General features: G+C 38.8%; 4 protein-coding genes across 6 annotated transcripts in view; 3 read left to right on the forward strand and 1 right to left on the reverse strand.

Annotated features, from left to right (window-relative positions):
* The first annotated feature begins 18,488 nt into the window (after nt 1–18,488).
* Nucleotides 18,489–36,206, forward strand: LOC113054220 (uncharacterized). 3 transcript variants are annotated; one of them, XM_026219596.1, is made up of 2 exons: nt 18,489–18,623; nt 33,123–36,206. In XM_026219596.1, the coding sequence occupies exon 2, from the start codon at nt 33,156–33,158 to the stop codon at nt 34,917–34,919; it is 1,764 nt and encodes a 587-aa protein (XP_026075381.1). In that variant the 5' UTR covers nt 18,489–18,623; nt 33,123–33,155; the 3' UTR covers nt 34,920–36,206. The 3 variants fall into 3 exon arrangements, with proteins under 3 accessions (XP_026075381.1, XP_026075382.1, XP_026075379.1); XM_026219597.1 differs by lacking the exon at nt 18,489–18,623 and adding an exon at nt 21,705–21,734; XM_026219594.1 differs by lacking the exon at nt 18,489–18,623 and adding an exon at nt 31,903–32,085.
* A 10,483-nt stretch (nt 36,207–46,689) lies between these two features.
* LOC113054224 (tricarboxylate transport protein, mitochondrial-like) lies at nt 46,690–51,266 on the forward strand. Its single transcript, XM_026219601.1, has 9 exons — nt 46,690–47,045; nt 47,513–47,620; nt 48,788–48,887; nt 48,969–49,107; nt 49,231–49,315; nt 49,456–49,560; nt 49,651–49,766; nt 49,888–49,961; nt 50,410–51,266. Exons 1-9 carry the CDS (start codon nt 46,811–46,813, stop codon nt 50,522–50,524), a joined length of 1,077 nt encoding a protein of 358 aa, XP_026075386.1. The 5' UTR covers nt 46,690–46,810; the 3' UTR covers nt 50,525–51,266.
* Nucleotides 51,267–51,434: 168 nt separating this feature from the next.
* Nucleotides 51,435–58,397, reverse strand: LOC113054223 (notchless homolog 1 (Drosophila)). Its single transcript, XM_026219599.1, has 13 exons — nt 58,300–58,397; nt 57,967–58,107; nt 56,624–56,841; nt 56,431–56,510; nt 56,268–56,344; nt 56,072–56,169; nt 55,419–55,611; nt 55,180–55,315; nt 54,932–54,978; nt 54,653–54,855; nt 53,378–53,537; nt 52,002–52,072; nt 51,435–51,911 (listed from the first exon to the last, which is right to left on the reverse strand). Exons 2-13 carry the CDS (start codon nt 58,099–58,101, stop codon nt 51,899–51,901), a joined length of 1,431 nt encoding a protein of 476 aa, XP_026075384.1. The 5' UTR covers nt 58,102–58,107; nt 58,300–58,397; the 3' UTR covers nt 51,435–51,898.
* LOC113054222 (E3 ubiquitin-protein ligase listerin) overlaps nt 58,363–71,923 on the forward strand; it is a 17,733-nt gene continuing 4,172 nt past the window's right edge. Inside the window, exons 1-23 of the mRNA XM_026219598.1 lie at nt 58,363–58,490; nt 58,911–59,117; nt 59,578–59,676; nt 60,024–60,254; nt 60,376–60,428; nt 60,588–60,768; nt 60,936–61,109; nt 61,473–61,663; nt 61,902–62,049; nt 62,123–62,857; nt 63,269–63,310; nt 63,432–63,621; nt 64,317–64,556; nt 64,699–64,852; nt 64,988–65,135; nt 65,300–65,507; nt 65,955–66,114; nt 66,476–66,580; nt 66,690–66,832; nt 66,940–67,075; nt 68,861–69,005; nt 69,265–69,478; nt 70,623–70,860. Coding sequence (XP_026075383.1) covers nt 58,449–58,490; nt 58,911–59,117; nt 59,578–59,676; nt 60,024–60,254; nt 60,376–60,428; nt 60,588–60,768; nt 60,936–61,109; nt 61,473–61,663; nt 61,902–62,049; nt 62,123–62,857; nt 63,269–63,310; nt 63,432–63,621; nt 64,317–64,556; nt 64,699–64,852; nt 64,988–65,135; nt 65,300–65,507; nt 65,955–66,114; nt 66,476–66,580; nt 66,690–66,832; nt 66,940–67,075; nt 68,861–69,005; nt 69,265–69,478; nt 70,623–70,860 — 4,184 coding nt within the window. The 5' untranslated portion in view covers nt 58,363–58,448. The remainder of the gene's footprint in view (nt 58,491–58,910; nt 59,118–59,577; nt 59,677–60,023; nt 60,255–60,375; nt 60,429–60,587; nt 60,769–60,935; nt 61,110–61,472; nt 61,664–61,901; nt 62,050–62,122; nt 62,858–63,268; nt 63,311–63,431; nt 63,622–64,316; nt 64,557–64,698; nt 64,853–64,987; nt 65,136–65,299; nt 65,508–65,954; nt 66,115–66,475; nt 66,581–66,689; nt 66,833–66,939; nt 67,076–68,860; nt 69,006–69,264; nt 69,479–70,622; nt 70,861–71,923) is intronic.

Consider the following 71,923-nt stretch of genomic DNA (forward strand, 5'->3'; position numbering starts at 1 on the left):
TCCATAATCATTAATGTTATTTACAGACAGCCTAACACACTGTTGGAAAGTGCGTTTACTCAAAACCCTGTAAGACACAGGTTATTGACAACATTTTTTACTTTACTTTTGGGAAAGCTAGTGACAGTGCTCAGATGCCTGAAACCAAAAAAAGTGCAGTCTTTATTGCTTTTCAAAAAAACGTATACACCCTTAAGGTAATTATGTGAGAAAGTGATTATGTGATGTCTAAAAATTAGTTTAATTTTACAATTACTTTAAATTAAGTTACAAAATGTAAACAAAATTTAATTGTTTGAATATATATATATATTTTTTATCTTATTACATTTATTTATATTCGGTTTCTGCAGGTTTGGACCTACGTACACTACGGGTTTATTGTGAATCTTTATGAGCAACAGGTTGCAGATTCCCCGAAGGCCACTTGATGGCAGCAGTAAGTCACCCTCTCTGATTTGGCGCCTTAAAACATGATGACGGATATTATGTTCTGTGTTTGCAGTGGCAGGCTGTGGGTTGTCGGAGTGGGAGACTTCCAAAAAATAAATAAATATGATGATTCCTTTCACCCTCCGATATGTGCCAATTGGAGATTAGAGGAAAGATGCTAGTCTCAGAACAACGCGAATAAACTCTCTTGTGGGGGGAAAGACAGTGTTTGAGAGAGACAAGTCAACTGGTGGTTCTTTGTCTCTGCATACAATGGTGTGGCCTTACCGTGGCGCGAGCATGTGAGCGCCAAAGAAAAGAAATGAACATGAGGACATATAGGTGCATTCATTATATCACTGTGTCCAGTACAGGATAGGAGACATAGTGCAAATCCTTAAAAAGCAGAGAAATGGATCTCTGCTTGTTCAAGAAAAACATAAAATTGAGAAGAAGTGCAAGAGCGGCAAGGGGGTGAGGGAGACCGAAATAGGGAGAGGCAGAGAAATCGAAAGAATGAAGTGAATCAACCCATTTTTCTCCTAGTCTTCATGGTTTCTAGTCTTTCGACCCAGCCGTATGACGCAACGCTTCTAGATGAAGGGGACCTGCTGCTGCTCGAGCTGATAATGATAATAGTTATGATGATAACAGTAATAACCAACTTCCCATGTCGCTCTCGTTCTGCCAGCTGCTTACGTGTAAGGATTATCAGTCGCTCTGACACATTAAAGTGGAGATGCTGCGGTACCCTGGGGCTCGAACGTGTGCGTGTTTCTGTGTGTTTGTGCATATGTGCATGTGTGTGTGTGTGTTTACATGGTGATGCCCTCAAATCTGTCCCCCTTGCCTCTATTTCCTGCCAATTACACTCTTGCCTAAGATTGGTGTACCATTCAGCTGTAAGTCCTGTTCTGATGGTGCTCAGGTGTGGGCAGTTACCAACTTGCCCTTTTCACCTTTAGAGCCCCCTCTATTGGACATGTGCATCTAATGGAGATTTAGGACCGTTGATTCATTGTTCATTGTTTGATATAGCTAAACTGAATTTATGATAGGAACATGCAAGAAGATCTCTACTTGTACACTTGACCAAGTAACTGAACATAAACTCATAAACACTTTATTTACTTATTACTTATTTGACTTGTTTGCATGCCAGAACTTGATTTTAATTATAGTAAATGCATTTTAGGGGGGAAAAATTTGCTCCTTCGTTGTAGGGTTTACCCAGCATAAAATTAACTGTTGATAGGCTACATGCCATGTAAAAACCCAGCACCTGTCATGTTTTAAAAGTTTTATAAACACACTTTACGTATACTTACTCCATGAGCTAATTCCACGAACACAGAAAACCATGATAGATTGACCAATGCTGAAGTCCAGGAATTTCTCTCTCCTCCAGCTGCTGACATAGTTGAATGGCGTCACTTTACGCTGGCTTACGTCACTCACAAATTTCTGGTGATGATGCAAGTGCAACCAGGAAAAAGTGGGCCCTAGGAGAAAATTTTATTCTTCAGGGACTGCCTTGGTGTCTAGTTCCTATAACTTAGTTCCTAAAAAGCAACCAGTGCAAAAGCCCCAAAAGAACCATTTCACTCAAGAACACTCAGAAAATTTTAGCACGGTGATGGATATGACAATGTTGATGTATTTGGTCTTGGTGGAATAGATCTGCTACTTTGCTGCTGAATTGCTGCTGTGGTTATTGGTTTAGTTGTAGATTATTGCTGCTGCTGCTGCAAGCAAGTACATGAACTTGTTACTGCCAATGCATACGGCTATCAGTGCCTTAAGTATTTAAGACATAATGCTGCTGAACAAATAGCATATAAAATAACCCGTAGCAGATCTAACCAGGTGGAGCTGGGGAAGGTGGAGGGTTCAGAGAAACCCTGAAAGCGCGCTGCAGGAATCTCTAGTGAATGTTAGCCAGCCATATAAATGCAAGGCAGTAAGCTCATTCCCTAAGCTAATAAAACATATTGGTGATTTGGGCTCGTCTGTTCAACCAAGCCTCAGGAGCTTAGGTGTTGTTTTCGAGTCAGCTATGACCTTGGAGGTGCATTCTAAACAATTAGTTAGAAACTGTTTCTTTCAACTGAGGAACATTTCCAAATTACGATCATTTGTGACCAAGGATGAGTTGGAGATGATCATTCATGCATTCATCTCCTCTCGATTAGACTACTGTAACAGCCTTTTTACCTGTTTGAATAAGAAGGAGCTTTATCGTCTCCAGGCTGTCCAGAACTCTGCTGCAAGGCTTTTAACTCACATTAAGAAAAGAGAACAAATCACGCCGGTTTTAGTAGCACTTCACTGGTTACCAGTCCAGTATAGAATTCATTTTAAAATCCTGGTCCTTACTTTTAGAGCCTTGCATGGCCAAGCCCCCACATACATCACTGACCTGATACAGCTTCATACTCCTACCGGGAGTCTCAGGTCATTTGACCAAAGGTTATTAGTCGTTCCCCATACTCATTTTAAAACTAAAGGGGACCAGTCATTCCTGGCAGTCGCTCCTAGGCTGTGGAATGCTTTGCCTCTTTCTTTGCGTTGTGCAAACTCTATTGCTTCTTTTAAAAAACAACTGTAGACTCTTCTCTTCAAGCAGACTTTTGGTTAGTTGAGGTTTTTTTTTATGGTTGTTTGTTGTGTTTCCTGTTTGTTTTTTATTTATTAGTTTTTTTATATTGTTATTGTGTTACACCTTATTGTGAAGCACTTTGTGATTTTTATCTGTGAAAAGCGCTATATAAATAAATGTTACTTACTTTACTTACTTACCTGCGCCATCTAGAGTTTCATGACTGAACTACCGTATTTTCCGGACTATAAGTCGCACTTTTTTTCATAGTTTGGCAGGTCCTGCGACTTATAGTCAGGTGCGACTTATTTAATCAAAATTCATTTACCATGAACCAAGAGAAATTAACTAAGAGAAATGAACTAAGAGAAAACATTACTATCTCCAGCCGCGAGAGGGCGCTCTATGCTGCTCAGTGCTCCTGTAGTCTACACTGAAGACATAGAGCGCCATCTCGCGGCTGTAGACGGTAATGTTTTCTCTTCGTTCTTGATTTTAAATGTATGCGACTTATACTCAGGTGTGACTGATAGTCCGAAAAATACGGTATATATTTTTGATCTTAGTGTGATGATCAATAAAATAAATAAATAAATAAAAAGAAACTTTTTCCACTATAAAATAACCTTTTGTGTAATGGAAAGTTTTCATGGATTAAAAAAATCTTCTTGGAATAAAAGATCAACTTTTTTTTTTTTTTTTTTTTAAAGAGTACATGTATTTTCATGGTAAAACAATTTCTGCTGTGATTTAATACAACAAAAGTTGTTCAAACTAATTGTTGTCATAGCAGCTGTATGCTTTGTGCTTAGAGTCTGACTCATGGATACACTTTTGCCTCGCTACACATTTGCAGGTATTCCTGTCATGTCTCATATGCTGAAGACTATGACGCTCTGACTCAGTAACTAAAAATGACATACTCGATTTGTACTCGCACAAATGCACAGAAAGGACTTCTGGTCTGAGATCATACTAATTTTGAGGTACGAGGATAAGCAATTAAGTCAATTAGCTGGTAGTTAAGCTTCTATTGAATTCTGAGAATAGTGTCTAAAAGTGCTGCTGGGGAAACGACATGTGAACGCACGTTGCTTGTTGGCATTTTGGTTGAGGATAGCTCTTGCTTTCGTAATTAGCTTTCTTTGAATATGTAAATAAGCAGATGTTACTTTTAGTTAGTAGTTAGCTGCCAAGATTCCCAAACAGGTGTAATCCAGAAATTGGAGACTTAATTTGATCTGAATCCAGCTCTATTATATCTCTCACTGAGGCTCAACAACAAAAAAAAATAAAAAATTCTGCATTTGTAGGTTTACAAAAAGTGTTTAAATGAAATGAAAAATATATTACACTCAAATTATTACACCGTGTCCATTTGTTATGTAAATAGTGGGATTATTTACAGTCATTGGTCATTACATTATATTGTTATAATTTAGAATTATTTTAGTATCATCAACATTATATTAAGTTTTTTTTATATTTTTAATCATTAAGGTTTTAGTCATTATATAGGCCTAGTTATAGTTTTTGTAATTGTGTTGTATGTTTATATATATATGTCTTTGGAATTTTCAAATTTTTATTTTAGTTTTAGTAATTTTAGATATACTAAATTAAAATGAGAAACATTGTCTTTGCAAAAAGTGTTTATTTTTAAATTTAGTTTATTTCAAGTAATGGAAATGTTTATTTTATGATTTTAATTATTATATTGGATGTAAAACTGTCAAGAATAGTCTCAGATATATTATATATAAAAAGTGCTCTATAGTAGACATAAAAATAAATTGCTGGGTCTCAAGAGGATAATTGTATCATAAAAGCATTTAACCTCCAGTTCCTCCATGGGGACTGCTGCTGCAACACTAAATCACTTCAAACGAAACCATCTACTCTGACAAATAATCCTAACGTTGATATTAGGATATAAGATGTTTGTTTGCATTTTTAATTTAACAGCTAGAAAAAAAACAACATGAGTTCAAAAGATGCAAGTATATTGCCAAATATTTCCGAATCTATCTCCATATAATCATGATTCACTCAAGTAGGCTGCAGTCCCAGGTGCTTGCTTTTTTTATACAGTAATTAAAAGCCACGTCGTATGAGCACGACAGAATTAATTGTAAAAAATTGGGGCTCTTAGTGTGCAAATCTGCCTTGAAACAACAGAGATTTAATTACTGGTCATAAATGAAGGAAAAGACCCAGTGCCATTAGTTTTAGGGCGGCGGGCACTGGGGCTATTAATGGTGGGCTAAATTGGGCTAATTTTCAGTAAGGGCTGTCTGTGATGGAGAGGGAAATGGGAAGACAGAGAGAGGGGGAGTAGGAGAGAAAGTTGGGCTGTAGATGGTGGCTGGGGGGGGGGGGTCTCCATTGGTTGGGAAATGGTGAATAATGAATCCACAGCCAAATTAAGTGTATGAGTCAAACATTTAGGAATTAGATGTTCTGTAAATTAAAGATGTTTATCATGACTGCCCTGCTTTCAGCTGCCTTTAAGCATCTTTAAACAGTGTTTCATTATAGGCCTGCCTTGACAGAGTCACATTGCCCGTCTAATGATAAACATCTGCTCAGTGGGACAATTCTAATTTACGCACCTTTGTTCTGAAGGATTATTGCTTTCCTGTGCTATTTTTGAAATTGCTGGAGGATTTTGCACACCCTATACTCTGACTAATAAAACCACAGATGATTTTATCAGAACATTACAGTAAAATTCATTGTAACAGACTCCCAAAACCAAGTCATAGGACTCATTTATAAAATAATTCATGGTACATTTTAATACTTAAAAAAAAACTTATCTTATCAATTATAATGGACAAACAATTTAAAAAACAATTTAATAAGGGCCATGGAACTTAATAATAATTTTTATGGTATTATTATTATTATTATTGTTGTTGTTATTATTATTATTATTATTATTAATAATTTGCAATATTAAAACAAAAAAATGAACACTACAATAACATTAATAATAATAATTAAAATAAAAAATATTCTTTATTTAAAAATATGAAAAGAGCCTCATGACCCTATTAAATACTTGAAATAATTCTGTAATATAATTAATATATGATTGTTATATCTTATTAAAAATATTATTATTATTATTATACTTATTATTATACTTAAATTTATGATTGAAATAAAAATGTGATTAAAATTACAACAAAAACAAAAATACACTAAACATCTCAATATATTTATTTATTTAAACATAATATTATAAATGAAAAGTTTAATAATCCAAATTAATACAAATAAACAAGCCTCATACTTAAATCCTAAACAGCACTTTTTCACATATGAGCACACATGCTTCTTACATGGGCTTGTCACAGATGGGCACCTGAGCAGCCAAACACGCATGTGACAGCACTCGCTCGTCATCTCTGGTTTCCAGATAAAGACTGAGTGCGCTGTGATAACGGCCATCGTCTCGGCTCTAGTGCCCTTAGGGTTTTAGAGAGAATGGGAGAGGCTAATCTCAGACACAATAACCAGCAGAGATGACAGACCAGCACACTGCAGCTGTGTCACGCCACCATGCACACCACACATTAGCCATTCACCGAGGGGGAGAGGAGAGAATAAAACCTTTGTGAATACAGGAGATTTGCCAAATAGCCAACCTCTTACGTGTGTACGTCTTAGTTTATACTTTGATCTGAACTCTAACCGAAATTTCTCTCTTATTTTTCATGATTTTATGTCAGTTTACATTATCTTTCGGCCCATGATGGTTAGATTGCGGTGTACAATTATCTCTTTATTGTGGTCTTTCTGGTAGACAATTTTCTCCCATCACACCCCTTTGACATCTGTCCCTTTTATGTGCTCTGTCTGATAGGACTGTGTGTGTGTGTGTGTGTGTGTGTGTGTGTGTTTTCCTCACAGAGGCCTGTGTGTGTTTGTGCAATAGTAATGGTTTTGTGTGCTTTAATCCTTGTTCTGAAGCTATACCTCAAAGCTTAGGATGATAGACCAAATATATAAACAGTTTGTGTGTGTGCAGGAGTAAGATGCTAAGTTGCTCATTCTCATCTCTTTTTATTCTCTGCACCTGTTTAACCTCCATATTATTGATCCCTTATATCAAAGAAGCTCAGATGAAAGAGAAAATGTCTGCATGTGTGAAAATTTATTTATTTGTGTGTGTGTGTGTGTGTGTGTTTGTGTATATATACAAATGTGTGTTTGTTTATGAACTAATCGAGAAAGATAATTTTTTTTAGATCTGTTAACCTCCACTTCAAAGTGTCTTAGTACTGTTGAACAACAACCGAAAGGATGACAATGAATGTTTATCATCAAAAAAATGAATTCCCACTTTGTTGTTTTTGACCGTTGTTTGATGGTGACTCACCTGCTTCATGCATATTTCTTTGTCTCTTTGTGTCCCCGTCTCTCTTTTTCTGTATCCGTTTTGTCTGTCTGTTTCTCTCTCACTCTCTCTAAATGTAAAATGAGAGCCCGCCCCCAATAGGTCACTTTACAAATGTGAAAAGACACAATTTCACATGCGTGTTTAGCATTGGAATTAACCACCATCCAATCACTGGACAATACACATGACCACTCGCTCTGTCATCATGATGTCACAGGGTGTGTAGAGCGTGTAAGTGTGTTGCGAAGCGAGTGTGGGCACGCGGCAGTGCGGAGCATCAGCTCAAATCTGAGATTTATTGTGAGTGTCGCCCAGTTGTCTTTTTTTATTTATTTTCCCACTCCGCCCTTTTTTCCCATTTAACGTCACATTGGCATCAATCATCACTGTCCTCTTCCCCCATCCATCTCTGTCTTCTCAATTGCGATTTCTTCTCGCTGTATCAGTCTGTTCATCCTCCCTTTTCCATTTATCATGTCTACACGATTGTTATTGTTCATTTGCACTCTGACAGTATTAAAACACCTCAGGCTTGCAACAGCTTGCTGTGCCATTTCGTTTCATGAAAACACTGGTGCCTGAAACCGCTTGGAAGTGGTAGTGAAAAAAAAAAACATGCATCATAAACACCACACACTACATGGGAATAAAACTGTCAGACGAGTAAGAGCTGTCCCAGAGCTGCTGCAACGGGGTCTGTAATCAGCTTTATTATACTTGTGTGCTACTCGCCCTTTCGGTGGTCTATTGAAATTTATTTTAAAAGGACAGAAAATGCCTTTATTTCACAGCCAGGGGTGATTGCTGAAGCGTTTCAAAGCCATTTGACTGAAAATAAGTGCAGCTCAAGCGTGGAAATGGCAAGCTGTTTATGATGTCACCTAAAGCCTGACTCATTCTGTAGGTTCCTATTCTGTATTTTCTGAAATTGCATGTCGCCTGCTAGCGCAGATCTCTTTTGAGATCATAGTGAACAATTCATTGCGAAATCTGCCTGACATTTGTTCACCATGTTTTGAGTGACGGGGCCAATGGCTTCACACTCGGCTCTCCCATTTCTGATTGAACAATGTCTCGCTTTCTGAGGTCGCTCCATTGGGGTATTTATACTAAAACACGATGATCCCTTCAATCCAATCAGCAGCTGCCATATTAGAGCAGAAATGAAATGGTGGTGTGTTATGTTTTCCTCTTGTGTTCTTTGAGAGCGTGCTGCTGCATTGGCCAATCATCGGAGCAGCGTGCAGTCTCTTCCGTCTTTATGATTTCCTTGGAATGCTGTTGTTTGCTTAAATTGCTCTCTTCTTGAACAAGAAAACCGGAACAGAGTACGTCGCTCAAGAAAGGGCGGCTGATTGCGGCTATTGTCTAGCGAGTGTGGCTCATGGGCACTCACAGGGTAATTACCGCTCTAGGAGGCTAAGGTGTGCTCCAAAGGGAGAGACCGAATGTGTGAGAGCAAGTGTGTTGTGTATTTGGAAGGCGGATGAGGACGGACCCAACGAAAGGTTTTCGATTTATAATTTATGAGCATTTTCTCAACAACGCTCTCTTGTTAGTAAAAAAAAAACCCCAGAGGGACTCTCAAACTAAGCTGTATTAAATACACTTCCATTGTTTCACCAAAGACACTCTGTTAAGGACAAGTGGGAAATGCACAAAAACAACTGTAATGGCTTTTATACCAGTCTATTGTGTGTCAAGACAACGCTTGTAACCTGAAGTCCCTATCTCTCACCGTGATATGTGTCTTTGCCTTGCTTGAAGGCAATGTCAGCGAGTCGGAAATGTTCAGAGAATAGTCTACTCCCTCAGAGCCCCGGAGCCATCATGATTTTTAAAAGACGTTATCTGTTAATGCAATGATGATGATCTTTGAGGTTTCATTCCACTTGAAATACGACTTTTGTCAGATGTTGTTTTGTACTATCTGGCAAGATACATTTGCCTTTAAAGCTAGAGCTGGGATCTGTTTGCCTGGCTTTTTCCATCCGTTTCGTTTAATTTATCATGTGACACCTGGAATTGTGAAGGTTTACATCCTTGCAAACACTCTCTCTCTCTGCATCGCCTTTGACATGATGCCAAGCTGCCGGAACTCTACATTTGCATTGATGAGTGGTTTTAAGTCCACATCAGTCTAAGTGTAGAGATTCTGTGGCCTGAAATGCTGTCATGTGTATAGATGTGGGGGTCTTTGAACGTTCATGTTATCATATGTTGGCATTATGGGGGGACAGCGAGGGTAGAGAGCGGGAGAGAGAGAGCGAGAGAGAGAGAATATGTGTGTGTACACTGTATATAAATTGGCAGGTTGTAATTAAATGTGCAGACCTCTCTACTATCTCCTCCTCCAGCCCTGCGCCAGTGACGCACAAACGGCTGCAGCAAAGTGAGTCATCCAGCCCTGAGGATCACCAGCCCTCCCTCTATTTCTATACCCCCCTCTTCCCCAGTCTTACCCTCCTCCATTCAGTCCCTGCCACTCCATCCCTCGTCTCCTTTCCCCACTGTCCCCTGATTTTTCTGGCTCATCTTTTTTCACTTATTGACCGTTTCCCTCCAGTATTTGAATCTATCTGTATTTGTCTTTTTGTCTCTATCCCACAAACTTGTTACTTTATCACTATTCTCATCTTCTGTCCTTTTCATTCACTTTTATCATTCTCGCAGTCTCTATTATATTTTGCCATATTTTTTTCCATTTGTATCAAATCAATAAAAATGTATGCGTTAGATGAAAAAGTTCAGATGGCAGAAAGTAACAAAAATGAAAAAGGAGGAAAGTGAATGTTTGTCTTGTACATTACACATAAAAGATGCGTCACGACAAGAAACCATATACACGTGTTCATGTATGCTGGCAAGTCACCTGATTTACGATGAAAGCTACGCAATTTCTGACTCAGAATATGACTCATTTTTAATCACTGTGTTTTCCAAAGTTGACAGTTGCAACCAAAACAAGCAAGGAGCAGTATAGGAAAGTAATTACAAGTAATTGCAGTTGCATAAATATTCACATAGTGAAAATAAATCGATCAGAAATGATGTTTAATGCTTAAACACTGCTTTAATTGCAATATTTTGAGAATCTTGATGCCATATGCTTCTATTCTGTCCTTCAAGATTTTTGGGGAGAAGTGGGAAGAATGCAGATCACATCCGTAATTGTGAGCACTGCTCTGGTTGGCTTTGACCAAAAAAAAAATAAAAAAATAATAATAATTGATCATCGCCTGAAAAGAAGAAACAATTTAGCACCTAACTTGCCGTGGTTATCCAATTAGCTTCATCTAAAACACGGATACGCATGGGGAGCAACAAACTGATGTCACCATTTAAACGCTCTCAAAAACTTCTGCTGAAACACAATCAAATGGAATCTATTCTTTTATTAAAATGAAAGTGGCTGTATAGAATAATGGCTGAGTGGGGAGCTGGCTATCCATGTAAATGAAAAGAAATCGGAAATGTAACTTTTTCGAATTTCTTAAAGCGGTTGCAGCTATGACTCATTCAGTTTGCTCAGCCATTGCAGCTGTGCCATGACTAGCTAAAGAGTCACAATAAAAACTTTAGACTTCTCAAATTGTCTCTACTCTCAGTAATGCATATCAGTTCGTTTTTGCATTGTTTCATATGTTTCAGTTTGTGTGCATTGAAGGGATAGTTCACCCCAAAATTTAAATTCTTAATTCATTAATTACTCACCCTCATGTTGTTCCAAACTCAAGGAAGGATCGCAAAATTTGTCTAATGACAAGTTCCTAAGGAAACTGAATGGCCAAGTGAAATGTCTGTCAAATCATTGTGTATACATCAATTTTGATTTACTGTCTAACCCTACCCATACGAAAGGAAAATATATTTACCAATATATTTCTTAAAATATATTGTCATATATTGTAATATATTATTTTCCCTTTTTATTTTCTAATATATTATATATTTGAATACATTTAATAATATATTAATGATACATATATTATATAATATATTGCAAAATATATAAATGATTGCCACTTTCAATATATTGCAATATATTGGAAAAAAATTAATATATATAAGAATATATGCCTAATATATTACATGATATTTTCCAATATACTGCAATATATTTTGGTTTCATAAGGGTAGAACCATGTAGCTGTAAATAGTGCTTTTTTCATAGCAGTTTTATTGTTTAGTGAAGGTACAAAAGTATACACAGTTTTTAATATTATAGTTATTCATTATTAAAACATAGCAGCTATTTTATACATTTATTTGCAGAAAATATTTAATTAGGACATGCTGGCGAGGTATAGCCTACAATGTTAATTTAAATATTGTGTGGTTTTGAAATCTTACCCTTAAGAGCGGTTCAGAGAAGAGGCAGTGTGGGTGAATGAGTGGGCGACGGGGGACTGTAGTGGAGCAGGTACTGTATGTCCTTATCAAAACATTATCTGGGACAGCAAGGTCGTTGCACGCCAGTGGACACCTGACACCTTTCTGTACTTGGAAAACACTGTTAAAAACCACCCACCAAGATACAGCTTAAAAAAATGATCATATTCGAACTGTAAGAGAATACAAATGCATTATGTGTCAACGTGTATGTGTGTGTGTACATAATACCGTTCAAATGTATGAAATAAGTCTCTTATGTTCATCAAGGCTACATTAATATGATAAAAAACACAGTATTGTAAAATATTATTACAATTTAGAATGTTTTCTATTTGAATACATTTTAAAATGTAATTTATTCCTGTGATGCAAAGCTGAATTTTCAGCATGATTACTTTAGTCTTCAGTGTCACATGATCCTTCAGAAATCATTGTAATATTATGATTTTGTTCTTAATAAATGTTTCTCATAAATGTTAAGCAGTTGTGCTGCTTAATATTTTTGTGGAAACAGTGATTCTTTGATGATTAGAAAGTTTAAAAGAACAACAATTATTTGAAATCTTTTGTAACATCATAAATGTCCTTAGAGTCATTTTTTAAAAGTATCCTTGCTAAATAAATGAATATAATAAAATGAATATGTATGATATTATTTATTAATAATAATAATTAAAAAAAACTTTCTGTCCCAAAACTTTTGAATTGTTCATTTTTAATGCACCATATATAAAAAAATATTATAACGGCCATATTTATTTTGCTGTAAATGAAAACGAGAGGGATGGATACAGTTATGAATCATATCCGGGGAACCTACAGTACAAAGAAAGTTAAGAAGTCAATGATCTGCAGACTGAACAACACTCGAGGAGAAGCAAGTGAAGCAAAGAAAGCATTATTCTGGACATATGTTTACAAATCCTAAGAGTGAACGCTTTCCTATTCACATAAAATGAAAGAGATTATAATACCTTTGGAGTGTGGAGAATAAAGCCATTATAAACTGAGAGGCAATATTGCTACACTGAATGCAGATGGAATATTGTGTTTTGGTATGCAGCTCTTGCACAGTGATGGGTGATATTCAGTCAACAGATGAGACACAAAGGCGACAACAACTACATTCTTTCATCCTCACAGACGCTGGCCTCCATCTGTTTCATCCAAATATCCTCAATGAATCTTCCGTCATTGTACCGAGGCTTATGCGCTAATCTCCAGTCATAATAGGCCTCATTATTAAACATATTGCTCTTAACCAACACGGCTGTCTGGTTCACCGAGTGCAGCACTGAATAGGACAAGAGATACTGTTCCTTTCATGTCACCTATCGTTGCACACTGTAAAAACACAAGCTGGTATGACGGCTGGTTGGGGGTGGTGCGATTTGATTGACGAGGGCATGAATGACCTCATAATGGATGAATTTGTATGAGGCGATGCGGAGAGGGCTTTGATGGACTGAATCAGCCAGTGGTAATTAAACGATTAATAGTACTTAGCTCAACTCAGATCATCTCCTGCGCTGGCTCCAGTGGGGCCCGTCATCGTGTTGAAATTACACAGATGTTATCGTTCTCCTCGCCTGTAGACAAGACACGCAATCAGCGTTTGGTGCGGAGGCTCGCTCGCGTACGTTCATATGCCATACCAATGTTAAATGACACAAAAACAGATAATGGTGATGTTAATGTGGTGCTGTCCTCATTATCTGATCACGTCATCTCCGTATGTTGTTTCACAAAGTCTAAAAGTAACAAACATTTTCCTTGCTCACCAATGGATTATCTGCAGTGAATGGGTGCCATCAGAATAAGTTCAAACAGCTGCTTAAAATAAATAAATGAATGAAATAAAATCACAATAATTCACTTTATTCCAGTACATCAATTAACATTTTTTGAAGAGAAAAACTGCATATTTGTAAAAAAAAAAAAAAAAAAAAAAAAAAAAAAAAAAAAATCTGTCATTAAGTGACTTTTAACTTCAAACCATTGCTTCTAGCTACAATTTGAGTCTACTATCCATAATATTCACTCTAGTGTTTTACCTGTATTTTGATTCTTGCACATTATTGCACTGTGTTTAAGGGTTAACAGAAATATCCTTAAAAATAAGGGACAATATCCTGGCAGAAAGGTACCTGTATATTATTTTTGCAGTGTTGTTTTTTTTCCATTGAAAATGTCCTTTTTTCTGAAATGGCAAAAAAAAAAAAAAAAAAAAGCAAAACCAGTTCTAAACTTGACAGTGGAGCTGATGTTAAAGGGCAACAGGAGATGGACTTATTCTCTGAGGAGAGTTTGAGATAGATTTGATTATGGACTGTTATTGCAACCAGAAGCGACCTTAAAGAGCCACACAGATGGGAAATCAAAAATTACCTGTATTACAGTGTATGATGTAGCTGTCCATCAGTGTAAACAATGTGCAAAGTAATTAAACCAAAAAGTACACAGTTTATAAAGTTATTGGCTTCTAAAGTAAGCAGTCGACTCTGAATCGCTGAAACGAGTCGTTATAGATTTCAAATCTTTTGCCCATCTCTATGTACGTCACTAGGAACACTTTGCATAATAATCTCCGCCTACCGTCTTGAGAGAAACGGAACTCTGAGCTGCCCCACCCCCCACACAGACGCTCTGGTTGGTATGAGAGCGTCATGTTGAGGAGACAGTGTGTTTTTAATTGTAAAGGCAAGTTTGTTTTATTTTCACTGCCAAAGAATGAAGATCAGAAGAACCAATGGCATTTCACTGATGACTGCTTTTCTAATCTCGGTGAGTTCAAGGCGGGATTTTCAAAGCGTTTGGCCATAAAAGAGGGTTCATTACCAACTTTATTTAGACCAACAAGCATCTCCGAATCACAATGCGAAGTATGATTATGAAGTTATGTGTTTGTTTTCTCCCAAGCGTCTTATCAGTATGTCGTGCTAGCACTAATAGTTATATGTTAAAACCCTCTGGAGTCGATTAACGCGGATACGCATTATGAGTCATTTTCCCCTGATAACCCTGAAAAAGTCTGTGCTGATCTTCATTTACAAACACGTCATTAAAATGAAGTGTAACTCAGTGAATACTCAACTAAGAGACATGAGAGAGATATCTATAGAAAGCTTGACATGTCTGCTTTAAAACTAAACAAGTGCTGCTGAAAACAGATATTTTCTTTGATAAAGTAATCCATATGAAAACAATGTGATGTCCAATCTTTCACGTCTCCCTTCATTATATCTAATGTGACCACGCCCCTGCGCTGAACGCGCTATTCAGATTCAAACTGAAGCGCGCGGCTTGAATACACCCACACAGAAGAAAAAGCAGCGAGACTGTTCAAGTTTTTTATTTTACTGTTTGCTTCGCGATGAGAGGAATAAGACATAATTCACCCCAAAAAGATGCTAACGCATTGTTTACCATGAAGGTGTGTGCGGAACAACCAATCAAACCTGACTATGTTAGTTGACCAATCAGAACACAGTATGCTACCGAAAGGTGGGGTTTAAGGAAACTGAATCTTTTGAACAGCTTCGCGCTAACCGTTTGGGGAATTGAGGTAATTTTAAAATTAGATTTTGACAAAATGACAATGTTTTTTAACCTTGGATGGATTTAAACCTATTGTACAGGATTTATAAACAGTGATAGGAAGCTTAGAATTTTCATCTTACTGGCTCTTTAATGATGGATTTGTTTCTTACAAATGTTCCGTTTTTCACTTTACAAGACATCAATTGATAAACTGGGAGTTGATATTACTGTGAGGTTTTTATCAACTGTTTGGACTCTCATTCTGACGGCAGCCATTCACTGCTGAGGATCTATTGGGGCGCACATCCCACAAACCCAAACAGGGCTCAGGTGTATGACAGAGACAAACTGAGGCAAAAAACATAACATAACATAAACATAATGTCCACAACACTGATATAACTGCTCCAAAAAAAAATAGTTTCGACCAACAAGTCTTCATCAAGGCTTCGGGTTGGTCAAAACGTTGCATTAAATAATTTTTATGAAGCAGTTGTATCAGTATATAAAATTGATCACATAAATTTTTTGACAAAGTAAATGATTTAAACAATTCCTGCATTATATACGCATGGATATATAGCCCAACAGAGGGTACTCATAGTTTTGGAGCTATCAGTAGTGATCAGTAAGAATACATTCAGTGACCAAATGTAAAATACGAAGTGCTACATTACTAATTTTCAAGGTTGACTGTAAGTAGAGAGATGTTTGACATGTTTAGTGAAACCAGTGTGTCATGTCCACATGTTCATGTCACAACAGGGTCTACAGACATCTGAATTATCAGACATTTGGGGTGTTGAGGATGTCAGGATGATGAGAACTGAGGGGAAACACCCAACAAACACAGATTGTTGCCTCAACACAGCCAACCTTCAACGTTGTACCTTCATTGCTAAAAGGCTGATTGTTCTATGTTGTGTTGTGTTGAGTATTGAAGGTTGTTGTTGCGTTGTCAAAATGCTGCCATTTAACCACCGTTCAGTGCCGAATATCAACATTTTATAAATTTCAACTGACCGTTGTGCCTTGTCTCATTCTTCATCGAGCGAGTAGTATTGCTTTTCATTTCTCTCAGCTAAACGAGACACATAAATATTAAAACAAAACCTACTGAAGTGTCTAGGGTGGCATTCATGTGTCCTGTTAATGTTAGATGATGAAATATGGTTTGTTAGGGAAACAGGTAAATTCACGACAAAGGGAATTATGATTTTTATAGGGAATTTGGACAGAATCACTGTTTTAAGGCTGGTCAACTGAAACAATGAATGTAAATATGGTGAAAACACTAATTATTAGCAAAGTAACAAGATCGGCAGTTTAAGACATTAACTTGTGAGCACAAAACACAATATACTTTCCCTTTTCAATATTAATAAGTTATATTGGACAAATATAAGACATATAAACAAACCTAACACAAAAACACATGCACTCCCACATTCACACAAGTTGCAGAAAGAGAGAAAGGGAGGAAAGAATGAGTTTAGAAGAGTGAAAATGTGAAATCCCAAGTTATAGCAATATGTGCAATTGCTTAGACCTGAACAACCATCAATCATTTAATCAACTTTAATCATAGCCCGGGTTTACCAGTATGGATGCTGAAAGCCAGAGATTCTTATATATGGAGAAATACTTATATATGGACAACGTAGTATATGATTTGACTACTAAACATGCCATTTTAGACCCTTTGTGGGATTGTTGAGGTATATTATGGATGCTTTGTGGGAAATATAATTCTAGTGTCCACAATGTTGTCCATAAAGTTATCTAATGTTTTAAAGTAAAAGTACAAGTTAATATTTGTAATTGTTGATATACATATATTAATCCAAACTAAAAAACTGAAAGCAGAATGTTGAAGACTGTGTTCAAATAAAAAGGTATACATTTTGTCATATTTCAATTTCAAGCATGTAATAATAGTGAGTCAAAGATATTGAGTAAATTAAACTTGTTCAATTGTGTCATTTCTGCACGGTCCAATTGAAGGCCTTAATTGATTCAATGATTCAATAACTCATTAAAAAAACATAAAATTTATTAATTTACCACAACATACTGGCATAAAGATGTAATCAGCAGAAATTGTCACTTAATGTATCAGTGAATTAATCAGAACAAATCTTTTAATGCTATAACACTAAAGTAATGGATATCTTTTTCAGCTGTCCAGATTTCGGTCTTTAAGTTCTGACATTCTCAAATGTAAGCTTATGAAGCAATTTACTTTTAAGTTAATATATTTAGAGTAAAAATACCTTATTAAATTATTCTACAAATGTGTCAAATACTATTATTTGCACACAATGTTTTAATAAAGTTAAATTATACAACCGTATATTGAATAAATATTTTTAAAATCTTCAGTTTACGTTGGCAGGCAGGGGTGCTGCACAAGATCCCGGATCCCGGGCCCTATGCATAGGAAGTCCTAATGCCACCCATTGAAAATATATATTCCAGACTTTTCAAGGGCCCTCTCTTCCTTTGGGGCCCTGGTAATCAGTACTGGTTTTACCCCAGTCCGACGCCCCTGTTGGCAGGTGTTGATTTTAATTGATTAATTTACTGTTAGCATTAAAAAAAGATTGATGACTTACAATATAAACAAGTTGCATAGCTGTTTTTAACCACAAAATATAACTACACGCATAAAGAGCAATGGTTGTTATCTGGCATAAGAAATGAACAAATGTGGTCAGGACATTGCTCCAGCCCTTACAATTCTACATTGCTACAAAGTCGCGAGCACGTCATAGACCGCGACGTTGTCATGGTATAAATGGAACGTGGCACTGACTTTGCCACAACGTAAATGCATTTGTTGGGCATCTGTCAAAGTCCCTTTAAGGCATGTCATTTCATTTGGCGGCAGTCATTGAAAGGCCTCTCGGACATGTAAGTGCAGAACCTACAACAAATTCTCTAAAACTGTTCACCAAGCTTAAGATAAAATTGCATATTTTAAATCACCAATGACATAGCCTATTGGACAACAACGGTCTCATAATTTATCAATGGCTGTGTACTTTACCAATTAGTGATTAGCTCTTTTATTCAGAAGGCGGGGCTTCCTTCGATTGAGAGGTTAGACATATTAGGCGCTGTATATTTTTCCTCTTTCAAAACTATATGAAACACACGTCTTATCTGGTATTTTGTAGTCTTTGGCGTCTATCTAGCTCTTCTTTCCTCTCAGGGAATTTTGAGAAAACGTGACTACATTTCAAGCAGGTATAAACATTTGTTTCTCTCTCTTTTTCTTTCTTGGCTAGGGAAATGTACGCTGATGGTGTGCCTCCATTCATCTTTTTGCGTTTTCTGCCTCTCCCTCCATGGCTCCCTCTCTTTTACACACACACACACACACACACACACACACACACACACATTCGTTCCCCTCCCTCCCTCCCTTTCGATTGATCAGAGGCTTGTGGGTGTCTTGGATGAGTCATATCAGCAATTTACCCAGTTTAAAGAATCTTTCAAATTACTTCCCATCCAGTTGGGTACCGTGCTGATAACCGATAACAGTTTTCGTTCATACAAGGAGATTTGGAGGACACTTGTGCGCTGGTGTTGTCGGACGCGCGTGTTTATGGCGCGTAACTGTGTATGTGTGTTGTGCAGAGGTGCGCCTGCGCGCGTCGCGAGCTCGGTAAACACCGACAGACAGTCATGTGGCTGAAAACAAAAATGATGAAGACGATCCCCTGATCTGCAGGTTCATAAATGGATTGCTCCTCGTAGTTTGACACTGTCGAGTCTATAACAATCGAAGGTGACAATTTGTGTGAATTTTTTTTTATTTTTATAATTCGTTTTAATTTTTCGGGCTGTTAACTCTTGAATGGCCACCATTTTTGTTCTTTACGTTTATTCTGCAGTTTATCTTCTTTTGTTTCATCTTACTTTTTCTAAAACTTTTTTGATACTTACTCGTTTGTGCATTCCATCGAATTTAATCTTCAAAAGGCTTTTCAGACGCATAGCCCATATCTTTTTAAAATCTCTGTCATCGATTAAATTGATAGCCCCCCACCCCACCCCAGTGTTTGCCTTGATGCCAATTTTAAATGTGAAATGGACAACATCAGAGAGGAACCATAAGTCACAACGTTTGGAAACGCGTAATGATAGCGCCCTCTCCTGGAATTATTTCCAAGATATATACACACTCAGACAAAGCAGTATATTAAACTCTCTTTATCATACATTATTGACATTATAATTAAGTCTTTAATAAAGTCTTGAAAATACCCATATTAAAATGCATGTAAAAATTAGAATGATATCTGTATATTTCCACATGTAGGCTAGCAATACATTTTATTGTAACCTTTCATTAAAAAATAAAATAATAATTTGTCTAAAAATAAATGAATAAATTGGATTTTAGGCCAATGTATGACAAAATATAGGCTATGCCCTAACACGTATTTTGCATTAGAGTAAATTTGTCAAAACATAAGATTTGTTTATAGCCTGTCATTCCGACTCCATGTGATTGTTTCTTGGCCACTTATTTATAAATACTACTTATAAAACATATTTGAGATTTTAACTAATATAGCCTATGTTTAAAACTAATTTCCAATTTATTTTAGCATTCCTTTATAAGCTGATCTTCTTACATTTTGTGATACTAGATTCTATATTATCTGTTAGCCTGCATATGGCGGAATTTGTTTTGTGAATTAAAAATCATGCCGAAATCTTAAAACTTAACGTATCATAACAATATATGCATGTTTATTTCTGTCGAAATTCAAGTCTGCACAAATATCCACAACATATTATTAATAGGACCGGTTAACGTATTTACAACAATTTGTAAGGGGTGAAAGCACAAAATACGTACAATATTTAAATGCGTTGTCTTGACCCTTTTGTCTCTAAAAATCTCGAGACATCACTATTTTTTTTTTTTTTAAATCGTATTTACTGAACAAATGTAGGCTAAATGCGTGTTTTATCTGAACATCTCACCATCGCACCAAGTCAGAATGTTATGTGCGATCCATCGTTTCTCCCCGAGAAAGAAAGAGAGATTGATGGCAGGGAACCGATGACTCTGGCTGATATCAATCGGCTCATTAACTCCAAATACGAAGCCAACCTCCGACGTAATATGTCATTGACCAAAAGGTTTCATCGCATAACTCGGCGAAAATGCGCTTTGGGTGGTTCTCTAAACAAAAACGCAAGAGATGCTAAACGTAAATATATTTGGAAACAAAATTTATTTTACGATAATCATTATCTTTCCAACAACTGTATTTTTACAGCACAACTGATTCCAATCGGCTGTATATTAGCCTATACAGCGCAAACTGTCGTTTTCTGCGACAGAATATAAGGAACATGTTGGTGTTAGCATCTGTGCATTTATCCCAAAAAATATTTTTGCTGACAAAGGTCATCAATTAAAACGCGACAATACTGGTAGTAAGCACTTTTGGTGAATGACGCGCGCAGAGCAGCTGTATGAATGACGACGGGCGCGCGAGGACGGACTACGCTTCATTCGCAGTTTAACGAACTGTGCACACTGTAAATACTGAGATATTCCGAGGTCAAACACTCCCCTGGGTCGACATTATTGAAATTGTGACATCGTGCATAATACATAAACAAACGGATCACTGCTAGCCTCAAGTTAATCCAGTGGCAACGGTCAAAGAGCGATTAACTGTCTGCGATGGGGACGGTGCTTCTTTGTCAATATTTACGAGGAAATTAGCTCTCTTAGGTCGGTTTAAATCGTCAGCTTCAAGTGACTGAATGTGTCACGGGGCTCATTCCGTACTGGGGCACCTTTCAGTCAGACATTTTCGACAAATCAGAGCCTGTCGCCTCAGGAGAGCAGATCGCTTACGAGAATTTGCCATTCAAACAGATGCGGTGCTCGTGTGTGGGCGCGAGGCTTGGGCTACACACCATTAAACTCGAGCCGCAGCTGAGTAAAATGTGAAATGGGAGAATTAATCGATCCCAGGACGATGCTTTTTTCAGTCTGGTGGGAGTAGGAATTCTCTTATTCATCAGTGTGTTATGTCACTTCCATTAGGCGGTGGACATTTTTGAGTGTATCTGAGCATACATTTTCATAATTGCAGCCAATATGTCTACAGAGCCCTCAAAAACTTGACGAATCTTTTCCTTGTGTAGGTGTTAACAATAACTCTCATCATCCCATACACCCAGGAAAAAACTTTAAAAGCGTTTTATCTGCTATTTTGCCCTTTTCTCGTTGATTTACCTCAGTTTTTAACATATAATGTATTCATTCTCTTCTAGAGTGGGCATTTTGGGTCCTGCGTGAAGTACATGGGCAGTTAGGAGGTGAGTCAGCGCGGGGGATGGAGAGCGCTGGTTAAGGGTCGCAACTGCGCTAATGCTGAGTGGCAGTAGATAATGCCAAGCCGTATCAGAATCTGGCCCTTGGAGCTCTTAAATTATTCGCCACCAAGGTAGAAAAGGACACGCATTCACACTCAGATATACACGCTTTCCTGTGAATGCTTTGTTGCATGCCGCATTTTCTCTAGTCCTCAGAATAAAAGGTAATTAACCCCGCCAACTTAAATAACATAAAATAATTATTGGCATCGAATCTGTTGGAAAATATTGATACAATCAGGTATTGTAATTATACTATCTGGAGCGTAAAATGCAGCATTTTTAATTGCCACCCTTAAAATTAATGGTTTTGCAGTGAAGCTGACTGTATATGGTTCTTGAACTGGTGGTTCTTTAGAAATGTATTGATTTTATTTATTTGCTTGTTTGTTTTAAATGTGTTTTTCTTTTACCTTTCAATGTTTCGTTAGATTGTTTAGATAAGCGTATTGGTTTATGGGTTCATAAAGCACCATGTGCCCATGGGCTACAAAGGTTCTTAAAACTGTTTGCCAGTGACATCAGGCTGCAAAACCCTTTAGGTTCTAATTCGAACCAATTTCCATCAACCTGATTAAGTAGGCCACCTGGAAATAACAATAAAAACAAATAAAAAGCAAACATATGTGGCCCGGTGTGTTAGTGACTACACCGGACACAGGAATTAATTTTTTTTAAGGGGATCGTTTATTCCAGACTGCACTTAACAGTGCAGCGTTAATTATGCAAATCTTAAGGGTGTTACACAGTAAGGCTTGTTACAGTGGTTGAAATCAATAAAGATGTTATTTTTTCTTTACATCAAACTCTCTTGTCTCTTTGTTCTCAGTCACCACATTAACAGGTCAATTACATGAATATAACCAACATAGACAACGATAGTGGACTCTTATACTGAAAAACAAATACACAGAGTGTTACAAGATTTGTCAGCATGCATAGAAGATCAAATAAGGCTGCTTATGTAACATAACATGCATAAAAATGAAATTAGAAGCCACATTTCCCAGTAACATTAATACATTACACTGGCTAATATTCACTCAATCTCAAATCACAGTAAATTAACACTTGTACACTTTAAACGTCAACTAATTCAAACTTACTGTTCATCATCATAGCATCACCATAGCATTGTACACGCTTTCACAGCCAATGATGAACTCAATTTCCCCTCTGTGGACAGTAATAGACACAATACAACACTGGTTCTTAACATTTGGAAAACACGACACCAGAACAACTGTAACAATCTACTGGTTACAAAAAAACACACGTATGCATGAGTATTAAACAATTTTTAGAATGGATTAATTAATAACACTCACTCTGTTGCTTCACACTCGGCCTGAGGAAACAGAAGGCCTACAGAGCTCTCTTCTCCCCTCTATAATCGATCAAGGATGACCACTAATCACTTAATGTTCAAATCACATCATGCACAACAAAATTATCTCAATAATAAACTGGCATTGATGATAGTTCAACACTTACGCTTCGAGATCTATTGTCGATCTGATTTCGTCACATGGGTACGTGTCTCGACAGAAATCACGGTCACTCAGCACAATACACAGCCATCCGCATGAACAAAATATTAAAGAAGGCTTTCCAATCACTATATGTGCATCTCTCTCATTATATTGATAATAATACGGAGTTTTATGGCTTCGACGCTCCACCGCATGAGCAGCATTCAAAACACGTTATGAAAACGCGCTGTTTACAGGCGAATCTCGCGACACTTCCAGAACGTCACACATTCACATTTCTTAAAGGGCTAGCGTATTGGATGGAACATGCTACAGTGTGATACATGCTGAGTCCCTTAACATCAAGCTTTTACTAATCAGTCCAGTGATAACTTTTGTAACTTTTTGACCTGGTTACACTCTCCCCTGCTGATAGTCGACGTCCCCGGTGACTACCAACCCTAATCATCTTGTCCCCCTTGAAGCTTCCCTGTGGTATAGAGGACCATGCCAGCTAGCACCTGGGAGAGCACATCAGGACTAAAAGACACTGCATTACATGTAGACTTGGGTAATCGGTTTGGGTTACTATGCACTCCTGCAGTTGTTCTAGGTGTTTTACGCACAGCAGGATAAGGCACTTCTGGCTTAACACACTCTTCTCTTTTCTTTCTAGGGGTAGGCACCGGTCTCATCGCTGGATTCTCAGCAGGTAAGCGGACACTTTCGGTTTCTGGCTCCCGAAATACTGGCGTCACTTCCAGGTTATCATCATGTGTCTCATGACTCGCTGGTCCTGACCAGTCACCGCTCATACCAGATTCCTCTTCCTGATCATTGAGATAGTCTCCGAGCTGAGGAACGGGCTGTTTTGCAGACTCCGAAGTTGAGACTAACGTCAGTTTCTCCCCAGGACACAGAACTTCCTCCACCAGAACGCACTCTGTCTCCAATGAGGGGATTTCTGACTCTGCAGGTGAGGTAGGTACCTCCAGCACAAGGGACTTCCGACGCCTTGGAATGGGCACTGGGACTGGACTATTGCAGGGCCTGAGGTTGGATCTGTGCACTCTTTTTACCATATCCCCTTCGACAGACTCCACAGTGTATGTGGTCCCCTGAACCTCTACCACTCTGTAAACGGTGGAAGACCATGCATCCTGAATTTTGTTTCTTCCTGGTGGTCGGTGTCGCAGGTACACATGTTGTCCAATCTCTACCGTGGGGCAATATACTTTCTCCTCATGCTGAATTGCTCTTTCCACAGCCTTCCTTTCTGCATATTCCTTTGCTCGAACATGGGCATCTCGGAGACGTTCCTGGTGTACTTTTAACCAATCAAGTTTGTCATCCGTTATAGGCTCTTGGCCCAACAGAGCATCAACTGGCAGATGCGGCTGAACCCCAAATAACAGATAGTACGGTGAGTACCCTGTGGATGAGTGTGGCGTCACATTATATGCATAGACCAGCTCTGATAAATGTTCTGGCCACTTGCGCTTCTTTTCGGGTGGGAGAGACTTCAGAAGGTCATGAAGGGTTCTATTGAACCTCTCACATTGAGGATTGCCCTGGGGGTGATGTGGTGTCGTCCGAGTTTTCTTAACTCCGTACAACTTGCAGAGTTCCGCAATCACAGCGCTTTCAAAATTTCTGCCCTGATCAGAATGCAGACGCTGCGGCACTCCATATTTCAGGAACCATTCTCTGAGGAGCATTTTGGCAGTGGTCTCAGCCTTTTGGTCCCGTGTGGGAAATGCTTGACTGAACTTTGTGAACACATCAGTCACCACTAGAACATTTTCTCGCCCATCCGTGGCTGGTTCCAGGATTGTAAAGTCGACTGCTACAACCTCCAGTGGCCGGGAAGCCAAGAATGAAGCCCAAGGCGCCTTGATCTTGGGTTGCGGCATCTTTGCTAACACGCAGCGCTGACATCGCTTCACCCACCTTTCCACCTCCTCATACATTCCTCCCCAGAAACATCTCTGTCTCACCAGGGCTAATGTCCTCTCTATACCCTGATGGCCCATCTGATCGTGAACGTTCTTCAGGACTTGTTCTATCAGACAGGTGGGTAACAACATCTGGTGACATTCTCCAGTGTGGACGTCATCGATAACACGGTATAAGAGACCATCCTTCTCTCTGATCTTTGGCCATTGTTTCAGCAAAGAACGCACAGACCTGGACAAACCTAACTTCTCTTGCTTGGTAGGTTTCCTTTGACGGCTCCAGAACTTCTTGAACACACTGAGAGTTGGATCAGACTCCTGAAACTGACGAAGTTCTGACTTTGAATATCCTGGCAAAGTGGGGGTATTCTCACACCCAACATCCTCTTCTCCTGCCAAAGATGCCTTTAACTGCCAGACTTTGCCACCCTCAACTCCTACTGCTACGAGGTCTGGTCCCAGAGCTGTTCCTGTCCTGAGGGAGTTACAGATTGCCACACAGCCATCATACTCTGCATCTTCACTTTCAAAGTCTGGTTCATCGGATCCTGGTATCCTGGAAAGGGCGTCAGCAGCAGTGTTGCATCGTCCAGGGCGGTACTTGACATCGAAATCAAACACAGCGAGTTGAGCAGCCCAGCGTTGTTCAATGGCTCCCAACTTGGCAGTCCCGAGGTGGCAGAGGGGGTTGTTGTCCGTTATGATGGTGAATTTGGACCCCAGCAGATAACTTCGGAACTTTTCAGTGACCGACCACTTAAGAGCTAACAGTTCCAGCTTCATGCTACTGTAGTTTTTATCATTTCTCTCAGCCCCTCTCAACCTCCTACTGGCATAAGCGATGACTGTCTTCTTACCCTTTTGATGCTGGTACAAGACTGCTCCTAACCCAAGGTTGCTCGCATCAGTCTCAATCACAAAGGGAAGAGTGAAATCAGCATACCCCAGCGTTGGTGCACTGGTAAGCTTGTCTTTGAGACGTTCGAATGCCGTCTGACACTGAGAAGTCCAGGAACTCTTATACAGTTGAGCTGCCTTGACGTGACTTGTCTCCCTAAGGCACGCATTCACTACATCATGCAACGGCCCGGCTATCTGGGAGAAACTTTCGATGAATCTCCTGTAATAGCTACAAAACCCCAAGAACGATCTGAGTTCCTTGAGAGTGCCGGGGACTGGCCACTCCCGAACTGCACTTATCTTATCAGGGTCTGTACTCACGCCTTGGGATGAAACTTGATGGCCCAGGAATCTCACTTCCGGCTGCAGGAAATGACACTTATCTATTTTAATCTTCAGCCCAGTTTCCTTCAACCTTCTAAACACAGTTTCAAGTCGCACAAGATGTTCGTGAAAGGTGGACGAGTACACCAACAAGTCATCCAAGTAGATAAGCACAATTTGGAACACAAAGTCACTCATTACGCCCTGCATGAGCCGCTGGAACGTGGCGGGCGCATTGCATAGCCCGAAAGGCATCCGATGGTATTCATAGAGGCCAAACGGCGTGGTGAAGGCTGTCTTATGTCTGTCCTTTTCATGGACTGCAACTTGATGGTAACCGCTAGCAAGGTCTATTGTCGAGAAAACTTGTGCTCCGCCCAGTGCATCCAAGCTCTCATCGATGCGCGGCAATGGAAAAGCATCCCGGTTGGTTTTGGAGTTTAGTTTCCTATAATCCACGCACAGCCTGAGACTTCCATCAGCCTTGCGCACCAGAACAATGGGTGAAGCATAGGAACTCGAGCTTTCCTGGATGACACCCTTCCGGAGTAAACCTGAGATATGCTCTTTGACCTCTTCAAACTGGGTCGGTGGTATCCTGCGATATGGCTGAGCTACAGGAGTATCATCTGTCAAGTGGATTTCATGCTTCACTCGGTCTGTATATCCCAGGTCCTCATCATGGACAGCAAACACATCTGCATACTTCAAAATTAATGCACCGAGCATTGCTTGCTCTTCTGGATTACCTCCCATATGCAGTCTACTTAACAGGTTACTCAGGTCAGCATCAGACTCTGCTTTATCTTTCTGATCAATTCCCACTTCTCTATGTTCGGCAGAGATGCGCTGGAATCTCGCCTCACAGGCGTCACTCTCAATACACTGACAGAGGGTAAGTATCCCAAGCCGAACTTTAGGGGGCAGCCAAACATCTTCTTGGGAGAAGTTGACCACTTGAACTGGAAACACTCGACTTCTGGATGACACTAAGGTGGGCATAGGGATCAAGCCACCTGGTAATGGGGTGGTTCCTGGTTCCAGCAACAGCCAACCATTGGTGTCAGTGGCTTTCTTGTTTACTCTGGCATAAACTGTGGCTACAGAGGATGCTGGTACATGGACTTTGCCCTTACCACCAACTCTGGCTGTTGACATAGTTTTTCCTAGTTCAACTTCCTGTACGCGAGTGAAGGCTTCCCTCCACACAGACTCCAGCTTTCCTCCTAAAGTGGTGTCAAACTCAGTCAGTGCTAACTCTCTGCATCTATGGGTGATATTCATGCCAATGATACCAGGGGGAGTTAAATCTGGCTCTGAAGAATCCCCATCACGGACTATCAGAAACCCACACTCAGGTATAGTAAGCCCCATCACTTGGATGTCCAATTCAACATACCCCAGGTACGGCAGGGGTAGCTTGTTCGCTGCAGTTATTCTTAGCCACTTAGAGGTGCAGTGAAGGTCCTTGTCTTCTCCGTGGAGGTTTTCCCTGAAGAAGCTTTCTGTTAGGGTACTCACATTACTTCCCGTGTCCAGAAGACATCTAACTGGAACACCATCAATGTGAATATCAACTTCAGGGCACTTGCCAACTGCACGCTCTAAGAACCGTTCTTTTGTTAACTTGCTACATCTCGAGCCTTCTGGTTTTCCCCGCATTGCTCGGCTCACAGCAACGGAGGGACCCCGTTTCCCTGTAACGCAGAACTTGTGGTGGCAGTGGACTGGTCTTTGGAACTACGTGGTACAGGACACTGCCTAGCTACATGTCCCACCCCTTCACATCTTAAACAGATGGGTTGGCCGTCATCTGTATACTTGGGCTTGAACTTTGGCTTTCCACTCTGGCTACCACTGGGACCACCCTTTTGTACAGCAAGTTCACGAACTGCATTAGTGAGCTCTCCAATAGCTTTACCCTGCTGCGTGATAACTTTTACTACCTCTTGCAAAGCTGAAGCCATGTCACTTTGTGCAGCACTGGCGGGATTTAAATGTTCTGACATCTCCCCAGAACATGTACTCACGATATTTCGACTCCTGGCCACATTAGCACCACGGGGTCTGTCCTCCACAACCCACATCATGGCCTCTTCACGGACATCAAACAGGGTGGACTGAGGCTTTTCTCTGACCAGCTTGCGCAGCTCTCTACGCAGAGTCGCATCTCTTATGCCTTCGATGAACTGATCTCTTAAAGCCAGCTGGGAATCAGACACAGCGTAATGGGACTGTTGGAGAGCAGAATTAAGAAGCTGAGAGAGAGCATGGGAAAAGTCACGGAAGTCTTCTCCCTCTAGCTGTCTGCGTGCATAAAAAGCATGTAACAACTGTGGTGTAGTACGTTTCTCTCTAAATGCCCCCCGCAAATATGAAAACAGATCACTGGGTTGCTTGGTCTCCCCACCCATACACAGCTTAACTTCATCTAAGGCTGAACCTCTTAAATGTGAAAGTATGAAATCAACTTGGTCATCAACGTTCAAACCCCTTACCCGAATTACACGTTCAACCTCATCAATGAACTCATCTACAGACTGACCATCTTTAACATGATCACCACTGAATGGCATAAGTTGACGTTCCCTTGGAATGTAAACATAAGATCTAGTGGCAACATTACTCATATTAGCAAGGGTTGACATGACTTGGTCGTGTCTTCGACCTAGCTCCAAAATTTGTGACTGCAATTCTGCCACTGGATTACCTAGATCATCATGACCCACCGCCTCAGCATTGTCCATATCACGGCTGGCTCCAGCCTGAGCCGCTGGCACATCATCGTCCTGGTCCATGCTCTTACAATGTCTCTACCTCGAATGGCACACAGTCACAAAACACAGTCACAGCGGATTAACCTGAAGGGCTATTTTCTGCGGTCGCCTTTGTCAACGATCTCAGCGTCGAAGTGAACACCCTCCTGCGTTCCTGAAAGCTGGTCCCGTGCTTCACCGCAGGCTCTCCAGGCACGTCCCACTTCACGTCGTCAACCTCCTTGGCACCGCTAACTCGACCCCTCTTCACCACTACCGTTGTCTATGTTTCTCCTTATCCACCTGACTGTCACCCCAAAATTAGCAATGGAACCCCACTCCTGGTACCAAAATTCTCTGTGGCCCGGTGTGTTAGTGACTACACCGGACACAGGAATTAATTTTTTTTAAGGGGATCGTTTATTCCAGACTGCACTTAACAGTGCAGCGTTAATTATGCAAATCTTAAGGGTGTTACACAGTAAGGCTTGTTACAGTGGTTGAAATCAATAAAGATGTTATTTTTTCTTTACATCAAACTCTCTTGTCTCTTTGTTCTCAGTCACCACATTAACAGGTCAATTACATGAATATAACCAACATAGACAACGATAGTGGACTCTTATACTGAAAAACAAATACACAGAGTGTTACAAGATTTGTCAGCATGCATAGAAGATCAAATAAGGCTGCTTATGTAACATAACATGCATAAAAATGAAATTAGAAGCCACATTTCCCAGTAACATTAATACATTACACTGGCTAATATTCACTCAATCTCAAATCACAGTAAATTAACACTTGTACACTTTAAACGTCAACTAATTCAAACTTACTGTTCATCATCATAGCATCACCATAGCATTGTACACGCTTTCACAGCCAATGATGAACTCAATTTCCCCTCTGTGGACAGTAATAGACACAATACAACACTGGTTCTTAACATTTGGAAAACACGACACCAGAACAACTGTAACAATCTACTGGTTACAAAAAAACACACGTATGCATGAGTATTAAACAATTTTTAGAATGGATTAATTAATAACACTCACTCTGTTGCTTCACACTCGGCCTGAGGAAACAGAAGGCCTACAGAGCTCTCTTCTCCCCTCTATAATCGATCAAGGATGACCACTAATCACTTAATGTTCAAATCACATCATGCACAACAAAATTATCTCAATAATAAACTGGCATTGATGATAGTTCAACACTTACGCTTCGAGATCTATTGTCGATCTGATTTCGTCACATGGGTACGTGTCTCGACAGAAATCACGGTCACTCAGCACAATACACAGCCATCCGCATGAACAAAATATTAAAGAAGGCTTTCCAATCACTATATGTGCATCTCTCTCATTATATTGATAATAATACGGAGTTTTATGGCTTCGACGCTCCACCGCATGAGCAGCATTCAAAACACGTTATGAAAACGCGCTGTTTACAGGCGAATCTCGCGACACTTCCAGAACGTCACACATTCACATTTCTTAAAGGGCTAGCGTATTGGATGGAACATGCTACAGTGTGATACATGCTGAGTCCCTTAACATCAAGCTTTTACTAATCAGTCCAGTGATAACTTTTGTAACTTTTTGACCTGGTTACACATACACCATAATAGGGTTAGGACGGGTCTTAAAGTTTCATGCCAATTCAAGAGCACGAGTCTATTGGATGCAACCTTTGAAAATATTGAAATAAGGTTCCCACTCTATAATGAGACAGCTTTGATGCTGCCATTTCGAGTGTGGCTCGTGGGACTTCAATATCGGCACTGCAACTAATCCAATTACACGAATCATAAACTGTGATTGGCGGGATTGCTGTTGGCTCTAATGCCACGCCAGCGTTTTCCAATTAGGCCTATTCCCGAAACCTACAGTATTCATAAAAAGGTTCTAAACCACATCAGACTGAATTCTTATCTCGAAAAGCGTAATTGCAAGTAAGAGAATGCTAGAGTATGGTTACACTCGTCATTAAACGTCTGGACTATTTCTGGATCATTTGTAGGTCAGTTGAATCAACTGAAGCTACCTGTACATGCACATAATTAATAAATAAATAAAAACTTTAATTTGAAAACATGACATGAGAATGACGTTAGAAACAGATGGATAAAAGTCAGGGGCGGCAGGAGACAAAGAGCGGAAAATTGAACGAGCTTGGGAAATTGAGCGGAAGTAGAGCAGTGAAGCTGAACCGCCTGCGTCACGGTGGGTGCAGCCGTTCGGTCTCTCGATCCAGCTCTGATTAAGGCCACCTCGAAAACAATCAACAGGCCAAAGGGGTCTACTAGTGACAGTGTCAGTTTATGCTAGGTGCATGGTATAATCTATAAATACATCCTACGTATTTCGAATAAACGGATATTCAAACCTGAATGTATAGCTAATGTTCAAAAAAGCAAATCAACTCAGCCACAATTAGATTTAATTTCTGTGTGAGTTAATATAGCAGTGGTGCTTTCACTGTGTACAACAGCGCTCCGTTCTTAATGGAGAGACTATTTCATTCATACAATCTCTGTTCATTCATCAGAGCACCGTAGCGTACCCTCTGAGTTCAAACGAGACACGAAATTCTTATCAATGGAGAGTCTGACGTCAACAGCGGCGGGATGACGAGGATCACGTGTCCAGACGCGTCTATACAAATGGGAGTTGCGCTGTCCGTGGTACTGAAAAAAAATCACGCTCCGCAATCATCTCTCAACAAGACAGATCGAACTGTATTTGAAATCATTCTTGTGGGAAGCAAACTTTCTTTAACTCAAGTTTTAAATGAACTTAAGGATAGCGGTTATTTCTAAACCTCGTCCGAGAAGCACACGGTTTTGAGTTCCAGCTAATTTGTTTCGGGAAATCAGGTAAGTGCACTGACATTCCTACACGCATTCGATAAATAGTTTATAGCTCATATAAAAACAAAGAGAGGCTACGAAGGAATAATTAATACGTTTTCCGCTGATACTTACCTTGAGATGATGTTGAATCTCAGTGCAAGTCATTCAAGGAGATGCCGGTCGACCGATCAACAAGCGTTTCATTCATAAATTTCTAAACGTCTTTCCCCCACTTCTTCTTCTTCTTCTTTTTTCTTTTTCTTTTTTTTACAATCCGCATCAGTATTTTCCCGACAAGGTAATCTTGATATGTGTTCTCTATGTTTCATCTTTGCTAAATCAATCCAATATTTATAAAAATAGATTTTATTTATATTTATAATATATTTTATTTTTGGAATGTCTGCCTCAGAATGATGATTTCCTTTTCCTTTTTTTTTTTTGAAGAAGAAGAACTCTAAAGAGTTCGCCGGAAGTTCATTGTTTGAAAATCGAAAGAAGGGGAGATGTAAAGATGTGCATGTAAATAAACGCTGACAACGGATATTGCTTTTATATAATTATATTACATGATAGTTTGCATTTTTGTAGAGAGTGAGAGAAAGCACATGCGAACTTATAAGGTTTCTTTTATGCATGCTTTCAATTCCCTTGTGAGTCAAGAAAGACGATTTACACTAAATATAGCTTCATTGACCATATGTCGCCTTGCTGTGGCGTTTTGCTAATCCGACTCCAGAAGTGATAGGTGAAGTGGCAACTAGGGAATTCGCTCGGTATTACCCTTATATGTTTTCGTGTGGGCTCACTTTAATTAAAGCATAAGAAATAATTGGATTTAAAAAGGGATAATATATTGTGTTAATGGCGTACTGCTGTAAAACAAGCGCACGTTGTATTATTCTACCGTACTAATTTAGTTAAACAGATTTCAGCTCTCACACGTACTGCTGTTGATAAAGCTGTTAAAATATAAGCGTCAATAAAATGTATAGTCTTGTTAATGCTCAGAAAAATGAAAAACACAGACCAATCACCATTTTTTCTTTTGTCTTGGTAAGGTGCTCCCCTCTCCCCCATCCTGTCCTCTCTGCATGGTCATGTTCTGCTGTTGCTACCCCTCCAGCACCTCAGCTCTCCTGTTAGTCCTCCTCAGCCTCACCCCACTGCTGGCCCTGGCTGCCCCTGCACTTCAGGAGAGATCTCCAGTCAGCAGCAGCATCGATGAGGCTCTCAACTTGGCAAAAGAGGACCTGGGGGCAGCAGAAGGACCTGCTTGGACTCATAGGACAGTGGACAGCCTGCTCCAGAAACCCTCGGGACAGGAACATGTCCCAGATATGGACTCTGCCAGTTCTCTAGCCTCGGTTTTGCTTGAGGCTCTTGACCACCCGGTTAGAGAGAAGATGACCCAGGGGGAATCTGAAGAAGAACTTGTGATAGAGGCAACAATGAATCAGGGAGACCTTGAGCAGAACAAAGAGAAATTGTCAGAGGTATTACAGCAAGGGGAGGAAAACTGGGGACAAGAAAAGCCAAAGGATGAAAGTGAGAGTGTGAAGGAGGACAAAGTGAATCCGGTTGGAGGAATGGATGGACGGAATCAGTCTAACATTGCCAACCCCATTCAACGCAAAACCAGGGGCTATTTCCAAAATATTGACCTCGGACTGCAAGACAATGAGATCCTCCCACCTCTAAAAGGCTATAAAGCCTATAACCAGCAACTTGCCCAGGCAACCAAGAAGCTTAAGTGGCAGGAGGAGCAAACGAGAAACCCATCCCAGCTTGACAGAAACTTCATGGATGATTTTGATTTTGTGGAAGAGGAGGAGGAGATTCTGACACGCAAGGAGGAGGAGGCACGGGCACGGGAAGAGCAGGAGGAGGTGAGGCGGCAGGAGGCAGAGGCACAGGAGGCGCGTGACGAGGAGCAGAGATTGGCAGACATCGCCTCTGACATGCTTCTGGAGTACATGGGCAGGAAGCAGAAAGCATCATCCTACATGAGAGACATGAAGGAGGCAGCTCTTCTAAACAACGTGGCTGAGGACAAGCGTTCAAACGAGGTGGAGGATAACGACGACGATGATGAGATGGATCCCCAGACAATCGACAAATTGATAGAGATTTCCAGCAAGCTGCACTTGCCTGCTGACGATGTGGTCGAAATAATCAGCGATGTTCAGGAGAAGAAGAAAAAGAGGAAGGATTTACCCCCGAGCAACACTCCTCGTTTTCGCCCTCTAGTTCCTCTCAAAGCCAAGCCGAGGCCTCAGGCATATCAATATCCCAAGCCACCTAAGAAATCCTCTTATACAGTCGATCCAAATAAGAAATGGTACAAGGAGAAAAACAAAGGCAAGCCCCGCAAGCAGGACTACTGGTTTAAGCCGCAGAAACAGTTTCTGGCCTATCCTTCATTCCCCTATTATCAGAAGCCATATCGAGCCTATTACCCGGTCTTCTTCCCACCCCCCAAGCCGCGGTTCTATAGAAATCCTGCTCTGTCATTTGACTACAACTTTGGGGACTCCATGGGGTATGGTCTGAAGCCTCCAAACCGTAGGAACAGAGACAGGCCTAAGAACAGAGACTGGAAATGGGCACAAGCCTCGCAACGCTCCCAGAGCCCCTACCCGCAACCGGACACTGTCATATCTAATTACATTCTCCCCCATCCCCGAACTTACCAGGCTCTCCCCATGCCCAAACCACGTTCTCCTCCAAGCGGGAGAGTACCTTCTTACATCTACCCACCAGACTATGTGTACGATGAGCCGGAGTCTCCACAGGAGGGTGATGAAGAACTGGAGAACTTCATAGAGAAGATTTATTACAACCGTAGGTTATTTTAGTCAGCAGGGAGTTCAGGATATTCTAAAGCGATGAAACAAGCGATGAAAGAGTGAGGAGAAAAAGCTGACAGGGAGTTTGAGCGACAGGGCTATGAAAAGACAGTTAGGTGTTTCTTCTCCACTCTTGTGTTTTGATACATTCCAAATCAGGAACGGAAGAGATGGTGATGCTATATCAGAGCCTCTCTGCGTGTACTCATTTGGTTTCTCTCGCAGTTTACAATTTAATTTGGTGAGAGAATACACAGATGAATTTGTGAGGTTTAATTTAGGTGTGTTTTTGATTCTCTTGCACATGGGAAAAAAATAACAATCAAATACAAAAACAAGCAGACAAAATGGTCAAAGAAAACATTTTGGTGCCAATTGCAAGAGACCCATGTTTATATAAAGATTTATTTTCTTTAGGAAACACTTGATTGATTGAAAAGCAAAGCTTGGGGTTGCATTCTTGACACTGCAGGGCACAGTAATAATTGCTATGGCACTAGTTACACAAACAAGTAACTGTCAAATTATTACAGGCTTTTCCTGAGGGTCTGTTTGGTTTGTTTTGATCAATGTTCCTATTGCCTTAATACTGATCACTGTTTTAGCTCATCCATGTGCATGCAGGTCTTGCACCACTTTAGAAAAAAAAAAATCTGTCACACACACTGTAAACAATGCTTGAAACTAAATCTTCCATTTTATTCACAGAAATGAAAAATGGTCAATATCTTTGCTAGGTTGGTGCCCTGTCAATCTGCTTGGTGGAATACCTGTACACATGTGATTTACAGTAAACTTAACATCTTGCCAAAATTTTGAACAAATTCGAAAAATGCCCCTGTTGCGATGAGTTACCTCCGATGTCCTTGAGAGCCAACAAAATGCTGTATAGTAAAGTTTGTTCCTAAAAATAAGTTTGAAAATGTCTGAAGTTTGTGAGGAATACTCTAAGGGTGAACAGTTTGCACGTCTATCTGTATTTGCATCTTAAAAAAAAAAACAAAGCAAAAAAATAAAAATTAAAAAAAGACAAATTTGGGGAAAATTTCCTTGATCAAACTGTGATTATTTAAAAAACATTTATAAAAAAAAACAAAACAAAGAAAGACAACTCTAATTACTATAGCAAGTGTTTTCATCAGTGAATTGTCTTGTGAAAGGAATATGTTGTTGTCAACTTCCCAATTGTAAGTTGTACAGTGTCAAATAAACAAGTGTGTGTGCAATGTGTAAATAACAGCATGTTGATTACTAGTTTTGCTATATGACGAAAATAAAAGCAATTATTTTATTAAAGTCAGTTTTTTTTAACAGATCTCTTATTGGAACTTCTTCGATCATATCCTGAGCAGAAATGAATTAATTTCTGTATGACAGAGGGTTCTTGCAAGGACTATATGACGTGTCTTATCTCACCTGTAGCAGAAATTGCCTTTGACAACACACAGTTTGAACCAGCATGCCCAGTACATCTTTGAATTTTTTCTGTATTTTCCACAAGCATTTTGTCATGCCATATTACAGCAGAACACTGAAAACACAAACTGACAGACTACAGAGTGAATTTAATCTCACGTACCTATGTGTGTCTGAGAAGATCTCTAATGAGTCACATAGATATGCAGCTCTATGTTTCTTAAAAACCTTTATGGATGAATGTTTGTTGCGGAACAGGATGCCACGAGTAATGCAATCATGACTCGTGGCGTCCTGTTCCCCAACAAACATTCATTGGAACTTGTTGTGTTTATCAAAATGAAACATGTTTACCAAGCATCAGAGCAACACATGTACAGAATTACATGAAAGAAGATGTAAGAGCATCTGAATGCAGGCTTTAACTAGCAAAAAATGTTTTCAATGATGCTGTTCAATAAGACACCACTAGATGAAAGTCATTCGCTAATAAAAAGAACTTTGAATAATAAAAGGCGAGTAATGTGAAGGGAATAGACATAGAGACACACTGAGACCAAATGAAAGAGAGGGGTGGGGAGAGAGAAAGCTGCAGTGATTAATGAGTCACATGATTGACGGGTGAGTCATCTACTGCCATGCACCACTGCAGAACCTCAAGCACTTACACCCTCTCTCTCTCTCTCTCTCTCTCTCTCTCTCTCTCTCTCTCTCTCTCATACACACAGGCACAAACACTAGCCCACTCCCCCACACACTGACTTTGGACACAATGCAGAACTCAATTATGCTTAAAAACACCTGCATTAGGCAAGACTCAAACACACCCATTACCAGAAGGCCTTGCGGTCTAATTCAAACTACACAGCATTTGGTTAAAACACCACTACGACCTCTTGGCGACCGATAATAGTGGGATTTAACCCCAAATAGATGTTCATTATCGTCCTGATGCACTCTAAACATCTACGGCTTCCCATCTAGCAGCCCTTAGTGGTCGATCTGGCTGCAAATTAACCATTGCGGCGGTAGACGGTCGCTTGAAAATGTTCCATTAGTGACCAGAGTGCAGCGGCGATGGGGGACAGTTGGTTATAAGCCTCTGATGTGTTTCTCTCATTCCTTTTCTTTCAGCTTTTGTGTCAAAACACAGAGGGCCATGAATGAGCATAAGTGTGGCGGAGTCTCATGGCGCTGCTGTCGGAGGCTGGTGAGTCATGGCCACTTACGTTCTGCCTCAGCCTCCATCCTGAAGCAGTTTTGCTGAAATATGCAAAGAGTCTGTTAAGTTACAGCGGTAATTACTGTAAATGGACGCCTGACTCTTCAAAACCTTCACACACGAAATGAGTCATTAAATGTATGCTGCGGCTCCATCTGTTGCTCAGGCACGTGATCGCTCACACACATACATGAACATGCAAAAATTAGGCATAAACACAGCCTGATGGCAGTGGAGCCAGTACTTCAGAGGTAAAAAGTGGCTGATAATGACTGTGTGACTCAGACAGATGCTCTAATGATGCATTCTGCCGAGCCGACCGACCAACACAGCACGGGAAAAAACACTCTGGGATGAAACTTTCTCTAAGGTGCTTCAAAGTGCCTTGAAGCTCTCTGCTGCCTTTGTAGATAGACAACCCCCATTTACGTCCTTCCTGGATTTCAGTGATTAGCCGTAATTGAACAGAATCCTTTAAATCTCGGAGAGGTTGTTAAAAGAAAAGATAAAATAAAAAATTCTCTTCCCCCAATCCTTCTCTGTATGCCCAACCTTTATGCATGATGATAATTACCTTGTAATTACCATTCAATTATACCCTCTGCTCTCGCCGTAAGAGCTGTCAGTGTGTCCGTTAATAGCTGATTGCCAGAGTCTGCCATTGTGTCTCACAGGATGTGCATTTATGCCTTTTTTTTGGCATCAAACAAATATACGTGCACTGTCATGTTGTAATATATATGGCGGTGGATACAGCTTTAATATGTCACGTACTAGAGGTTTCATTTTAAAGACTGTGTGAAATGATTTTCTTTCGGAATCCATTCAAAATGTTCCATTTCACCCGCCGGGGGGAGAATGATCTTTGACAGCACTGGCAGGGGAGGCAGGCGTCAGGCTCTCGGCTCCCAGCATGCACCAGCAGTCATGTTTCCATTAAACAGCTTTGTGTGCTCTGACAGCAAAACAAAAGGAATGCCATCTATCACGTTACGAAGTCTGATTAATGTGGCTTGCTATCTTTATTGAAGTGTATTGATGTAAATGGAAGGATAGAAACTGTGTTATGACACTCAAGCCAAAAAAGTGTTGCTCACGATCAGCACCGCAGAAACACCTGCAGAAGGTTAACGGCGAGTGGAAAAACAACATTAACATTTTATTCATCTGCCGGTTGGGTCGGTGCCGCATTTATAAAAGAAAGGGAGGAGGTGAAGAGGGTTGAGGAGCTGATGGAGTCAGATGAAACCGAGAGAATAAAGGTGGAGGTCTGAGTGACTCACTCTCTATAAGTACTTATCCAGCAGCTCGGTAAAGTGGCGGACCACCTTCACAGTAACAAGCTCATTGCCTGCAGGCTTCTCTAGCACTGAACACTCTCATATTCATGGATGTTCTGGCAACTGTGGGCTCTTCTTTGTCCCAGGGGTCGATTTTTATTTATTTATTTATGTTATTAAAGGTAATGGATTTCAAATAGATTCCAATGCTATTCTTTTTGATGTAGGCTCTTTTTTTGCCATGCCTTTATCATATTTTTGGTACAGCTATATATATATTTTTGGGGGTGTTTGAGGTGCTTTATAGCACCACTGCCATACAAAAAACCCATTAAGTCCCTGTATAGTTCTTTAAAGGCTCTCTAATTCTTTTATTGTCTGTTAAGAGCTAGATATGAAATATGAGACATGATGAGAGAAGAAAAATTATGTCACATAGGTTTTGGTTAAGCTGTTTTGGTTAAGCAATTGTTATAATTCATTTTATAAAACATTTCAATTTTATTTGTATAGCGCATTTACAACAGCCCCCAGGCTGACCAATTAAACATTTAATTCAACATTTAAAATATCATTTCAATCACATAATGTTATTGAACAAAAATGGATTGTGTAATAAAATTCTGTGGTGGAAACATTTTAAATATGTTTTCAATGTTTTAGTGGTTACAATTGATTTTAAGGTGTACATTGTAATTATATATTTAAGTTCTGAGTAATATGAATTAACCATGTGTACTTAACAGGGTTAGGGTTAAGATTAGGGTTTGGTTTATGGATGTGATTATGCAAAATGTACTGTTATTACTAAGTGCGTGTATATATGTGAAAAGGACACTGTAAAATATTGTTGCCTGTTTATTAAATATTTTTATTAAAATATGTGTAAGCATGTAAGCTGTGATGACAATGACAATGCAGAACAAAGTCATTTGATAATGTGTGCATATACTGTTGGATATTGTCAGCGGACAAATTACATGAGAGCATTAAAAGTGGGTTTTAAGAGAGTCTATTTTCTAAAAGCCCACGGGGACAACACGTGAACACACACTTGCTGATATTGCTCCCCATGCACTCACACTCACTCTACTTTATTAGGTCTACACTGTGTGTGCAAACAGCCCTCTCGTCTCGAGGGCGTAATCCATTTGATTGTTTACATCAAGTGCTATTGTGGCAGATGGGGTAAAATGTCCCTCAGGGGTGTTTATCCTCAGCTGGGGAGTCCAGACTGCTGACTGACCGAGGCAGACGAGGCCTGACACCTGAGCTCCACTGCTGTCACTCTTTACAGCAAATCTGCTTGTGAGCCATTGAGATTCATCAAATATTGAATGGCCACAGTTTTCCGTTTCGTGAGAAGAAGGGGTTAGAGAGAGAGAGAGAGAGAGAGAATGAGAGAGCAGATAAACAAAAAGAGGTTGCTGTCACGGGAACAGGAGGTCAGTGAGATGGCGGGGACGGTTAACGACAGCCAAGTGGCCCAAGTGGGGTAAGTGAGCCCTCCATGAATACAACACTTAACTGTTGATGTTTTGCTAGTGTCAGGGTGAGTTAAAAGGTCTTGGCTGGGAAACCTCAAGCCTCTGAGTGTAACTCGTAGGCGGATGGATTAATTGATAACCTCCCGCCGCTGAGGGGTAAACAGCAGTAATTGAGACTGACTGTCAAGGCACTGTCTGGAAAAGTCCAGCCATGTGTCAGGGATTTTATTACAAAAACATTATAAACATGTTTTATTTATTTATTTTTACTCTTTACTCACTCTTTCTTTTAAAAATACAGAATGAGTACGACTGACCAAAGTGACAAGGGGCAAAACTCTCCACAGGACCGACAGGAACAGGTCAGAGTTTTTTCTTTATTTTCAATGGACCAATCAGTTTATGTAAAATCATAAAAACATCCGAAAAAGCAACAAGACACAGCACGCCCTGTTTGCATTTAAAAAAACGCTTAAAAAGCAGTGCAAGTGAATGCATAAATGTGCTCTGTGTGAACCGTCCATAACAAAACTGTGACTCATTCTCTTGTACTATATTTCATTATGGGTTGTTTCACAGGCCGTTTCATGCGAGGAAGGGAGCTGTTGTCTTACACAGGAGGAATCTGAATCCGGCCAGACCCCAAACATCGCACAGGCCTTGGCAGCGACTCCAGTACACACACACAGTACGTCTGAACCTGTCACTGTTAACCAGCTGATAAATGCTATGGAAAAGGTACACTAAAAAAGCTGAACAGTTTGTCTTTGTGCAAATGTTCGGCGCTGAAATGCTGATGCTGTGTACTCAGGTGGATGATGGGAAATGGCCAGCACACAGGCCTGCTCTTGGATATTTGGGGCGATTTGTTCTGTGGTAAAAATAAATGAATAAAACATTGTAGAAATGGCATTAGGCTATATAGAGTGAAAATAAGACTGATAGTGCTCACAGATCTTGTAGGTGGAGTATGTGAAGTAATTAATTTATAATGAGCATGCTCTTCAATAGCTATAGGAGTCGCCCTTGAACTCTGCTGGTACTGCTTGAAATCTCTCCCCATCGAAGACCACAACATATCTCAGGTACAGTTAGAAACTCATGTTTGTCTTTAATATGCGTCTATATCAAATAAAGGGCATGCATTAATAGATTTATTATCTGGTTTGTCTGCCTTTATAACTCTCGATAGACTCTGGGGTTGGATTTCATTGATGTGGCATGCATTGAGTATCTTGTTGCAACCATTTCAGCTGGTTGTAAATTATGTAGCAGAGTTAGCGTTGAAAAATATAACGTGTCATTTCCGCATGTGTCCTAGATGGAGGAGCTCAGTAAAGGTTTTGTTTCAGTTGCAGGCGGAAAGTGAAGATCTAACACTGCCCCCCAGTGGTGAGCGTTTGCACTACCAGCGAGACCCCAGACCTCATTTTGGAGTAGCCCACTCCTCTCGCTCTGTGTCTTTCCCCTTGTGGGACAGTGATAGGCCGAGGGAGATGAAGAGGGGAGAGGAGGAGGAGGAGGCCGTGGAATCTGTCAGCTGTTGTCCTCACTGCCATCTTGGGCTGCCACGTGATACACTAAACTGGCATGAGGTTAGTAGACATGCCAAAAGTTGTATATACTACTAGTATATACTACTACATTGTGTATTGCCAAAAATTAAATAAATAAACTTAAATCATATTTATACTGTATATGTATGTTATACATTGTGTAATGCCTGTGTATTTATTTTACACACACACACAAACACACACACACACATTTAATATAATAATTATTCCTTAATGATATAAAATATAATACTATATCATAATTCCTTTCTTAAGTTCATTTTTCATGTACTGAAAAAAGTCATACCACGTTCATAATCATAAATGAACAATAATAGCATAAATATTATAATAAAATAAATTAATGTATTATATTATTAATGTAATTATTGATATTATTATTATTATTATATTATATTGATAATAATACATAAATAATAAGATTTTTATGTGCATGTTGATTATTAGAGACAACATAAAACAGTATGATATTTAAAATAAATTGATTTACCTAACAATACATTTCTCTGGCTTTGCTTTCACTGTTTTTATTTCTGTCTTTCTGTGCAGGAAAAGTGTATGTTATTTGATGGACAGAGAAACGATTCGTCTTAATAAAACCTGTCTGTTGATGGCTACCTAAAATAAGCTATGAATCGGTTGATAATTTAGTTTAGTCCTGTTTTATCTGTTTATAAGTTTTAATATATTTGTTTAGTAACATATTGTAAACAATTTAGGAGTTGGACTGTCAGAAATAATAGATTTGCCTTTTAATAATACAGTATTATATTCTCTGAGGTCAAGAACTGCACTCAACTGCTTCAGTGTTTCTAAGCGAAATCCAATTCTTTATTTTAGCATTACATTAAATGCTTTTTCATTTATCACAATGAGGAAATTGAACCTTTCAAGAGTCATGGATTTCTTGTCTTTACTATTCACTGCGGTGCTCATTTTAATCATACTATTATATGCTTGAAATGATGCTAATGCATTATGTGCAATGTTGTCAAATAGCACTTACAAAGGATGAATCAGGAATGTCAAAAATGTATTGAATTGCCCAAAGTTTGCTAGCAATACGAGAAACGGCATTGTTAAAGCTGTGTAGTACATGTATACATTAAAATTGTTTAAATTAAAATGTCTATGGCCTTGTGGTTAGTTATATCAGTGTTAAACCCTTGCGTTTGATTGCATGGAGGAATGAGCAGAGGCTGAGAGGTTGATTTCTCAAGCTCAAACCTCACATTTCAGGTGTTATCTGAGGCAGCCAGAGTCTGGGTGACTCAAAGTTGCCTCAAGCTGAAAGTTCACACATGGAGTAAACTGTCAACACGGTTGAGTCTAGCAACATCCTAAAGCCAGAAGTGTCCATAGACCATTGGCTTATGGGGCAAGAAAGGATGCCAAAATGATTTTCACTGGTTTTCTAATTTAGAACGGGTCGGGGACACAGCTCCATTTACCAATAGAAACAGACCTGCAGTGTATTATTTTATTAATATGAACATTTTGATTTGCCATATATGTAAATGTATATATTTATATTAATACACATGATATATACAAAAAGTATCTCTTTGTCTGGTATCAGCAAAAAGTTAACAAACAGATTATATCTGTTATTTGTGTTAATGACATTATAACAAAAATTCATATACCAATATTGCAATGGTGCATAGAATATTCAACTTAAAACAGATGCACATTTGATACCGTGATGTTCAATATAGATGAACCAAAAAAGATTGAACAGCATGACAAAGTTCTCAACAATCAGACTGTCAAATGACTAATACTGAGCACAAATGATCCAGTAGCCTCTACAAGGGTGCAACAGTAAAGTCTCCCAAGGGGTGCTGTTATGGGTGTGCAGATTATGTCAGGCATATGAGCCTAGGAAGCTAGAGGTCCCCAAATCACGATTTTTGATTTTTTTTAAAGCGCTTAAATGGACATACACCTTGCCAATTTGACCATTTAAGTGATTTTACTGCATTCAGGCACAAGGATACACAAGTAACAACACCATTCAGTGTGGTGTTACTCAGACAGCCCTGTCTCTGACATCTAGAGCCCTGCATTTCAGCCAGAGCCCGACGGGCGTCATAGCTCAGACGCGGGCGGGTATTGTGCTTGTTTTAGGCTTTTTTTTCTCTTTAATTTTAGACATCTATCAATTATGGTGATGAAAAAGATTTGCCATGTGGTGGAAACAACATGACTAACCATGCTACCTCGAGTGTCAAGACCAGCTCACACAGTGTGTAGTGTCCACGCCAGCAGCAGCAGCGAGTGTGCTTTCATCGCCACCGGAAGAGATGAAGACTGGCTTTAAACGAGGGCTGACCTGACCAGAGATTCATTTCTTAAACTCTAAACCACAATGAGCCTTTAATATTTAGGCTAGCCTATTTCTATGGAAGCATATGGGTAGCAATATTCAATTTGGGATGTAATATGCAAAATGACAATGCAATATGTAAAATGACAATGCATTTCTGTATTTACATTTACATTTTCCAATACATTTGTGCAACGTTTGGTGCAAAATGAAAATGAAAATTATATTACATAATTATCATTTACCAATTCATACACCAGTTTTAATATGTAAAATGAATAATAATTATAATAATAATAATACAGAAATGATTAGGTATGCCTAACACGTTCAAGCAAAAACTGTGGCAAAATGATTATTTAAATGCTATTTTTCTTAAATGCATTAACACTCACAGTCAAGACACTTATGATTGCATTTTCATTCAATGTCCCGCAATGAATGTAGCAAAATTCAATGTGCACATTGAAAATGCATTTTGAGCCGATCACGTGTCCACCCTCTCCCACCAAGTTGGGGCTTGCAGAAGGTCAAGAGACTCAAACCTCAGAAGATTCAAGTGAGAGAACATGGACAAGACAGTTGGCCCGTTTACTTTTTGATCATTTCGGTTTATGGCTTCAATATTTAATTCGCACTTGTAGGCGGAGCTGAATCGCTGCTTTCATCTGATTGGTCGAATCGCTCCACCTTCAGCTCTGTCTTTTTATTCTTTCAGGCAGAATAAAAGTAGACACAAATAAAAGTAGACTGTTTACAATTCCAAATGATGCATTATTCATATTTTATGAGCAAAAATGACGGTGTTCAGTTGTTTCTGTTATTAAAAATAAAATGTATGTGAACGTGCCTGTGTCTCAGTGTCCTGCAAAACCTGCTTTAGCACCCACTTTCCTTACAGATGCTTGAATAAGTACAACATTTTTGGCATTAATATGCTTGAAGTGTTTTATATCTACAGATATTATTTTAGGCATTTTGTGATGATTTAAGAAAGTTCAATTGTTCAAAATTTATTAACACATTAGCTGCCGCTGGCTGCTTGGTCACTACTTTAAACAAACAAAAACTTGATTTTAACAAAAATAAAATGTTCCAAACATATTTCTCAATTAACTTAATAAAGAATGGAAAATAAATATAACCACTTTGCCATTAAAAAAATGTATGGCAATATTTTAATAGCTGTAACAGCAGCTGTGGAATGGGGAAGCAAGATAGAGAAAAAAGATGCAGGATTCGGGCAGTCTGACAATTTAATTGGCTAATTTCTTTTAATCTCTTATTAAGCATCAAAAGAAAGAAAGAAAATTTCAATATCTTTCATACCAAATTTCTGTCTTTCATACCTCCCTTTAAACAGGATCTTTATGGCGCCCTTGAGTCTCACTCAAATGTGCATTATGGGGAGTCTGGGGACATCTCTGTCTATAGGTTAGATTATTGTTTGGAGTATGAAAATGATTCCAAAATCCAGAAAATTACATGGAATTGTGGATAGAAAAACCTTTGAAGATAACTGAAATTGTTCAGTGGGTTTGCATTTATGTGCTTTTTACAACAGGATTTTGAAGAAAATCACCTTTAAATTAGGATGTTTAAATTGACTGGACAAGTACAATTGTTAGTTCCCCTTGTTTCTTGCTGATTTAAGGTTTCTTTCAAGTTCTAAAATACACTAGTAGAAAGATTTACTGGAGTGCGGTGCAGTTATTGTCATGCTAGTGCTGTTATCTCCAGCCCTGGTCCAGGCTCTGCATGTCATTTAACAGCGTCTTCATTGAATATACTAAACTGTGAGTAAGTATTGTGTGTGTGTAACAAAACCTGAAAAAAGCTTGCATTTGAGTGAGCAATTCACAAAGATTAAACCCAGCTGCTATACAAAAAACACATTCACACAAAATACCACTTGTCATGTAATATATATACATGTATATAATAGGGTATAAAACAGGGTCTGAAACTGTTACAAATGTATTTCATGTATTTACCAAATGGTCAGTGAAGAGAGGTTCCCTTATTTTCAGAAAATGTAGATTTTCAAGCTTGCTTACATGATTATGCAATTTTCTTTTGCATATGGCCGAGTTTGACGAACATTTTGTTATTAAAATTAGTAACGCATTTAAAATATGTTATACAATGAATTTATAGGAATTCAATATTGTACGATTTTAATTTTGATTTAGAAAACCAAGAACCTTAGATGACAGTTTATCAAACATATCTACACTGGTCACTGGATGTCTTTGATACATTAAACTCAAACCTTCTCTGATCAAACATTTCTTGTATTTTTAACATGAACCCTAGAATGTGGGTGTGGTCGTGGGGTACAATTGGGCGAATGTACCTGATTAATATTACATAAGAATCTAAGATGAGTCATAATGACTCAAATATTTAAAACAGACCAATGATTGAGCTCGGTGCATGACCTCAATATTAATATTCATGAGCTCCTCGCGGCCACGCCTCCGCAGTGGTCTTCCTGTGATTGTGTTGTCTCTGTCCTATTGGGCAGACGCATCTTGCGCGTCGTCACACATCGCAGATTTTGACTTTACTCATAAAATATCATTAAATATGTCGTCTCTGTATAAACCGTTTTCTGTCTCGGAAGGGCCGTGCAAAGATGCGATAGTGAGGCGAGGTCGCACGCCGCTACAGCATCCTGCCGCGATGACCCGGATTCCCTCCGCCGACGCGCCGACTCGCACTTTTACCCCAATTTTTAACATGTACCCAGGCCAGAGGAATCTAGCGGCCGCTGCAATCGGAGGAAGAAAAATCACTCATCCGTGGAAGGCTATTCTTGCAGGTAAGTGCGTATTGTGTCTGTGTTAGAAGCCGACAAGCGCCAATGTTTTGGTGGATCACGTGATACCCTATAATGCGCGAGCCCACAACAACAGTCATGTAACCAAATGGCAACTTCCAGAAATCTCATGTGTTGACCTATACAGTCTATGGTGTTGACTTAGCTGATATCAATTTATACAGGGTTGGACACTAAAAATAGTGTGTTTTACTAAAAAAAATGTCAATTTAATTCTTAATCATATCCCACCATTGTTAATTTAACAAAAAACACGTTTGGTTGCATTGTTCATACAACTGTATTAAACAACAAAGTACAACTAAAACAAAATGGCCTTGTATGAAACTGTCTTGTCCTTAAAGGAAATTAAAAATCTGTAAATTCAAATGAATCACATAGATTGCCTCTGATCTCACTGAATGTAATTTATACGCACTTTATTTATTGATGATGTTATTTTTACCCAGGTGGCATTGCAGGAGGCATTGAGATCTGCATCACATTTCCAACCGAGTACGTGAAGACCCAGCTACAGTTAGACGAAAGAGCAAATCCTCCACGCTACCGAGGCATAGGTGAAGGACGGCTGTTGTTAAAGGAATAGTTCACGCAAAAATGAACATTTTCTGAAAATGTACTCACTCTCAGGCTGTTCAGGATGAAGATGAGATTATTTCTTTGTCGGAACAGAATTGTATAAAAAGCAAATCAATCACTAAGATGTTTTTAACTTTTAACTTAAATTCCTCTATGTATCTTATCCACTTACACCAGTGAAAAAAATTGTATCAGATATATGCACAGATCAAGCACTGTTTACAAGTGAAAACAGTTCTTAACAAATGTATAAGTGGGTTTTGTTTTGAGAAAACAATGGGACTTTCACCGGAGGAAGTGTCATAGATTATGGACTGATATTTTGTCCAGTAGGTTAAAAAATAAAATGCCTTGATGGATTTGTTTCTCACAAATAAGCAGCTTTTGACTTCACAAGACATAAATTGATAGGAGTGGTGTGGATTATTGTTAATTTTTTATCAGCTGTTTGGACTCTCATTCTGACGGCACCCATTCACTGCAGAACATGCATTGGTGAGCAAGTGATGTGCTGCTTAAAGCTGCGGTAGGTAACTTTTGACGCTCTAGCGGTTAATAAACAGAACTGCTTGCGTCTTGTGGAAGAACATCGTAGCTACTAGAGAACTACTTCTCTCTGTTTATGTCTATGAAGAATCAAAAAGGTACTGGGTTACTCCGCCGCGGTATCCCCGAAGCAATCTAAAATAGTCAGAATATAAACACTTATTATAGGTGCACCCTAGTGATTCAGGACAAGCTAAAAACACGGTTTGGAAAATGGATTCATGGTGTACTCTCTTATTATATAAATTTTTCTACATTTTGAACACAAACAAAGTTACGGACCGCAGCTCTGATTGGTTGTTTCTTAACAGGAGCGATGTATTTTCTGCAAATGGCAATAGGACCACTGGGAGGAGCCAGAGGAGCTTGATTTTTTTCACAGATTATCTGTCTCATATTCTACTGTCAGGACATAATGACAGGTTTAACAAATATGTAAAAAATATATTTTTTACAAAAGTTACCTACTGCAGCTTTAATTCTCTAATCTGTTCCAAGAAAAAATCTCATCTACATCTTAGAGTATCAGCATTTATTTAATATTTAAATGTTTAAAAAAAAAAAAAAAAAAAAAGTATAACCTGGATTATTTTGTGCAGGCGACTGTGTTAAGCTGACGGTGCAGGATCATGGGTTGAGAGGTCTATACAGAGGGCTTAGTTCACTGCTTTATGGATCCATCCCGAAATCTGCAGTACGGTAAGAAGCGTTGGTATTTGTGTGTTAAAGCTTACATATGGTATCTTTTGCTGACGCTTTTCTTTTTTGACATTATGGCAGTTTTGGAACCTTCGAGGTTCTTAGTAACCCAATGAGGGATGCCACGGGCCGGCTTGACAATAAAGGAAGTTTGCTGTGTGGGCTTGGAGCAGGAATTGCAGAGGCAGTGTTGATAGTCTGTCCAATGGAGACAGTCAAGGTAGGACTGGAACCAGTTGTTTTGGTTCTAAATTACTATAATGTACCACCTTAACTTGTTCTCTGTGATGCACATTTTGATTCATATTTTACTCCGAATATCTCATGTCTGTATTATTTTCAGGTGAAGTTCATTCATGACCAGTGCTCCCTGAGGCCACGTTACCGAGGGTTCTTCCATGGTGTGAGGGAGATCATCAGAGATCAAGGTACCGAATGAATGAGATCTAAATTAATTTTGCGTAGAGACTGTAAAGCAGGAGGAGACAGACCACTCATAGAAAATATAGATAGATAAATAAAATAGTAGTTTTGATAAAATCTAAAACAAATCTTTCTATGTTTATAGGTGTTCGAGGGACGTATCAAGGACTGACTGCTACACTTCTGAAGCAGGGCAGCAACCAGGCTATACGCTTTTATGTTATGAACTTGTTGCGCAACTGGTACAAAGGTGAGGATGAGATCACTGCCCTAACAATATTCACTGTAACTTTTCACTATTGCCATTCAACAAAAATGATCATCTCGGCTTCTCCATCAGGCGATGACCCGAGTCGTGACATGCATCCGCTGGTTACAGCGATGTTCGGAGCAACAGCCGGGGCGGCGAGCGTATTTGGAAACACGCCACTTGATGTGGTGAAGACCCGAATGCAGGTTAGCAGAGACTGATGCTTATTATTGATTAAATCTTTAATTCAAATGAATATATTTATCCTTTTTAAAACAAAATGTTTTTGAATACCATTCACTGATTTATTTTATAATCTTATTTTAGGGTTTGGAGGCTCATCGCTACAAGAGCACATTAGATTGTGCATTCCAGATTTTGAAGAATGAAGGCCCTCAAGCGTATGTTTTTTTTTTCCCCTTCAAAATCATGAATTCCTAGTTCACCCAAAAAATAAATTCTGCCATTATTCACTCACCCCCAATTCGTAACAAATATGTTGTAATTTCTAACCAATGGGTTTCTGGTCTCCACTGACTTGCATACAGTACAATGGGGACCAACAACTGTCTGGTTTCCCACATTTTCCAAAATATCTTCTTCAACTTGAAACGAAGTAAATTATGACAATTTTCATTTTTGGGTGAATTACAGCTCCCACAGAAGTCCCTTTCAAACCAAGTAGCCTTCTGGTTGTCAATACAGTGAGAATAACTGAACCTGATGCAAAACCTTTCGCCCTCACATGAACTTCCTGATCATGTGAACTCCTAAAATGACTGTGAAAATTTGCTGAACAATGTTAAACGTGTCCTCACCTTTACACTTTTTTTTCACTTTGCATCACAGGTTCTACAAAGGCACGGTCCCACGACTGGGCAGAGTGTGTCTAGACGTGGCCATTGTCTTTGTTCTCTACGAGGAGGTTGTAAAGCTACTGAACAATGTCTGGAGAACCGACTGAGGACGGATCGGGGGAAAAACTAAATTGAGATGGACTGAACTATCCAAACACAGTTTGCCACGTCAGATTTGAACCGTGACCACTGGCCTGGAGGATTTTAACCATCCATCTGTGTCTGTATAGTTGAAGCCAGGGGCTTGAGCCATGTGAAGGAACCTGTAGCTTACGGTATTTATCGATGCACAAAAATATTGATTAATGAGCAAGCATTTCATCAGTTTGCACCGTTCACTTCAGTAAAATTGTGCAAGTGTCTTCTCACCAACATGCATTTAAAGAGGTTGTCTTGAGACAGTCTACTTACGTGGCATGAAACCTAAACGCACAACCAAGTATGTAATGCACAAGTTCTTTTGTCATAGTTTACATGCAAAGTTCTGAGGTACACCGAAAATGTGCTTTTATAAGAAGTCAAATGTATCTTGATTTTGTCGTAAGTCTCAGAACTGGTAGGGGCTCGGACGTTCATGATACTCAATATAAAACTAGCATGGTGAGTGGCGTCATCAAGACCTGGGCACTCAAGCTTGATGTTTTGTGTTTTTATAATGTAAATGGCAGCTTTTTTTATTTGCACTATTTAACTTAACGCTTTTTGTCATTAAGCATTTCCCACAAAGGCTGATTATTCTGTACTAGTTACGCTAATTTTGTGTTTGTGTCTGCTATATAACGCAGTGCTTCTTCAAAACCAATTCTGAATACTTCACACAGATTCAATAAACCAACCAGGTTCAGTTTCCTTGTTTGACCTTACTGAGTAGCCAATATTGATTAATCGATCCAAACTCTTTGAATTCCATCTTAAGACTCTTCACGTCATATATGTGCTGTGAGATAACAACACACTGCTTTTGATGCTTTACAGTTGGTTATTCAAGATAAGAAAGCCACACACTCACAACACAGGTCCAATAAAAATCCTTTTATTGCTGCTAAATGAGAAAACGTCTCAGCTGACGTAGTACGGTCCATTGTGACGACACTGGTTATCTCTTGGCCCTGGAACAGACCCAGTTAATGCTGCTATATCACAGCATTAGGGATTAAGTTAATGACAAAGAATGTGTGTGAGAAAGATTACACAGATTAGACTGGGTCAATTCACCTGCACTTCCACAGGGCAACTGCTCATTTGATTGGGGGGTCAGGCAAAAAAAAAAATAAGGCAGCGTTTTATCTTCCCGTTATCTGGCCTGACACCATCAGAGAGCATTATATGTCAGCTACTGTGATGCTGTCGAAGCGGTTTTGTTTGACAAATAGGCTAAGGCTTAATGCTCCGACACTGCTGTCCACCTCCTGTTGGGGTGATGCTTTGAGACGCCTGATTGGCTGTTGTGTGCAGAGCCAGAGGTCACAGGTTTCTCCGGGTTACTTCCTCCATCTAAGGGGAAAAGAATACAAGACATGTCAAGTGTTCCTAGCAGATGGTATTGAGTTTGTGTGTGGAAACAAATAATGTAGGGTCACTTACATTCTTAAACACTTGTCTTTTCCACCACTGGCCACTCTCTGTCCGTCAGGACTCCAGTCAACTGCAAAAACCTGAGCAATGAGAGCAAACTAATTTAGGTGTTTGTCCATGCAAAAAAACACGTATGCTGTTATTATATATTTTGGAGTGTTGGAGTGCTTAGCGGCCTGTTAAAAGTCATCTCCAGATTTTAAAATATATGGGACAGTCGCAATGAGTGCGACTGCTGACGTGTTTTCTGGTGCGCTCAATAACAAAGATAACACGCCAGCAGCATCACTGCAGTTTTGTGAACGCGCTCACAACAGACATGGAAGAGAAGACAATGCTGAATATCCTCGTATTTTGTGTTATTTTTGGACCAAAATGTATTTTCGATGCTTCAAAAAATTCTAACTGACCCTCTGATGTCACATGGACTACTTTGATGATGTTTTTATTACTTTCTGGACATGGACAGTAAACCGTACACACAGTTTCAATGGAGGAACAGAAAGCTCTCGGACTAAATCTAAATATCTTAAACTGTGTTCCGAAGATAAATGGAGGTCTTACTGGTTTGGAACAACATGAGGGTGAGTTATTAATGACATCATTTTTTATTTTTATTTTGGTGAACTAACCCTTTAAGATAAGCTACTAAAATTAAACCTAAATAAATAAATAAATAAATATATATATATATATATATATATATATATATATATATATATATATATACTAAATGTCATAATGCCATAATGCTAAATGCCAAAACAAAAATATTAAAACCTAAACTGATATTTAAATTAAAGCCAATATAACATTAATTTTAAATGGATTACAAAAAAAAGTTAGAAATTTTGCCTAGGCAACTAAATGAAATATACAAAATTAAAGTACTAAAATTCCTAAAACTAAAATATAAATTAAAGCTATATAAAAACGAAAACTTCTAAATTAAATTGAAATAAGGCGGATGAGAAATAAATAGCAGATTTGTGAAAGTCGTGACATTTATCAAGAAATGGTAGCCCATACTCGGATCTGGTGCTCTGCATTTAACCCATCCGAGTGCACACACAGCGTGAACACACATAGTAAATAGATTTAAGTACTACAATTCCTAAAACTAAAAAGATTACACTATGTAGAATATATAAATATATATATATATATATATATATATATATATATATATATATATATATATATATATATATATATATAAATAAAAATGCAAAAGCTAAAAATTACTAAAACTTAAAAAATATAAAATAATACAAAATATTATTATAATATATAAATGCTAATAAAATAACTCATGCAAGTCATTCTGAAGTTCTGGCTCTCGTGTAAGACTCCAAGCCCTAAACTAAATCCATTCAGTGTGTCACCTCATCAGCGTGTCCAGGCAGATCTGCGGTCAGTTTGCCCTTCTTGATGTCCCACACCTTCAGAGTGCTGTCACTGCTGCCACTGACCAACAGACGGCTGTCTGCGGACCACGCCACCTGGTACACTGAGCCCACGTGACCGCGAAGTGAGCTCAGATACCTGTGAAAAACAGTACACAATAACCTAACCTCACCTCACAGCCTTTTAAAATCACTTTCATTAGGTCAGAGAAAACATGTTTAATAGACATGTTTAATGTTGTATTTCAAGGAACATTCTCGGTTGTTGCCATGTGCAGGCAAATATGCCAGTGATAATGTGATATTGCCCTCTAGTGTACACTACTGGAAGTTCTTTTTTTCATAACTGTTGAATTCAACAACATCTGATATGAAGCTGATATGTGACCCTGGACCACAAAACCAGTCTTAAGTGTCAATTTCTCGAAATTAAGATTTATACATAATCTAAAAGCTGAATAAATAAGATTGCGATTGATGTATGGTTTGTTAGGATAGAACAATATTTGGTTGGGATAGAACTATCTGAGGAGAATCTGAGGGTGCAAATAAATCTAAATACTGGGGAAATCACCTTTAAAGTTGTCTAAATTAAGCTCTTAGCAATGCTTATTAATAATAAAAAAAATTAGGGTTTAATATATTTATTGTAAGAAATTCACAAAATATCCTCATGGAAGTTGGAACATGATCTTTATTTAATATCTTAAAGATTTTTGGCATAAAAAAAATATATATAATTTTGACTCATACAATGATTTTTTGGCTTTTGCTAAAAATAAACCCCAGCGACTTAAGACTGGTTTTGTGGTCCAGGGCCACACATAAAAACAAAGACATTCATTTTAGAAGAGAAACTTATTTTACCATGCTAACTAAATTATTTCTAAAACTAAAATAATTATTACATAATAATTAAATTGTTACTAATTTAAGGTATATATAATTATTAGTAAAAATGAATAAAGCACATACAATTAAACTTAAAACAATTAAATAAAAGTAAAAAATCTAATTGAAAAATAATAAGAAACTAAATAATAATACTTAATACTAAATACTAACACTCTGGACATTGATATGAATCTGAGCATTCATTGCATATAGAATATCTGCATACTGTGCACACATTTTACATGCTGTATACTACTAATAATGTTGAAATATAATACTGCACACATATGTTAGATATATGGCAGTATGCTAAGCCGCACACGGCCAAATCAATCAAGGATCTATGACCACCCTACTTACTTTCCCGTCTTTCCGTCCCAGATCTTTATAGACTTATCGAAGGAAGCGCTGGCGATCAGCCGTGTGTCCGGTGAGAACAGCACCTCATTTACCAGTGCTTGGTGTCCCGTCAATCGAGCCACTGGCTTCTTCTCCTCTGCTGGGTTCCATAAGAACATTGTGAAGTCATCAGATCCTGACACCAGCCTCTCATGGCCTTCACCCTTAAGAACACAAAATGCTCAGGTTTATACATAAATCCCTTCTCTCGTATACTGTATATAGACTGGTCGCACTCACTCTGACACTGTTGTAGCGCTTCAAAGCCTTTTCCTTGATCTCTTCCACTGCGGAAAGCAGAAACATTAAGATAAATTAAACATATAAGATACATTCTGAAATATATTAAATAAATAAAAAAAAACATTTTTTTTAATTGTAATAATATTTCACAATATGTCTGTATTTTTGATCAAATAAATGCAGCCTTTGCGACCCCAAACACAGTAGTGTGTGTTAATTAATCATGTGCAGGAGTTGAAACATACATGATCCAGAGAGATCCTGAGGGTTTATGGTTGCAGTAGCCGGCTCAAATGCTCCTGTGCGCAGAACGTAGTCTGTGCTGAGGGCCAGCGTGTTGACCCAGTGAGCGTGACCTTGCAATGTACGACACTGAACCCCCTATGGCACAGACGAGAACACATTCACACCACAATTCAGTCAAACGCCCAAGTTAATATTGTTTCAAGTTATATTTGATCCATCATGAGTGGAAACAACTTACGTCTTTGGCTCTCCAGACTTTAATGGTTCTGTCCTGAGATGAAGTGTACAGGAGACCGTCACCTCCCCATTTTACACACGTCACTGACTGTGTGTGGCCGGTTAGGATCTTATCACAGCGGCCCAAAACCGTATCCCAGATCCGAATCGAACAGTCTTTACTGGTGCTAGCCAAATATCGACACTCTGGGTTCCTGTGGTGGGGTGAAAATAGCTTCATTATACCTTTTTAAGAATTATAACGTTCCATTTTCCAACATTCGTAAACATGAACTAACAATTAAAAAATTATTCTAAAGCATTTATTAATTTTGTTTATTTTTTAACAAACATTACCAAAGATTAATACATATTATACTAAATGAACTGCTTGTTGTTAGTTAATTGTGTTTAATGCATTAGCTAACAATTACTAATGGGAGCTTATTGATTTTAGTGTGTTACCAAATTAAACAAATGTGAAATAATAAACAATACAATATTATTAATTATTTTAATTATTACAGTAAAATGAAATACAAGTTAAATTATTTTCATTTCAAATAAATGATCATGAATTTCCTGTAGAGCTAAAATAACTAAATTAACATATGTAAATAAAGCGATATGAAACATACTTTGATTACAAGGCCAAATTGATTTGTTAAAACTCACAGGTGGAGGGGTTCCCAACACAGCCAGGTGATCCACTTTGTATGTCCCGTCAAGGTCTTTCCGATCTGACTTCCTGTGATTGGATCCCACAAGAAGATCTGCAAAGATCACAGCAGATGTAAATCATTATATTAGACCTAAAGAACATTTTGTAAACTGCAATATCAGTGATTTATAATAAACGTTATTTGCTCACCTGACTGTTTTTGCACCCTGATGCTAATTTCTTGCCATCTGGAGACCAGGCGATGGACAGAACCCAATGTGTGTGTCCTTATAAAACATGATGGACAAAATGTCAGATCCTTGGTTTAACTTACAGATGCACTGCATTTTATAAAATTGAGTGAAAAACTGACCCCTAGCAGTGTGGTGTGGTGTTTCTGTGCTCAGATCCCAGAACCTCACGGTGGTGTCCCCAGATCCACTGGCCAGATATCTGAGGAGCATCCCCAAAAATAAAAAAAAAGCTTTATTTGGATGCATACAGTCTGATATGGTAGACATTAACATGTGTTAATATAAAGTAAAGCTACGGTTTAATCCACTTACTTTCCTGTAGGGCTAAAAGCCACAGAGATGACAGCCTCTGTGTGGCCCTCCAGAGAGCTGGTGCATCGAGCCACGGCCCGGACACGAAACACGGCCTGCGGCTGGTACACAACCGGCAGCACCTGCTCAGTCTCCAGGCCCAGGTCCTGAACACAGGAGCCCAGGGACGACACCACCTCTGCATCTTTCACAAAGAACAGGTACGGCACAGGCTCCTCCTGTAGAAAGACAAAAAGATTGGGGTTATGAAGCAATCAAATCTGCAGTAAATCATAACCGGCATCATTCAAAACCAGCCTTTACTTCGCCAAAGTAATGTATTAATTTTTCAAGCACAGCTATTGTACAGTATACATGTTATTGAACAAGGCTTGCTGATGTAATGTGTAATTGACAATTAACAAGGACATCAGATTTTTTCAACATCTAGACTATAGGTTGAAGATTGGAAAAAATTGTAAATTGCATATCATGTGCTGATCATAATTTCATTTCACTCAAATAGTTCTAAGAAACTATATTCCGAGTAACCCATTAATATATTAAAACTAAATGTTTTGAACAATATGTAATAAAACAATTAAAAGTATTACTCAAGTACACAAAAAGTTTTAGATATAGTATATCACTGCTGTCATGTTATGTCAACGACCCAAATATATATTCTAAATGAACACAAACTTTATAACACATGAGGATATTTAAGTGATTTTATACTTAAAAGATTGCAATAAACTACATATACATTATGGTTTGGGGTTTGTTTTAAATAATGTAATGCTTTTATTCAGAACAGGTGTATTACAGATCAAAACTGACAGTAAAGACAGAATATTCTGAATTCAGATAAATGTAATATTGTTAATACATGTAATGTAGAAATGTAAGAGTCCTGACAAATTGTATCAGAACTGTTTCCAACATTGATAATAGTAAGAAATGTTTCTTGAGCAGCCAATCATCATATTAGAATGATTTCTGAAGGATCATGTGACTCTGAAGAATGGAGTAATGATGCTGAACATACAGACTTGTATCACAGGAATAAATTACATTTTTAAAATATATTCAAATAGAAAACAGGTATTTCTAAAATGTTAATAACATTTCACAATATCACTGTTTTACTGTATTAATTATCAACTAAACGAAGTCTTGGTGAGCACAAAGAGACTTCGAATCGACCCCAAACCTTTGAACGGTACATATCTCTAACACAGTGTTTCAGATCTATCATAAAAATATATTAAAATGGTTTTAACAGAACAGATAAGGTAAGGTACTGTAGTCCAGCACATCATGGGCAGGCTGTCTGACAGCTGGATGGAGCACATCAGTCCTACCTTCTGTAACAGTGCGTTGCAGACCAACTGCAGTTTCTCCGGACTGATGTCCAGCGGCACATCGAAGGGGGATCCGAGCACCTCTCCGGTCTCATCCTGGAGCTGGATCAACACACGCTCCACGTCCACGCTCATCCTTCCCTTTAAACGAGAAACGCACTGAAGTATACTATCAGCACATGAGGCTCGAAGGTATAGAACAAGCTATTTATTAAACATCAGTAACAGTAAGATAAATAATATCAGTATTATTTTATAAATTAAAGAAATAAACAAGAATTCCGTATGTATACAGAATGCGAGAATGTCCACATAGTAAAAAAACCGAGATACCTGTCGATATTGATCACAGCACACTCCACGCGTGCAACGTAAAGTATTTTAGACGCACGCAAATCGCGTGTGCGTGACATCATAACCGCGCGCCTACTGTGACTGTACTCAAGTCGGAAAGGAAGCAGACGCTCAGCCGACAAATAAAAATGGGTGGCAAAAATAAACAGAGAACGAAAGGAAATGTTCGGGTAAGAAGAATTAAAGTTATTCGATTTGTAACATTTTCCAGCTACAAGCCAAATCTGTGAAATAATAGCAAGGAGCCATTGTAGTTGACCCTAACTGGTCAGTTTGATAAACTAACGTATGTAAACCGCATGATAGCTCGGTACTACAAATGATGTATATTTATGTACTTCCTGAGACCTATTGTATGAAAGTAAAGTGTTTATGAAACAGCGGTTCTTTTTTATCGTGTCTCGTTATGTAAACCACCCGACGTCACGTGTTTGTAGTGTAATCGGACTGAAAGTGCATGAGTTGAGCAATCATATATGATGATTGTGATGCGGCTGGGACACTCTGACCAACTGCCATAGGACTGTAATTAACTAGCTATGAAATGGTGATGAATATGTAATGGCAGTCCTGTGTGTTCTGCCTTTCAGCCGTCTAGCAGTGGAAGAGCTGCTGATCTGTTGGCCAGGGAGAGTGGCGTTGTACCCGGGTTTGTTGGATTCGGTGTCTCCACCTCCAGTGATCCAGGATATGTACCTGCAGTACAGGGGGCAGAGGAGATAGACAATCAGGTTGATGCAGACTTCCGCATGGTTCTCCGGAAGCTGTCAAAGAGAGATGCAGTCACAAAATTGAAGGTATCACTGTTGTCTAGTGGGCAAATGTTTCAAAAGGGATGATGTGTAAAATGTAAAAATGTGGATCACTAAGCACTATCACGGTCATTCTTGATCTCCACACGCATTTTCTTAAAGGGTTAGCTCACCCCAAAATGAAAACTCTTTCATTAATTACTCACCCTCATGTTGTTCTAAACCTGTAAGACCTTCATTCATCTTTTGAACACAAATGAAGATATTTTTGATGAAATCCAAGAGCTTTCTGACCCTGCATAGATAGCAATGCAACTACTGTATGTAAGGTATATTGTAAATGTAATAATTTATTAGAACCGTAATTTCAGTAAATTAACCATATATTGCTATCCTGTTGCATATGTAAAAAAAAAAAAAAAAACAGATCAATTTCTATAAACCATTTCATTTGAATGACTCTGTAATTGAATGGCTCATAAAAACTGGTCGATGTTTATTTCAGGCAGTACAAGAGTTCGGAGCAATGTGTCAAGAGCGACAGCCTGATGTTGTAAAAGGTGTCCTCCCATACTGGCCTCGGATCTACTGCCGAATATCAGTGGTAAGAGAAGAATCACAACCCTATCATTATTTGTATATTATTTTATTTATATGTTTATGATTGTATTTAATTTTTATATTTGCTTAAATTAAAAATTTTCAATTTAACATTATTCAAATAGTAATATTGGTTAAACAATTTTAAATGAAAGATTTTGTGTTAACTTAGTTTTGCATGTTTCTAATTTTTCTCTAGTGGTCTCAGAGAACCACACTTTATATAGAGAGTCAGCAAGACGATTTAAATGATTCATTTAGTTGAAGTTGAATGTGCTTAATTTACCTGTGTATCTGTGTAAATAAAAGGTTTGCTGAACAAGTTTATTTAATATATAATGTTTTCATCAGGACCATGATCGCCGTGTGCGAGAGGCCACCCAGCAGGCCTTTGAGCAGCTGATTTTAAAAGTCAAGAGGAATCTGGCCCCCTACCTGAAGAGCATCATGGGTCACTGGCTCATCTCTCAGTGTGACACATACTCTCCTGCTGCCTCGGCTGCCAGCGCTGCCTTCCAGGCCGCATTTCCCCTGAATAAACAACCAGAGGCCATCAGCTTCTGTAAAGATGAAATCCTGAATGTAAGCTTATCTTATGCTCATAGTGACGGAAAAACGGCAGAATTTTTGATGCATGTTGTCATTGCTCAGCTGAAGTTAAATATTAGTAAATATATATCTAAATATTCTCTGTGATTTTCAGGTTCTCCAAGACAATTTGCTGAAAGAAACAGCTGACACTCTCAGTGACCCTCAGTAAGTGTATATGTACAATGATAGTGACATAAGTTTTAATTTACTTGGTGACATTGTTATATTTAAAGAAAAATGCAGTGTGTTCCTAATTAATAATAATAGTAGTAGTTTATGTGTAGAATATATTACATTTGATTTATTTTGTTCATTTTTGTGCAGGAGTGTGCCAGAAGAGGAACGCGAGGCTAAGTTCATCCGTCTGTTGACCAGCTCTTTGCTAGCTCTGAAGAGACTGCTGAGCATTTTACCCGAGCAGGACAGAGAGCTTCTAAAGGAGCGACTGACACAACTCTTCACACAGGTCAAATTCTGGAAGTACAGTAAACACAAGACCCCACAGGTGAGCTGGGATCCTAACCAAACGTGACCATGACTAGCAACTCTGCAAGTTTTTATTTATGATACTTTACATCCACATTAAAATCTCTTTGTATGGTGCTATTTGTTAGATGATTTCTTGATTATTATGTGTGTTAATATGATTGAGTTGTCTTTTTTATTTTCTAGATTCGAGGGGCGTTTTTTGAGCTGATTGTCACCATGTGTGAGCACACACCCCAGCTGATTCAGGCAGAAGCGGCCCGAGTGTGTTCTTCTGTGCTGCTGTCAATCGACGACACAGACCCGGTGGTCCTGCCCCCTCTGTGGGAGGCAGTCCTCCATATTCTGTCCTGTGTTGATGTGAGACTGATTTTTATTTTTTTTACACCGATATACTGACAAATATGTTACCGTTTAATGGTTTGGAGCAAATCAGCATATTAGAATGATTTCTGAAGGATCATGTGACACTGAAGAATGGAGAAATTATGCTTAATTTTCATCAACAAATCTTACTAACCCCAAACCTAAATAGTAATTTAAATGAATAATTATATAAAAATTTATTTTACATAATAAACGACAAAAATCTCGTATTTTCTAGCTCTTGCATAAACCGAATTCATTCCAAAACGAATCTTGATTAATCTTATTGAAATGTTAGTGCACCTTAATGTTGTCGGTTGTCTGCTGTGATTCATTATGGTCACAAACTCTGTGCAGAACTGCTGGACGCATGTCAGTGCCAGGAAAGGCGTGATGCCAAAGCTATGGGTGCTTCTTAAAGAAGGAGGTCGAGGTCTTGCAACATCTCTGCATCCAAACCTGCTCCCGTTTATAAGCAAGCTGCCAGCAGAGGTCACACAGCCCAACCTGGAGTTCTCTAGGACATTCCTCACATCTGTCATACAGGGGTAAATGTCATCTTCATAGAGTCATTCATCCTATGGTCATGTTCATTTTTACATTTGTTATATTCTACTAATTTCATATATTTTTCCATCAATAATTGTGTATATGTGTATGTATATATATATATATATATATAATATATGCATGACAATAAAATCATAATTATTCCAAACTTTTGACTAGTTGTGTATTTTTGCACTTTTTAATTTGTTTTCCTTTATTCTGGTATGTTTGGTCCAGGCTGGGGAGCGATCGTGCTAAGTCCAGTCCCTCAGAGAGTGCAGCCATCATTTTTGCCACAATGGAGTGCCTTCGGTTTATCATCCTGCAGAACATCGGAGACGAGCAGGAGCAGAGAATCATCCAGAACATGCTGATCTCAGAACAGGTCTGTAGATCACAAGGAAAAGGTCTCTCTCGAAATCTGCTAATGTCTCATGCATTGATCTCTCTCTTCACAGCTCCTGCCATTGATCGACAGGGCTCTGGGAAACCCATCGCTGCAGACAGGTCCTCTGTTCCCTCAGGTCTCAGATATGCTTCTGTCCTGGGAAAAGCGGGCAGTTGGGAAAGAGGCTCCCACCTTTCAAAGACTGTTGTCAGACTTTTGGGAGGGTCTGGGACGCTTGTGCACAACATACGTGGACTGTGTAGAAGCCGAGCAAACTCCCCTAGAGGGCATTGCATTGCTCCTGCAGATTATGCATAACCCGAAAAGTGCCAGTAAACAAACTAAGAAGAAAAAAACGGTGAAAATTTGCTTCACGGACAGAGAGGAAAGAGGCCAAGGAGAGGAACCTCCCAAGGAAACTCCAGCAGTGGAGGAGCAGCACTGTCCCTTGAGAAATGGACACCTGCTGGATTTGGTGTGCCAGCTGGCGGAGCTCAACATGGTGTACGTGAGCGACTGTGAGTCGGAAAGGCACCTGCGCTTCTTGTCTCAGCTTCTCAGGGCGTTCCCGAGTCCTAAGGTGTTCCAAGTGCTGCTGAAGCCGGAGGAAATGAAACCTGAAATGGGGCCGGAGCTCCGGCCGCTCGCTGAGAATGCAGCTGTCCACTTTCTCCTGCAAAGAGTGACTGTATGGTTAAAACAAGACAACCGGAAGGATACAGACTTCCTGGTGGACATGGTTTTCAGTTCCCTGCAGTGCTGCTGCTCCAGTGATGACAAGACATTGATCCTCAACCACATCAGTGTAAGAGACCCACATGGTTCGAGGGGACTGTGATATATTAAAACAATAAACCATAAGATGCTGTATTTCAGTGAATTTACCACGCACAAGGGGTATCATTAAGCATGATAAAGTTACAACACCAGTATAATAAGAGACACTGGTCTTCAGTAAAGCATTGTATTTATTACAAAGAATAATTATTATATTTTCACAAAAGCCTTATAATAAAGCCTTATATAATATATTAGAAAACAGTTATTTTAAATTGTAATAATATTTCACATTACTGTTTTCATAGTATTTTTGATCTTGGTGAGCATGATGGATTTCTTTCAAAAACAAACTTACTAACCCTGAATCAACAGACATTTTGTTTCTTATTTATGAACATGTGAAATCAATAATCAGTTATTTGTCTCTTTAAAACAGAGGGATTTGAATTGGAGTGTGATTCTTCAACTTATTGAAAAGGTACCTGTTTTTATTAAGAGATATTTTCATTTAAGTTATATTTAGCCTTACATTTTAAAGTGTTTTGCATTGAAGAAATATGAATGAACTAAATCTTCTCTGGTCACTTTCATGACACCAGGCCTGTGCAGATCCTGTCCGTTTGGAGGTGTTTATTGGCTGGCTAAGGGGTCCTGTGTTAGGGGAGAGGTTGGTGGGTCTGGCAGGAGAGCTGTGTGTGATGGGTCTGCGTGGATCCCCTTCTTCATCATCCCATCATGCACACGGCTGGCCTCTCATCAGCCTCGCTCTGTCACAGCAGCACAATAATGGTAAGTCTGCATCTCATCGCTACTCAGACACTACAACCTGATCTCTCACATATAGCAGTTAAGACAAAACTGACCTTGTTTACTTTCTTTATACAAGTCCCTGGATCATAGATATGAAGAAATAAAATACCAGAGTCATTGATGTCCTTGGTAGAAAATGTGTTCACAAAAATAAATATGAGTGACAGTTGAGTACTGGCATTTTTTGAAGAAGTCTTATTGTGAAATATTTACAATTATATTTTACTATTATACTACAATATATATTATATTATTTAAAATAACTGTTTTCTATTTTAGTTTATTTAAAAATGTCACTTATCCCTGTGATGAAAAGCTGAATTTTCAGCATGATTACTCCAGTCTTCAATGTCATGTGATCCTTCAGAAATCATTATAATTGGCTGTTTTGACGCTGTGTAAACATTTCTTTTTATTATCAATGTTGAAAATACTTGTGTTAATATTTTTTCAGTATGAATAGAAATTTCAAAAGAACAGCGTCCATTTGAAATATAAATCTAGATGTGTATATAAAAAGCATTCTTGCTGAAAAACTATGAATTTCTTCCAACAAAATAAATAAATAAAAAATCTTACTGACCCCAACATTTTGAATGGTAGTATATTAAGTTGCAAAAGAGTGGTTCTCTTCAAAGAAAATAATGCTGTTTCACCCTTTCTTCTCTCTACAGGGCCTCTCATTGGTAAGGTGCATGTCGAGCAGATCATTGACAAGCTTCACGCCACCCTGTCAGAAGCAAAGGGCATGTCAGACGCTGGGAACATGGAGCCGCTAGTCACTTTCATCTCTGACGTGGCTGCCACCTTCTTTTCTTCGGTTACGAGCTGCCTGCTGCTGGCGTCTGCTGAGGAGTTGCTTATGACTGTTTTCCAGCTTTGTGCACAGGACCAAACCATCACTCACCTCTCAGGTAAACTCCAAACAATCCAGAAGTTCAAACATTTGTCTATGTAGAATGTAGTTCTCTATTTCTCAACTGTTACACAGCAACAAACAATTTCTTCTCAATTACGTGTATTGCTTTTAAATGCATGTCTTATGTTTCTCGGCAGATGCTCTTCTGCTGAACCTGCAGCACGCCTACACTGTTGGCATTCAATCATTGATCACTAACCTGGGCGCAGGGGTCACGGAGGGCACCCTCCTCCACAACATTGCACTCTGGGTTAAAAGTCAGCTGCTCACCACACCGCTGACAGTCAAAAGGTCTTATAAGGACTCATCTTATGGCCTTTAGATAAATGTGCTTTCTCCAAATGCTGTTTATTTGTATTTTTTTTAAGTTTGGATGGCTGAAAGAATTGTTTAAGAACCTGTCTCAATCTCCTCTGTTAATGTCAGTCTGCAGCTCCTGGTGCAGGCTGTGGAAAGTCTGGCTCAGACCATCGCCTCGGCCCAGAAGAGCAGCTGTCTCCTGTCTCAGTTTATCTGCTGTCTTAATCCTACTGAAGAGGAATGGAGTCGCATTAGACGAGCCCTGCTGCCTCAGGTACTCAGCCGGTCAAAAAATGACATTCACACAGGCCAAACAAGCCGGCAGCAGATTTTGAGAGGAAGTTCAATATCTTCAATTTTTCATAAAATTGTATTTAGAAGGTACTCGTATGACGAAAATATTCCATTCTAATGAATTCTCTTTGTGCATGTCGGCAGTGGGTGAAACACCCTCTACTGTGTGGTCGTCTCAGAGTCACTGGTGAATACCCCAGCATGGACGTCTGGAGGATCAGGGAAACGAACCGGCTGCCGGCACACCTGTGTGTGAGTGCATTACTGGGCAGAATCATCTTCACTGCAGCTTCACCTGATGACCAGCAGGTGGAGGCAGATTTTTCTGAAATTCCTGATCTCAAACACATAGGTGAGACTCGTTCATTCATATAGATTATGGTAGCAGTGATCTTTTAAAATAATAATCATTGTTGCTCATGTATTACAAGCTCTAAAAGGGTAATTGAGTGTTTCAGCTAAAACATTTAAGGAGGGAAAACGCCTGAATTGTATTCATAGACTCAAACTGAGCAAAACATTCAATTTGGTGCAGATGCCAAAAAGTCGGGTCAGTTCTGATAGCTTGTAATGTAAATAATTAATTCAGTCGGTGTCTTATTTAAACGTATTGTCATTGTTAAAATGATAGTAAGATGGCTTTTATTTGCTAATAAAAGTGTAAACTATCAATCAAAGAGTTGTTGAAGATCGTTTGAAGATCGTTTGATTTAGAGGCCTTATCAAATGTGTATCAAATTTGTTAGAATAGGCTTTATAGAGTTATAATAAAGTGTCACCAATATTGTTTTTAATGTAGTTTCAGAGATTTTCTATGGACTTCAGTGGTGTGAAGAAATGGAGCTGTCACCACTCATGGTGTGTGAATATCACAAACTGCTGCAGTCCTGGAGTTTAGAGCAGAGAATCCACAACAGCAGCCTGATCAAAACCACTCTCTTAGACACACTTTTCATAAGGTTAGCTCATTCATGTGTGTTTTTTTTTTTTTTCCTCCAAAATATGCTTTTTCATTATTAAGGATCTAGCTCAGCTGGGGATCTCAACTCCGACCACTAAGATCTACTTTCCTGCAGAGTTTAGCTGCAGCCTTGATCAAACTCTCCTACCAGTAACTTTCTAGTAAACCTCACCTGCCTTTAGCCCGAGTCACTCTGAAGACATCGATTAGCTTGTTCAGGTGTGTTTGATTTGGGTTTGAGCTAAACTCTGCAGGAAAGAGTTGAGAACAACTGGTCTAGCCCATGTATAGAATATATGTATTTTATTTTGTTTTTCATAAGCATCATTTATAGACCCTTTTATCCTTTTTAATCACAGGTCACAAGAAGAGGGCTCCCTCTGGTCACTAGCTCTGGCAAAATACATGCAGAACAGCAAAACCGAACCAAGCCACATTAAGGCCTTATATGACAATGTAGAAAGGTGAGACATCCCCAATACTTAATGTGTTAAACAGCACATGTTGATGTGGATGTGACCCTCCTCATGACCTGGAGGAATCTTCTAATTCTGCGGCTCTTGTGTGTGTCAGTTTCTTTCCTCTCTCAGAACACAGTGTAAGCACAGTGCAAGTGCTATGTCCATTTCTAGCCAGTGAAGAGAGAGAATCCCTCATTGCCTTGTGTGTCGCAGAGCTCCTTAACTGGCAGGACCGAGAGCAGGACTGCACTGATGGTGAGATTCAAACCATATACACACCGCACATGATGAGTCGTGTAGGCTGAGCAACATCGATCTCACTCACTTCAGTGATGTGAAAAAGTAATGTTGTGTGTGTGTAGGTGTGTGGGGCTGTCTGGCTGTGCTGCTCTGCTGTCTTCAGGCCGACACGGCTGTGGAGGATGAGATTTTGTTGGCTGTCGTAGCCACCATTGCTGAATGGAGGAACAGTAGGGAAGAATGGTTCCTCTTCAACAGGTGAGACATTGCCTCAGCCGTGTGCACCTCTGTAATGAGGAAGACGGCAATGGCAGTAGTGTTTACTGTCAGAGCTGTGGCCAAGATGCTAAAGTGGGTGTTGCAATATAGTGGTTGACCACAAGTATTTTTTGACAGCCAATGCCGATATCTTGGATAAAGTCCATATGATTTTTTTTTTATTATTATTAATATTTAAGAAATTGGAAATCATTTGACAATGGATAAAAATATATATATATGTAAATTAAACATGCTTATAATTTAGATGACAGTATTTTCCCCAAATAAATAAATATTTAATAAAATCTACTTAAAAAGAAAGTAAAGGCTGCAACCAGCAGGGCACTCAGTATTCTTGGAAGTTTTTGTGCACTGGGAATAATATTTTTCAAATAAAGCCAGGGTAACCTTCATTTTACATACAGCACACAGTGAAAATGACATGAATATGACGGCGGGCAAATGCATAAAGCGCAGTTTAATTTGAAATCACTAGTTTAAAGTTTAAAGCATTCATTTCACACGGACCGACCGTCACACACGTGATCATGCTGGATACACATACACACTTCAGAGGATCTCACGGCTGGATTCGACTAAGTTTGCAAGGTTTGTGAAATTGAAATGTTCATTAGTCATTCCAAGACTTGTTTAACTTATTCAAATGCATATTTGTTTAATGCTGGCGGCAAACGAGAAAGTATAATAATGTTTGCCTTTCTTTTACTAATAGGCCTAATATAAAAGCAATCATTATAATCCTTTCTGTATACATTAATTCCTTTGTTTAACCATTCTATCGGATTATTAGACATACTTCTATTCGTATTAGACAGAACTGTTAAAACAACAGTGAAAATAAGAGGATATATATACACACAGTGCACATAAGTTTACATACCCCTTGCAGAATATCCAAAATGTTCATAATTTTAACAAAAAGAGGGATCATGAAAATTGCATGTTGTTGTTTTTTTTTTATTGAGTACTGTCTTGAATAAACTATTTCACATAACTTATGTTTATATCTACTCCACAAGACAAAATTTTACATACTCTTAAATCTTAATACTGTGTGTCATTTCTTGGATCATTCATGATTGTTTTTATGTTTTGTGATAGTTGTTCATGAGTCCCTTGTTTATTCTGAGCAGTTTAACTGCCTGCTGTTCTTCTGAAAAATCCTCCACATTCTTTGGTTTTTCCATCATCTTCTGCATATCTGAACCCTTTCCAACAGTGACTGTATGATTTTGAGATCATCTTTTAAAGCTGAGGACTGTTGAGGGACTCGTATATAACTATTACAATAAAACATTTACTGATGCTCAAGAAGGAGTGGCAACACAATGCATAAAGAGCTGGAGTTCTAGCCATCTTCTAGATTGGCTGTCAGTCAATGAAATTCAATTTTTACACCACATGGCAAGGGACTGACTGTCTTTGAGTGAGTCTTTAAACAGTTCATTCAACTGCATGTTCAAAAACATTGATTCATTCAAAGAGACATGTAATGAACAACACTGTCGAAATTATTTTTGTACAAATCAGTATGGTGTACATTGTGTTATCATTACCAACTTTAATTTAATATTCAGTACACATGCACAAAGTGTAAAACGAGAAGGGTGTAACCTTACAAAGAAGAAAATGTAAATCGCTCTGTTGCTGCTGTTCTTGCATTCCTCTGCGGTTGGCTCGTCAATAGCGCGGTATTGCGATATTGCGGTTATCATGACTCCCTATTATAGTTATTATAACAAGCAATCTGTCCTTTTTCAGTGACCTTGGAAAAGTTTCAGCCTCATGGCTCTTATTGGCTGTAGAAATAATGCGTGTCCTGTCCTGGGTGGTGGATAATTCTCCTACAGTCTTGGGAAACACTCATTGGGATCTCCTGCTCTGCTCCATGCTGGCATGGCTTGAGGTGAGATTTCTCTCTCTGTCTTTATTCACACTGTTTGTATGCAGTAGACAGGCTCACAGAGACACTTCCCCTGCACAATAAAATCTGCATTTTGAAAAGATTTTATTTTAATACCAGATGTAAATCAGATCTGAAATGCTTTACACATATGGCTGATCTTATAAATAATCACACTTACTAGAACCGTGTTGCATATAGGCGACATTCATGCATATGTCATTTTTAATCAGCGCAACATGTAATTGCGTTGTTTTCACAGACTGCCCGTGAGAACAGCAGCATGTTCTGGAATCCTTGGGTACAGCTGTTTGTGTGTGCAAACTGTGAGCTGATTGTGAGGCTGAGTGAGTTTTTCACATCGCCCCCTGTTGGTGTGGAGGAACAGCTTCCTCCAGAGTTGAAATCTGAGTGGAAGGAGTTCTTTTTGGAGGGAATTCACAACCTTCAGCTCCCAATGCTTATTAAAATCCCTGGTGAGTCGACTTAACAAGAACCTTCATGTTTAGTTTGTGGTTGAATGATTAAAAAAATAAAATAAGTAAATTAAAAAATTATATCGACACTACTGTAAAGTTGGGAGTCAGTAAGTTGTTTCATGTTTTTGAAAGAAGTCTTAAAATGTAATTTATTAATGCGAGAGTAAAGCTGAATTTCATAATTCAGAAATCACTGTAATATGCTGATTTCTTATCAATGTTAAAAACAGTCATTGCTACTTAATATTTTAGTCTAAATCTTCACATTTAAAAAAAAATCTTACCAACCATAAACCTTTGAACAATAGTGTATATGTAAATGTTTCAAAACATGCCATCTGAAAAAAAGTGTTTGGCTGTTGTGCTAGTGCTTTAAATGGGATGCATTTAAAAACACAACTTATATAAGAAGGTTTGAACTAAAAAAAAAAAAAAAAAAAAGAGAAATTCATATTAGAAAATTACTGTTACAATGTTTCAAGTATCACAGGATGGCATATTGGTGCCTATATATTTTTATAACTTTTAACAGTATTTTTTTATTAAATCATATGATATTTATATACCACTCCACCTGAACTACTGAAATCTCCCCTTTACCTTAAAACATGCTGATAACCACCATAATAATACTGGTGGTAAAATAGAAAGACAGGCTGTCCAATAAAACATGGGCGGTACTCAAATATAGATGGTGAAAAAGGCCATAAACAAAGACAAAACGGCAACAGTACTAAATGCAGCAAATGTTAGCTAAATAACAAAATACCTTAATGATAACAAAAATTTTGTATATAAGATTAACTATATAATTATACATAATGTCATGTGGCGACTACTGGAAATGTTCTACTGTTTTGACCATAAATTGTATTGTATTTATAGTTTCTACAATTGCATAAATTGCAAAAAAAAATTCGACATTTAAAAAAAAAAAGTATAGTATAAATTAAAGCTCAGCCACTAAACAAAACAAGCAAAAAAACGATTTAAACTTCGTAATCATCTGTTTGCCCAAATGGCATGGTGACTCATCTCTAGTATTAACCTAGAATTCATTTTTATACTTGTATCATTTATAATTTTGATATTTAATGGAAACATGATGTCTGGTGGGTAAAATGTCAAACTTTTGTCTCAGCGGACTTTACAGAGCCAGATGATCCTTTGTTCCCCCTGGCGGTGTTGAGGGCAGTGGGGGAGGCTCTTACCTACATCCCCGTGGAGCTGCTCACACAGAATAAACTCCCTCCTCGGTTTGTAGCTGACCAGAGGAGCAGTCTGCCAGAGCCCCTCCAAACCCTGTTGAATACCCTCTCACCCCTCCTGCTCTTCAAAGCCCGGCCGTTACAGCTCGCAGTCTACCACATCCTTCACAAGTACAGACTCTGTTACCACCTTTAACTCATTTAACTGTGTCATATCATGGAAAACTTACTTTTGATCAAGGAATGGTTACCCAAAACAATTGGAAAATTGTATTTGTTTTAATTAATTTTTAGCATTACACCACTTGCTCGCCAATGGATGCAATTATTTGAAGTTAAAAACAGCTTTATGAAGATTTTTTCCCTTAAAACTTGCAGCTTTTCACTTCACAAGGCATTCATGGACTGGAGTCGTGTGGATTACTTGTGGATTATTGTGATGCTTTTATTAGCTGTTTGGACTTTCTTTCTAATGGCACCCATTAAGTCTACTGGACTAATGGCAAGCAAGTGATGTAATTGTACATTTTTCCAAGTTTGTTGCGATGAAGAAATACATTTTTATACATCTTGGATGGCCTAAGGGTTAATACATTTTCAGCAAATTTAGATTTTTGGGGGTAATCTTTTTTTTCTCGAATTCCAGCAAAATGTAGATATATTTTAAATGCCCTTTCCCATGATCAGCAACCATAGGCACATTAGCGTATAAACAAAGTTTTAAAGGAACAGTAGCAAAAACAACCTGTACTAAAAACTGAAAGGGCAGAAAATGGTCATGCTAAACCAAATTACAACTGTTTTTGGTGCAAGAAAAATTGTTTAACATAATAATTGGACTTGTGGGGAAAAGTAAAATGCAAAGTTTAGAATACCACCTTAAGGTTATCTACCTGTTCTGCAGCGTCTGCAGAAACGCTATAATGGACTTTCCTGTCAGTTGCTTTGGTAGGAAAGTATCTGTCTAGAACATAATTGTATATGTAATTGAAATAAATACTCCAAGGGACGGCAACTTTTTGCATCGCCTTAAGGTCATATTGTACGGAAGAAGTTTAATCCACAATGCGTTCCGCTTTGGGTTTAATTAAATATGCTTCATTGAGAGCACAAGCCTCTGGGAGAGAAACGGTTTTATATTCCACGGGGTTAGCTGAGATCTCCTCTGTGCTGTTGCTGTAATGCTATGTCCATTACAAGGCTTTGAATGAAGCTCAGTGCTGGCGTTGAATCG

This window comes from Carassius auratus, chromosome 35, assembly GCF_003368295.1.
Source record: "Carassius auratus strain Wakin chromosome 35, ASM336829v1, whole genome shotgun sequence".
NCBI lineage: Eukaryota > Metazoa > Chordata > Actinopteri > Cypriniformes > Cyprinidae > Carassius > Carassius auratus.

Excerpts from the sequence above, each read along its gene's own strand:
- LOC113054220 (XM_026219596.1), top strand. The coding sequence starts at position 33,156 with ATGGTCATGTTCTGCTGTTGCTACCCCTCCAGCACCTCAGCTCTCCTG.
- LOC113054224 (XM_026219601.1), top strand. The coding sequence starts at position 46,811 with ATGTCGTCTCTGTATAAACCGTTTTCTGTCTCGGAAGGGCCGTGCAAA. Across the intron at positions 49,767-49,887 it reads TGGTGAAGACCCGAATGCAG|GGTTTGGAGGCTCATCGCTA; the intron begins GTTAGCAGAGAC and ends ATCTTATTTTAG. Across the intron at positions 49,962-50,409 it reads AAGAATGAAGGCCCTCAAGC|GTTCTACAAAGGCACGGTCC; the intron begins GTATGTTTTTTT and ends TTTGCATCACAG.
- LOC113054223 (XM_026219599.1), bottom strand. The coding sequence starts at position 58,101 with ATGAGCGTGGACGTGGAGCGTGTGTTGATCCAGCTCCAGGATGAGACC. Across the intron at positions 54,979-55,179 it reads TCAGGATCTCTCTGGATCAT|TGGAAGAGATCAAGGAAAAG; the intron begins GTATGTTTCAAC and ends TGCTTTCCGCAG. Across the intron at positions 54,856-54,931 it reads AGCGCTACAACAGTGTCAGA|GGTGAAGGCCATGAGAGGCT; the intron begins GTGAGTGCGACC and ends TGTGTTCTTAAG.